Below are 71,442 nucleotides of genomic sequence, written 5' to 3'. Positions count from 1 at the left end.
GCACATGGACAGGTTGCCCCCTGGTGGCAGTAACTGGCAGGTACCCAGAAACATAGTCCAGATTTTGTTGCCAATAGGATGGATTTCCTCCTTACCCATCCAGGTTTGGCCTCAGGCTATGGAAAGACAAGGGAAGAGGTTGCAATCCTTCCCAGGTCTTGCAGTCCAATGGATGAGGCAGGATGGCCCCTGGAACAGGACAGAGAGCATGTGTGCCTGAGTCCCCAGGATCACAGCCAGTGGCCACCCTGTGCCCCCACACCATGTTCGGCACTGCGGATGCCCCATGTCTTTCAGGCCTACAGGATCCTGTGGGGTAGCTACTCATACTTTCCCCATGGACTGTTAGGAAGCTGAGGCTCAGAAATGGGACACAATTTTGCTCAAAGTCCCACAGTTAGGAAACAGTTGCTGGGGATTGAACCCCAGCCCAGCAGATCCCAGGTCTAGGGCTTGTTCAAGTGTCCCATGTGATCACCACCACAGCTTTGAGTGAGCGTGGTCAGCTTGGACTGGGATGGTCTTGGAAGGCTCCTGGGGGAAAGCGGGGCTGCACTATCTCAAAGGCCAAGCCAACTCCTTATGGTGACATCACCCATTGACGATGATGACAGCCACCACCACAGCAAATACCATCAATAAGTCTTTAGTGCCACATGCAGTGGTTTAAATACTTTCTGTGGGTCATTTATTCATTCATCATATTGATAAATATTGACAAATATGTATCAAGCATCTCCTCTGCTCCTATGTTTTAGGTGTGGAGGTCTGTGAACACAACAGCCAAAAGTTCCTGCCCTCATGAAACTTGTATGCTGGACAAATGGATATGATGGATAATGAACAAAATTAATAATCCACGCTCATAGTGTGTAGAGTGGTAATAACTTTTGGGGGAAAAGTAGGGGAAAAGGATGGAGAGAGGGGCTTGGGGGAGTATTTTAAACTATGTGGTCAGAGAAGTTTCCCCTGAGATAACATGTGAACAGAAAACTGAAGGAGAAGGAAGTGAGCCATGTGGGGATCTGAAGGAAGAGTATTCTGGACAGAGGGAACAGAGAGTGCAAAGGCTCTGAGACAACTGTTTTTTTTTTTTAAATTTTTTTTTTTTTTTTTTTTTTTTTTATTTATTTATGATAGTCACACAGAGAGAGAGAGAGAGAGAGAGGCAGAGACATAGGCAGAGGGAGAAGCAGGCTCCATGCACCGGGAGCCCGACGTGGGATTCGATCCCGGGTCTCCAGGACCGCGCCCCGGGCCAAAGGCAGGCGCTAAACCGCTGCGCCACCCAGGGATCCCTGAGACAACTGTTTCATTGATTCTTCTTGGTCAACCTTGAGTTATTACCACCATTGTTCCCATTTCATAGACCCTCCAGGTTAGGGTGCACTTTCTGTGTTTGGTAGGAAGAGGCAGGGCGGATGGAGAGCTGAGGCCCAGAAAGATCATGCCCAAATTCATGACCCTTAGAGAGAAGGGGCTCTCCTACTTAGAGGGGCTTGTACCTCAACCCACTGCCAGGGAGGGTGACTGAGGAACATCAGTGACTAATCTTAGCCTGACCAGCCACTGCCCACGAACCATAGGTCAATCTGTGGTTGGGGTCAGAGGTCATCCTGGGGTCTGAGGTTTGTGGCTGGATCAGGGGTCAGTCTGTGGCTAGGATCAAGAGTCAATCTGTGGCCAGGTCAAGAGTCAGTATATGGTTTGGTTCAGGGGTCAGTCTGTGACAAGGAACACAGCCAGTCTGTCTTCGAATTAGGACTCTGTCCATCACTAGGGTCAAAGACCAGAGGGGCCAAGGCCAAAGCTCAGCAGAGTTGGGGTGTATGTCTGTGGAATAAAGGCTGCCAACTAAGCTGCATCAGGCCAAAGTCTGATCTCAGAGCCAGGCCGGGGCAGATCATCAGGTGCCCTAACCTCTGAGCCTCGGTCCTGTCAAGCACAAATGCTGGGCAGAGAGGACACACCAGTTCCCTCCATTCCCCCATGTCAGCTTTAAAAAGTCTGGGCAAACCAGCCCAAAGCCTCCCCATTCTTCCAACAGCCTGGCAAACTCAGTTGATCTAAAACCCACCTACTCCCATGTAACAGATGGAGAAACTGAGCCCAGAGAGGGCCAGGACCTGCCCAATGTCATACTGAAGGTGAGGGCCTAGCCTGAACCAGAGCACAACACTCCTGACACCCATAATTTTCCTAGTCTGAGTCTAGAGCCAGGCCCACCACCTGCTCAGTCACTGCTTGGGGGAGGGAGGTTCGAGGAAGCCAAGGCCCCTACGAGGAGGAGGGCACAAAAGGGAAAACAAAAGCCTCAAGTAGGAATCGGGGGCTCTGGGATTCTGGTCCTTATTGGCTGACATCATTCAAGACTCCCAAGAGGCTTGCTCATCTGTTTGTTCACTGAGTCTTTTTTTTTCTTTTTTTTTTTAATTTTTATTTTATTTATGATAGTCACAGAGAGAGAGAGAGAGAGAGAGAGAGAGAGGGAGAGGCAGAGACATAGGCAGAGGGAGAAGCAGGCTCCATGCACCGGGAGCCTGACGTGGGATTCGATCCCGGGTCTCCAGGATCGCACCCTGGGCCAAAGGCAGGCGCTAAACCACTGCGCCACCCAGGGATCCCTTCACTGAGTCACTGATTCAACACATCTTCGTGGGTAACTTCTCTAGCCCTCAGTCTCCTTATCTGTAAAGTGGGCAGATTCCCTTTCCAGGATTGTTGTGGGAGTCACATGAGAAAACAGGTGGGCAGCTCACGGTCCCTGAGCACATAGCGGGTGTGGCAGTGGCAAATGACGCCTGTGCCCCACCCACCTCCTCGCACTTGCCCTTCCGGGCACAGGCCACCGGGGCAGTTTCCACCCACAGTGCCTGCAGCCACTACCTGACAGCTCTCCCTGGCCACAGGTGTGGCCCAGCCACAGTGTCTGGGAATTAGCACTTCCCTGGACGGGGCACTCGACCCAGGATTGACAGGAACTGGGAAATAGATATCCAGCTTGCTCGCCTTGCCTCGCTGGATGGATCTGAGTGCTCCGCCCATCCCCTTCCTGCAGCAATAACTTGCCCCATGTCACACTCTTCGCAGGCTCCTTCCCTCCCTCTCACTTCCCCAGTCCCCTGCAGGAGCTCCCTGGGGTCATGGCTCAAATGAACCTACAACTCAAGTCCTAGCTTTAGGGTCTACGTTTGGATCAGGCCAGCCTCAGGCATGCGCATCTCACATGGGGCATCTCATTGAGTCATCTACCTGAGAAGTAGGTCTCACTGGCCCATTCCACAGAATCCAAGGTTCAGAAGGCTGAAGACCCTTGTGCAGGGTCACACGGTAAGTAAAGTGGCAGATCTCGAGCTCCTCCCCAGGACCTTCCATCTCCAGAGCCGACCCCCTCAACGATGATGTTATTCAGCCCTCCTCAGGGATCTCCCTCATAGGGGAAGGACAAGCCAGGACCGAGGGGAGAAGGAGGTAGGTGCTGGTGGCAGTGTTGCCATACAGGCAATGATCCCTCAGCAAGCCAAGAACACTTCATGGGGACATGAGACTTGACCTGAGTGTTGAAGGATGCAGAGTTGTCCAGGTGGTGAAAAACAGGAATGCACGCCAGGTAGAAGGAAGGGCGTGTGTAAAGGCTCAGAGGCACGAAAGCGGCTGTCAGGTTTACAGAATGCCAAAGAGCAATGGGACTGTGCGCAATGTGATGCATTCAGGGGAGTGGTGGGAACCTTTGCTGCAGTGTCAGGCCCTTCGTGACAGGTGGTGGCCTGGGTGCCAGAGAGTGCAAGGAGGCACCAGAAGGCCAGCAGAGGCTTGAGCCAGCAGCGTGATGTGGTCAGATGGGGTGGCCCTGGTAGCTATATGGAGGGAGGATAGTGCTTGATGCATTGTATACGCTCAACACGTACGTAAGTCTTACCATTAATCCTTGGTTTTATGATTTGAGCTCTTGCATATTGCTATGAAAACCTCTACCCCAATGTAAGGAATAAGCATTCTCTTCTAGAAATGTCAAATTTTGTTCTTTCTCACGGTAGGGCTTTAAATCATCTGAAATTGATGTTTGGTGTGAGGTAGGGATCTCATTTTACCTTTTCTATCTGGGTAGCCAGTTAACCTAGCACCATTTCTTTAATAACTAGGTCACTTTGCAAATGCTGATTTCTGCCCTACGCTATGTCCCATGTGTAAGAGGATATATTTATAAGCTCTCTCTCTCACTATTGAACCACTCTCCCTTAGTTACTATACCTTTCTAATAAGTCACAGTATCTGAAAAGACAAGTTCTTTATTTGTGCAAAGTTGTGTTAGTGTATTAGTCTCCTATCACCGATATAACAAATCACCATAAATACACAAGCTTCTACTCCTACAGTTCTGGAGGTCAGAAGTCTGAAATCAGTTTCCCTGGGCTGAAGTCAAGATGTCAGCAAGACTGCGTTCCTTTCTGGAGGTTCCAACAGAGAATCCATTTCCCAGCCTTTTCCAGAATCTAGCGGCCACCTGTGTCCCTTGACTTGGTGTGCCTTCCTGCGATTTCAACATGTGTCACCTCTCTCCACCTGGGGATCTGTGAAACTAGAAACAAGCTCTCTGTTTCCCAGAGACAAAGGTGGGACGGGCACAATGTCAGGTTACAGACATTCCCATTTGAAAAGGGAAACAGTGAAAGGGGGGAAAAGAACCCAGTCATCAGTCCAACCCAATTTCAAAACCCAACAGGGCAAACTCCATTGCGTCTCAAGGCCTGGGAAAAGCCCTCCGTGGCTTGCAGCTCTGCACTCCATGTGCAAAACAGCAACACAGCTGCAAACACTGCCAACCCTACCTCATGCCGTAGGTAAAAGTAAACTCAAAATGAACTATAGACCGAAGCAAGCATTACATTAAGTGAAAAGGTCAGACCAAAAGAGTGCATAGTGTCTAAGTCAACGTATATGAAATTCTAGAAAAAACTGAGCTACAGTGACAGAAAGTAGACCAATGATTGCCAGGGGCCAAGGGGTGGGGGGAAGGATCTGACTGACCACAAGGGTGTGAGGCAATTTTTGGGGGGGATAGGAATGGTCTATATCTTGGTTGTGGTGGTTCACAACTGTGGAAAGAAGTAAAGAGAAAAAGAAAGTAGGGGGGAGCGAGGCAGGAGGAGTGGCGGGGGGAAGAGGTGGGGGCAGGGGGTGGGGAGGACAGGAGGCCTGGGGTAATGAGGAGGGAAGAGCCAAGCGGAGCAGGCCCAGGGTGGGGGGTGGCCTCTGTCAATCAGGAGGGTCTGGCCCATGAAGGCTTCAGGCTGCCAGGCCCCCCGACAGGTCTACCGGAGTTCTGGCCCCAGGACCTCTGGGAAAGACATCTTCTGCTCCCACTTTTCCTGAACAGAAAAACAATGAGAACACCTGGATTTTTCTTAGCATGCTGTCGTGCCTCAGTTTCCTCTTGAGGGGAGGGATTTTAGGCTGTTCCACTTATTGCTGTGCCCAACTCAAAAGGTGTCTGGCGCGTAGTTGCATAGTACACACTCAGTAAGTGTAGGCTGTTTGTGTTATTCTCATTGTGTCCCTGAGCAAACTAAGGGTAGGGAGCCTATGCCACCTCCCATGGCAGAGGGGAGACCCCCTGCCCCCTCCCCACCAGCCCCATGCCATCTGGCCCCGAAGCCCAGCTGTAATCAGCATACTAACTGCTCCGTGCAGGGCCCCTGGGGCTGAGCTCAGGCCTCCCCCTACGGAGACAGGCCTTCCGGTGGACATGAAGCCACGTCAGCCTCGGGGGTCTGCTGATTCTCTGGTCCAGGAGCAGCCTCTGCCTGCCCGAGGAGAGGCCTCTAGTGGGTCCTGCCAGCCTGAGTTCAAGTGCTGGCTCTGCAATCGCCTGTGTGACCTTGGGTAGATTGCCCAGCCCATGCCTCAGTCTCCTCACCTGTAAAGTAGGGAGAATGGTATTACCTACTCCAAGGACTGAGGACGAAAGAAGTGAACCTGAGTGGAGTGCTTAGAGCAGAGCGGGGGCCTCATGAATATCGGTCACTGTCAAGGGACATCTGGCTCATGCTTCCCCGTCCTCCTAGAGGCCCTGCCTCCTGCCCAGGTGGCCGGTGGGGCTGAGCAGAGACCACCTGCTTTCTGAGAGGGCTGGCCCAGCCCCTCCTGCCCCATCTCAGAGCCCTGTCCATGCAGGGGGCCACGGTAAGGCCCTCAATCAATAGGCCCCGCTGATGGTGGCTTTAGGATCTCAACCACCAGCCACTGGAGTCCAGCTGGCCCAGACCACCAGTCCAGCAGGGGCTGGGAGCCAGTGGGAGCCATAGCAATGGGGAGAGAGGGAGCCAGGTTCCCAGGCAGCCTAGGGCCACTGCTGAGGATTTGGAGGGGAACTTACTTTGCTGACACCAGCCCCCCGGTAGGTATGGGTGGGGACGGGGCAAGGCTGCCAACACCTTGCTGGGTGATCTTTCCAAACCACTTCTCTCTGAGCATCCTTTCCTTCTGTCAAATGGGGGGGGGGATGAGGGTGGGGGGTCCCTGCGTGCTCTGCCTCAAGCGCTGTTACAGAGGCTCCATCCAGTACCTAGGGCCGGGGCCTGTGCTATGGGCTTTACAAGCATTGTCTCAGCACAGTTTGCAAATGAGGAAACTGAGGCTTATATGGTCCTAAGAGCTTTCTCTTTGGGGAGCTCATTTCACAAATGGGGACACTGAGGCTCAAGGAGGTGACCAGTCTGTCCTAGAGGCTTCTTGAAGGAGGCCAAGTCTCAGGTTCAAGAAGAAATTCTCTTCTTCTCAGCCCAAATGTGAGCAAACACCTTGCCCTGCCCCTCCCAGGCCCCTTTGTTCACCTGGAAGTCAACGTGAGGACTATTTTTTTTTTACTTCCTGTTTTTCAAGCCTGACAGCAAAGGGCCAACCCAGGACCTTTCTTAGAGACTGCGGCTCCCACCACGAGCCCACCTCTGCTGCAGCAGCTTGGACCCTACTGTCCTCTGCCCAGCCCCTCTGCCCCCCGCCACGGCACCAGGGAGGCATTTATAGAAACCTTTGCTCAGATCTCGCATCCCTCAGACCAGCAGCCTCTCAGCAAAGTCACCACCCCGGCAGATCCTCCAGGGATGCGGCTGTTGAGCCCCTCACCCCGGGCTGGAGCAGGAGCTGCAAAGCTCACTGCCTCAGTCCAGAGCAAGGATGGCCCTCACCCCATCATCCAGCTGCTTCCTGCAGACCTGCTCCTGTGCACACCCCCAAACCACATCCAGGGTGAGGCTGGCGGTGCCCAGGCCCAAACCCACACCACCGCAGGCTTCCTGGGGGAGGCAGCATGTTCTGGGCACTGGCTCTCTGGGGGACACTTTTCAAGTCCCCATCCAGTCCCCTCCCAGCATGAAACACTGTGGCTCCAGCCTAGCCCTCGTGTGGCCACATCTCTGAGACCCTGAACCCATAATATCAATATGAATAAGGAGTGGGGGGACAGTCACTGCTATTTATTCAACCCTTCATAAATGTCAGGAGCTGCATTCAGCACTTTAAATTTATCTCATTTTCATCCCAAACAAGCCTATGAGAAAGGTATTGTGATGGTCCCCCATTTTATAGATGATGGAAATTGAGACTCAGAAAGGTTAAGTAATGAACCCAATGTCACCCACCTAGAAAGTGGGGGCTGGGGCCAGGATTAGAACCCACTTTCTATAATTCACTGGCCTCCCATACCCTCCGCACTCCCTACTGGTCCCTCCCTGATGTTTCCCTGGACACAGACCATCCTAGCCCAGGGAGATGCTGTCCTGAGCAGCAAAGTGGCTGCCTTAGGCCAGGCAGGTGGCACAAATTGTGCTGCCCTCCCTTACCCTGCGAGCCCCTCCCTACTCCCCTTGCCCTGCTCAGACCAGGACTCCCCAGTCCTGGAGTAGGGCTACTTGGATCCCCTCTTGACCCTCATATACCCAGCATCCAGCCTGCCATTCAGAGCTAGGCAGTCAGCCCAAAGTTCCCCTCGGGATTCTGTTTGCTTCCCATTCCCCAGGCCACCAGCAGATCTATTACTCATCTCATTTCTATTATTCATTTATTCAGTGGGTTTAGGGGCAATCAGGAGGCCCTAGGGACTCAGGACCAGATCGGCTGAGGGCCAGGCCCAGCCTCTGTGTGGACACTAATGCCTTATCAAGGCTCTGGAAAGGTCATCATCGTGGAGGCCTTGGGCTGCTGTACGTGGCTGCTGTGGTCAGTGCTGGGGCAGGAGCCAGTGTCCAAGGCCACGCTTGTCTGCCCTGGCATCAGCCCCTGCTTGCCAGAAAAGGCTGGAAGGAGAGAAGGAATGGGGGGGGGCAGGCAGGCCTGTTGGGGGTCCCCTGGTTATGCAGCAACCACAGAGGCAGGCAGGGCCAACCCTCTGCAGAAGCCTTCACATCATCCCCAACCTCACCACATCCACACAGTTTCCTTTCATCCCCCCCTCCCCCGCTTTACTGGCCTCTAAGTCAGAAGACAGCAGGAGGACCTCAGATATGAGGTTCAAATATGAATAGTCAGACCCAAGCATCCCTCCCCCCGACCCTGACGACCATGACTGTCACTGAAGTGCATGGGCACCCACACTCCTCCTTGTTGCCCATTTGTCTCCATTTGCCACTCATCACCCCTTAGGGGTGATATCCTGAAAGCACCCTGAGCCTTGGGAGTTAAAAGCAACCCTCTTCCCTCTTCCCTGCAACTCCTTGCTCCTTTTCGGAGGTGGGCCCTTAATAGCCTGATATCTACTCTACAGATCCTTCTCTGTGCATTTAAAAAACCTACATAGATATTATTTAGATCTTCACATGCAGGATTTACTTTATCTAAATAGGACCATGCTATACCTGCTTTTCTCTAAATTGAATTTTCTATTTTATTTTTTTAATATTTTATTTATTTATTCATGAGAGACACAGAGAGAGGCAGAGACACAGGCAGAGGGAGAAGCAGGCTCCATGCAGGGAGCCCGCTGCGGCACCCGATCCCAGGATTCCGGGATCACGACCTGAGCCGAAGGCAGATGCTCAACTGCTGAGCCACCCAGGTGCCCCTAAATTGCCTTTTTAAAAAGTAGTGTGAATATTTTTCCATATTTGCATCTACAGATCTATCATCCTGACTGTTAGCTGTTGCAGATTTTATACTGAAAGCAAACAAAGCAGAAAGCCTAAATCATCCAGATGCTATAGCTTTTTTTTTCCTTAGCTATGTAAATCAAGAAGTAAAAAGCCCCAGATATGGTATCTTTTGTATCCTTTTCCCAAGACTATGGAGACAAAACTGTATAGAAGCTATAAACTCATTCAGCCATACACACACACACACAGACACACAGACACACACACACATTTTCTTACAAAGCGGAATTGTGCTATTTACCCTGCTCTATAATTAGCTTTTTAATTTAGCAGCCAGTCTCGCAGATTTCTCCAGATGAGTGCATTTTGATGTTACTTGATTCTCCCTCCGCTGCATGGATATGCCCTAACATAGCCACCATTCCCCCTTTGAGGGACCTCGGAGTTAGTTCCAGGCCTTGGCTATGCTGAAATGAAGGGCCTTCCACACCGTCCCTGCGCCTTCCTTCTGCGGCCGCGAGCCTGCGGGGCTGGGGGGACATTCGGTGAGCGTGTGCGTTGCGGGGACGGTGGTCAGAGCGTGTGGCTAGATCCCCCACCCCAGCCGTACCCCTAGCCCTGCCTCCTCTGGGCAGCCGAACCGTTAGCCTGCCAGGGACTCAGCAAGCCTCGGGGACTAAAAATAAACCAGCGAGCTCCGATGGCCGCGTCGAGCAGGCCCGTTCAGACTTGCGCTGCCCGCGGTGACCGCAGGCCCGTCCTGTTCCTCCCACCTGCCCTCGTCCCAGCCGCCCTCGCCGTTCTTCCCCCTGCAGTGCGGGCATGTGGGGCTCCCAGGCCAGTCGCACAAGCTGGGGGGTTCCTGGGCCTTCTCTCTGGGGCCCTGGGCGGCCACTCAGCTGCTCCTCTGTCCAGTTGTGCCAAACTGATGCGAAGCTAAAAAGCTCTAAAACTGAGGCAGGAAAATTGGATCCGCTATTGATGCTCGTCACTTGGGTGACTTTTGTGACACATTAGCCACAGCCCAGCCAACAGCGACTGCCCTCAAAACAGTGTGTGTGGCCGGGGCTGGTGCAGGGGGTGGGGGAGGGTAGAGGGGTGAAGATAAAGACAGAGGCGTGGGGGCCAAGCTAGGGGCACAAGTGACCTTTGCTCTGCGCCCAGAAAACTTTGCAGGAAAAAATGGTCAGAGAAAGGCAGCTCTGGGAACCCCGAGGACCTCCGTTCCCCCGGGAGGTGGGGAAACAGCCTCAGGCCCTTTTTGTGCTGAGTCTGCCGTCCTGGCAACCGGCCTACTATGTGCGGCCAGGGTGCTCTTTAAAGTACCTGGTATCCTAACCACGTTAAAGCTCACATTCTAGAAACAGAATCCTGGACAGTCAAGGCCGGGGCCTCGGAGAGTAAACAGACCAACGACACCCACGCTGGCTCTGAGAAGTGGACTCCTGAGTCACCCCAGGGAGTCTGACTGGGCCAGCCTGGGGTAGGGCCTGAGCACGTGGATTGGGAACACATTTCCATGCTCAAGACCCTTAATTTCTAACCCAGCTGTGTTCTCTGGAGTCTTGGGAATTGCAGAGACTCCTGCGGGGGTGAGGGGGCTAAGCGTGTGGGATCCCAGGCCCCTCCCCTCTTCAGCTGGGCTGCTGCCATTCTGGTCTATTCTATATACTGTATTTCCCCTGGTGGAAGACGTCTTCAATTGATTTTAAGACACACCATGGTTTTATGCACCACGGAGAAAAGTATCACCAGCTAAACTAAGACAAACTCTAGATGACAACGTTCATCTCAACTTCAGAGATGTTAAAGGTGAAACGTGCATTCCAGAAGCCACAGAATAGTGGTGTTGCACTCACGTCTTCCCTGACATCCTACAACTCTTAGGGATGTCTTTTTACCTCTTCCACAGGACCCCAAGGCCCCAGGTCCTCTGACCCTAGATCTCCAGCCACCTCCCCAAACCACTAACCTCTTCTCTGTGCTCCTGCTCTTTGGCTTTCTGTCTTCAGGCACTTGTATCCTTCTTGTCCCTTCCCACCACAGGGCCCTTGCACAGGCTGTGCCTGCTTCCCTTTCCTTCTTAACATATTCATGCTGAAGAACACAACTCATTTGCCACTTCCTCACGCAGGCCTTTCCTGACCAACTTTCCCAGGTCACAGACACCCCCACCCCCGGCCACCACCATTCTATGCTGTCTGGTGTCACGTTCATGATGCTGGTGTCAGCTGCAATCTCACCTTGTTGTGTGTCATTAGGTGATGAATGTAGGACTTCCCTGACTGACTGTAAACCCCATGGAAGTAGGGACTGCCCTGTTTTGACTCGCTATTGAATCCTTTGCACCTAACACTGTGCCTGGCACATAGCAGGTGCACTGCGATCTACACATGCAGGTGCCTGTCCCCTCCAATATGGAGCTCCAGGTTTTAGTGCTTTGAGAGGGGCCACACTGTCCCATGCCGGCCTCATTGGCTTGGTCACGGGGACGCAGAGATGGCAGCTGATAGAGATGACCACATGCGATGGTCCCCATCTCCTCCACCCTGGCTTCTACACTCGTCCAGCCTCTTTGCTCAGCTGCCCCGTGGAGCTCCGTTCTGCTTTCCTGTTCCCCTGTTCCCACCTCCACCTGCCATTCACTCAGGAAACCAAGCCAGAGACAGACAGTGAAGAGGGGCAAAGACCACCTGCCAAGTGTGTCCAGCAAGCTAGCAGGGCAAGGAGGCACTGAGAACCGGACCAAGGAGAGAGTTCTAGAAAAAAAGCATTATCCAGAATCTGGGAATCAGGCTTCGGAGCTTGAATCATTGCCCCACACAGGCAAGCTCAATTTCTCTGCGCCTCAGTTTCTTCATCTGTAAAATGGGAACAATAAAAGCAGCTTCAGAGGCAGCGGGGGATTGAGGAACACATAGGGCAGCAGGCTTGATGGTGCCTCAGGAAGCACGGCGCAGGGAAGCGCTTAGCACATGGCCCCTCACTGCAGCACGCCCGTGGCCAAGGTCTTGTCCCTAGGGCCTGCTGAGCTCTCATCGGCCTGGCTGCCCCCATTGATCTGACCAGGGCCCCCCTGGGAGCCCCTTCCGCACGGACAAGCCACCCTCTGCCCCCTGGGTGGCTGCCCTTTGCCAAGTTCACGGTCTGGAGCAGCCGGCCAGCTGGGTCTCCTGCTAATGAGCCTCTCGCCCCGGCCGGATCAACGTCCCCCGTCTCCATCAGTCCCTGACCTTCCCAGGGAAGCTCCTTCTCCCCCTGCGGCCTCTCCGTAGCTGCTGCCGCCTGCTCTGGGCCCTCCCCGGCTCCGGCTGGGCTGCATCTGCAATCCCCGAGCCCCACAGCTGCTCCCCCTTTGACATATGTGTTTCGGGGCCCGGGCTGCCGACTGGACACATGACCTGGGTTCAGATCTCAACTTGGTTCCTTCCTAGCTGTTTGGACTGAGTATTTGTGCACTCCCTCCCCCACCCCCTGCCCCCCTACCTTCTGCCTTTGAGTTCATTTGTTAAAGCCCTAATCTTCAGTGTGGTTGTATTTAGAGAGTGGGTCTCTAAGGAAGGTAATTCAGGCTAAATGAGGCCATAAGATTGGGCCCGAATCCAGTAGGATTAGTGCCCTTATGAGAGGCGACACCAGAAAGCTCATGCTCTCTCCATGCACGCACACAGAAGAGGTCATGTGAGCACACGTGAGCTGGAGACTGCCTGCAAGCCACGAGAAGAGGCCTCAGAACAGACTCACCTTGCCACCGCCTTGATCTCGGACTTCCAGCCTCCAGAACTGTGAGAAATACATTCCTATTGCTTCGGCCACCCAGCATGTGGTATTTTGTTAGAGCAGCCCAAGCGGACTAAGGCACTAGCTTTGTGCTAGTGGGCAAGTTCCTTAGCGTCCTTGTGCCTCAGTTTCCTCTATGTGAAGTGGACACTAGAACGCCGAGTAGTAGGGCTGCTGTGGGGACTCAACAGGTTGAGACTACAGGGGTGCAGGGGTGCGTGACAGTGCTCTGCCCAGACGGGGCCCCTTGCCAGCAGTGATTGTTCCCATGCCATCCCATACCCGGAATGCCTTCTTCCCCTCCATCTGGGATCCAAATTCTTCCCTTCTGACCATTCCATGGCTGGAGCCCCTCTCCTGGCCTCCCTCTCTGTCCTTCACCCCCCAGAACAACTTGAGCCCCTCCATGTGTATCAGAGCCTGGACATTTGGCCTGAAGGACCTAGGATTTTTCTCTTCCTAGATGGGTGTGTCCCATCTCCCCCTGCCTGGACCCCCTAGCATAGACATTCTTGGGAGGTAGGGTTGGGCTGTGCTTCTGTGCCTCAGTTTACTCCCTTCCCAGGACACCAAGTGCAGAGCACATGGTGTGCTCTACAGGGGTGCTGAGGAGCAAGGATGCCTCAGATTCCACCAAGAGAGATGTAGGCCCAGCCTCTCATTCCCCAGGCAAATACGCCTTTCCCTAAGTCTCTGACTCTTTGGTGAGAACCTTCTGGCTTTGGCTCTAGGCACCTCTAAACATGACACTAACAAGTGCTGACGGCTACTGGACACTGCCTTTTTAATCCTACCAGCATCCTTCTGAAGGAGGCGCTAAGACAATCCCTATTTTACAAAAGAAGAAACATAGGCCCACCCTCCACCACCCCCTCTACCCCCTCTCTCCCAGGCCAGAGCACTGGCAAGGTGTCTGCTTCGAGCACAGCCTAGACTCTTCTGAGAGCCAAGCTTCACCAAGAGCCAGGCCAGGAAACAGTCCCGGGGTTGGGATGACAACACGGATGCCACGGAGTAAACACTGTGCAGTGTCCGTGCACGAGGGTGGGGACGCCCTGCCACCTGCTCCTCTGGGCGGGTCTTGGCCGGTTGCATAGCTCTCTGCAGAAACACCACCCCCACCTGCTTTGCGGTGTCTCCTTCTCTGCGTTCATCCACAACTGGCATGAGAGGCAGCCTTGGGAAATCTGTTAGGGCATCCACGGAAGGACGCTGAGGACACCAGCCGCCACATCAGTCAGCACCCCTCCAGAGAGCTGGATTTCCCCTGCGGAACTGGTGGGCTTCCTCCTTTCTCACACCAGCACTGATGTAGCTGACCATATCTTCCTTCTCGCCTTGGCTGCTGGGAAGCTCAAAGTCAACTTTGGAGCTCAAACTTCCTTCCGTCCTTCCTTCCTTCCTCCTTCCTTCCTTCCTTCCTCCTTCCTTCCTTCCTTCCTTCTTCCTTCCTTCCTCCTTCCTTCCTTCCTTCCTTCCTTCTTCCTTCCTTCCTCCTTCCTTCCTTCCTTCTTCCTTCCTTCTTCCTTCCTTCCTCCTTCCTTCCTTCTTTCCTTCTTCCTTCTTCCTTCCTTCCTTCCTCCTTCCTTCCTTCCTTCTTCCTTCCTTCCTCCTTCCTTCCTTCCTTCCTTCCTTCCTTCCTTCCTTCCTTCCTTCCTTCCTTCCTTCCTCCCTTCCCAACTTCCTTCCTTCTTTCCTTCCTCATCATGTGCTACATCCCTGCCCTAGGAGCCCGCTCTAGAGCAGGGAAAACAGGCACATGAAACAAAGAATCCCAAATATATTTACATCATTATAAGAGGGTAAACAGAAGCACATATGGCAGGGGTTTCACCCCATCAGGTTTGGGGAAGGCTTTCCCAAGGTCATGGCCCTGGAGCTGAGACCTGAGGAGTGAGCGGAAAGGTAAGGCATGAGGAACAGGGGGTGGCAGCTGAGGGACCAGCTAATGCCCTGCAGTGGGAAGGTGGCCCTGGAGGCCCTGAGCACAGATTCCGGGTCAGAGTGGCTGCACGGAGGGAGGTCACAGAAGTGGGCCGGGCCAGCCTCACAGGGCCTCACAGGCCACCCTGACGGGCTTCTGGTTTATCTGGAGCATGGAGGCTAAAATGATATATGATGTATAATATGGTTTTTGTGATAAATACAAACCCCCTATTGAAATGAGGAAGCTAGACAGGCAAAACCTGGGTTTTGAGTCCCCTGGATTTTCCTCTTTCTGAGAGAGGCAGCAACCTTGCCTCCTTCAGGGGACAATGAGGATGGTGTGTCTGGGTGTGACAGGGGCGTAGGAGAAAACCAGATGCTGTGAGGGATGGAGGTGGGCCTGGAGGAGGCAGCACTAGAAGGGGAAGGGCAGGCAGGAAGATCCTGTGCTGGTTCAGCTGTGGACGTAAGTCCTGTGACCCCCACCCACCCCTGGGCCTTGGTTTCCCTCTCTAGGTGACACACAGGCTCTACAAGGGCCTGCCCAGTCCAACCTTTATGCCTCGACAGTGAAAGGTGGAGCTGGTCAGACGGAGCCTCTTCACAGAGAGCGGCCAAGTCCAAGATCAGGGTCCCCAGAGTGTCTCCAGCCGCAGTCATCCCCCAGCCCCTGACCCGCCCTCCCCGGAAGTGGGGAATGGCGACAGGGAGTCGTGGAGAAGCCATTAGGGCCTGGGCTCTGTCACAGACTTAATGATGTTGTGTTGCCTTAAAAGCCAGGCTGCAGGCCCGCTCTCGTGCTCCCTGGAGAGAACCCCGTGCAGATCCCAGCAGGACCGCCGACGGGCAGCAGGGCCTGGGCCCCCCACCAGCCCCAGGCCACACCTCTCCTGGTCAGATACCTCCAGAGTCAGCCTTGCCTTCCTTGAAAGAGAGGCTGGCCTGGCTTCACTCCAATATTGGATCCAGGGGGTGAAGCAGGGGAGGAAGTGATGGAAGAAGGAGTCTGGGACTGGCTCTGGCCAACAATCCGCAGTGTGACTTTGGGTAGGTCACGTCCCATTCCTAACTAAGCCTCAGTTTTCCCATCTGTAAAATGAGTGTGTTATCTGGCCCTCTGATAAGAAGACGTCAGGGCAGGATTGGACACACAAGAGATTTACTGGGGGAGATGCCTGGAAGGACAACAGGGCAGGAAGGGGCCCCAGGCCAGAAGCAGGTCGACACCTCCACCAGGTAGAAGGGGCCTGGAGGATGCGACCTGGGTAGTGGTGGGTTCAGAGAGGTGGCACTCAGCCCCTGTGCCCCCACAGCGGGATCTCCCGAGGGCCAGCTGAACAGCACATCTCTGCGGTCACATGGGGTCGCAGTCCCCCCGGGCAGCACCTGGGACTGGGGCTGAGCTTCTCTGTAAGCTGAGAAGTGCTATGTCCCCGGAGGCCGTGTGCCCATCATGTCACAGGAGCCAGCTCAGACCCAGCCTGGGGGAGAGTCCTCCGGGGAGGATTCGGGACAAGGCTGGAGAAGCTAGGGCAGCCCCCTGGGCAGCCGGGGAGAACTCCAGGCCCAGGCTGAGACCTCAGGGCCCCCCAGGCCACACCATGAAGGCTGAGGCCAGCGAAAGTCAGAACGACACAGGCTTAGAAGGCCAGGGTAGGGAGCTGGATGAGGCTTTACTCCGGGGCATGCGGGAGCCATGGCAAGGCCAGACCAGCAAACTGGCGTCGGTTGACCCGGTGGATCGGAGCTGGGAAAGCCTGGGACCTGGGGCTCTAGAGAGCAGGTGGCCAGGCCTGGGGCGGGCGCTTCCCATCCTCCAGGCCGCTCTGACCAGAGGGTTTTTCCACCCTCGGTTGGGCCTGTCTGGCCCTCCCCTGGAGTCGGCTCTTACTTCTCCATTCCCCGGCGGGTGGCCAGCATGTGGCGGGAGAGCAGCCCCCAGGCTGGGCTGTGGGACTCACCATAGTGGCCACACTCCCCCTGCCAAACCCCAGCCCCGGTTCCCCTTCTTGAAGTCACGGCAGAAAGAAGGCCCAGTTTCCTGAGTGGTCGCCCTTCTGGGCCTTCGCTCGCTGGCATACTCTGTAACCCTTGCTCAGGCCTCACCGAGCCCCAGCACCCCTGGGCAGCCCCTGGCACCTTCTTCCTCATCACGACCACCATTTAGGGAGCCCTTGCCATGTGCCAGGAGCCACGTTCAACGCTTTCCTAGATCCCCAAGCTGAGTTTCTGTGGCAACCCTGTGAACGGAATGGTTTTATTTCCATTTTGCAGGTGAAGAAACAGAGGTCAGGGGTTCACCCCCTTGTCCATAGCTGGTCAGTGGTGGAACTAGAATTCCAGTCCAGATCCCTTAGATCCAAAAGGTCACTAGTGAAAAACGATAATTGTCCCTCAAATCTTGCCTTTCTTGACAGTTCCCAAGTACATTTCATTTCCTCCTCAGACCAAGCTTGGGCAGGACATTATTCCCATTTTGGAGGTGAGATAACTGAGACTATAGAAAAGCAACAAAAGCAACAGGACTGAGACTCGCACAAGTGGCCAGAGTTGAAGAGGAGAGGGCCTGGGAGGGCGGGGAGGCCTCCCAGGTAGAGCCTGGCTCCTGGCCCACTGCCCCTGACCCCGAGAGGCCAGCAGCCGAAGAGGGGGCCCCGCCACCCCAACCTCTCACCTGTCGTGGCCTGGAGGGGACACAGAGCAAGACAGAAATCAGGGAGCTCTCCTTGGGACACCTTCACCTCTCTCTCTGGCTAGGGACGGACCTGAGTCGGCCGGTCCGTCCAGGTGGAGGCCTCCCCACAAGGGCCTGGGAGCCAGACTTTGGGGAGAGGCCCTCAGAACACCTTTCGAAGGCTCTTTCCTATCTTTTCTGTCAAAAGACATGTTTCCTGTGTAATTACAAAAATAACATAGGCTCGTTGTAACAGTTTCCTACTCTGGCCTGAGCTGGTTCTCTACCCCGCCCCCACCCTTCCTCTGAGACACAGCCTAGTCGCAGGCAGTGGCTTGGTCTGGACCCTTCTAGGTCTTCCAAGACTTAGTGAGCCTTGTGCAGTTCTGTTGTTTCTCTTCTAAATGTGGGCTCAGGCCCACGGTGGCGAATTACTTTCCTCCGTCAGTAGCTAGTCTCAATATAAAGCCCACAGGAACAGCACACGGTTTGGCCTCATTCTGTGTAAGCGTCGGAGAGATTGCTGGATGGTTCAGGAGCGTGCGTGGCTCTTGTCCGTGGGCAACAACACGGCTCCCTCTTGGTTGGGTTGCTCTTACAAGCAAAGCTTCCATGAACTCTCCGACGTGTCTCATCACCCCCAGGCTAATATTTCTGAAGGTGGAGGCCACCAAGAACACTGCTGCAGGAGCCGGCTCAGCCACTTGGCTGCTGAATGACCTTGGACAGGCCAGTCTCTCTGGGGACTCAGTTTCCTCATCTGGAAAATGGGGATAATAACAGTGCACTTACCTACGGGGGTTCCTATCGTTCAGTGAGTTAATATATATTAAGCACTTAAAGCTGCCTGGCAGGTAGGAAGTGCCAGCAGATATTTCTAGAAGTAGGATGGCCAGGTCTTGGGGTTTGTGGTCTTTTTTGGTTTCACCAGATTCAGCCAAAGAGGCCTGCCCCTTGGAGGCTCTCTGGCTCCAAGGACACCGGTACCTTCCCATGCAGGGCAGTCCCTTCCTTCCAGAAAGTTAGCCACTAGAATGGCAACCCCTCTACCCCGCCCCCCACCTCCACCCCTCTACCCCCCACAGTGGGCCTCAGGCTGCAGTTGAGATAACAGGCTTACCCCACTGTTCCCTGGGCAGAGCTGCAGACTCCTATGCTTCAGGGCCTCACATCTAAGCAGACCCCAGCCCCACGCAGACCCACAGATCCCACCTTCCTTCTTCCAGGGTCATTTTGTTCATGAATAAGCCCCCCGTCCTTGCTGCGGAGGAGGGGGAAAGTCATAGCACAGGGTCGGCGGGGGGGACCCGCCTCAGTGGCCAGGTCTGTCCCTCCAGCCTCAGTTTCAGGGCCAGGACCAGAGTGGGCTAAGCCAGGGACACTCACCCTCAGGCTCCCACAAGCACCAGGTTAGCTCTGGGCACCTTGCCTGCCCCACCCGGGTCCTGGCCCGGCTCTGTTTTCTTAGCTTCAGAATGGGAATCCTAATGGCAGCCTAGAACCCCGGGAGCTGACTCCGAGAAGCCAGTGAGGGAGCTTCGCAGACTCTCCGAGTGCTAGATGCAGGATCCTCATGCAAGGATGGGTATGAAGCAGGAGAGGTGATTCTGGCTGTGGGAACCTGGAGACCTAAATCCAGGGCAGCCATCCCAGGAGGAAGGTGTGCGACAGGTTTCTACAGTGACTGAGGGCAAAGGACTCCCTTAGAACCTCACTCCATCCTATTTGGGGAGGAGGGTCCCCTCCACCTTTTATCCCTGGGGGTGCAGCAGCCCTCTGGACACAGAGACTTCGCAGCAGCCACAGCCCCTGGGACTTCCACGAGGTTTGAGACAAAAGGCAGAGAAGTCAGAGATGTTGGTCTCCACCTCCAACCTCCAGACTATGGCAGGGCCAGAGACACAGAGCCGAGCAGAAGAGGCCATGCTCTTCCCCGGGGAGGGGAACTTGCTCACCCTTCTCCGGCTCAATTTTATTTTACTGACTCTTCAAAAAATTCCAGGAAAGTCAGTATTATCACTAGTTCCATTTTAGAGATGAGGAAACAGGTGCAGAGTAGAGAAGCATCTTGCCCAAGGTCCTGGCTCAAGAACTCACCAGAATCTGGGCAGGCGGAAGATTTGCATCTGATCTTCTGGGGAGACAGCTTGGGGCACCCCAGCCTCCCCCCTACCCCGACCAGAAGCCTCGTGGGCTGAGTTAAGCAGAGCCTGCCTCTGGGGTCCCAGGCAACCCTGGGCGGGCCAGGCTGCAGGGCCCTCTTCACCCACCCTGCACCTGCCTCTCCGTCAGGCCTCTTCCCCCTCCGCGGTAACAGCTGGGCCCAGCCCCATTAGCACCATTTTCACTAACAGCTCTGAGCTCTGGAGGCGGGGTGGTGCCGATGGGCTCCCCTGGGGCCCAAACCTCTTTGCTACACAGACTCCACCATCCTCACCACAGAGGCCACAGTCTTCCCTGCTCTTCCACCCCGAGCCCTCAGTCAGCCCCCAAGGCCCCCCTGGGGTAGCCAGGCTCCCACCTCAAAGCTGCCCTAATGGGCCTGGCCTTGGGATTCCTGGGGGTCAACTCCAATATCACAACAGTATCAGAAATAATAAAAGTTACCTAATGAGGGAAAGTTTTCAGCGCACCCTGCAGCTCGGCAGCTCCTGGGCATTACGTACGCAGGAACTTCTTTAACCTCACAGCGTTTCTGAGGAGATATTAACTGTACCCATTTGACAGCTGAATAAACTGAGGTTCCTAGGTTGGGTTCCCCCAGAAGCAGGCCTTGAGATGCAGGGTTAGTGTGGGTAGTTTACTCAGAAGAGACCAGGAAACATTGGTGAGGAAGAGGGGAAACTAGATGAGGAGGGAAGAGAGACATGAAAGCTTTAGTCACCAAGCAAATTATCCCTGGGCAACTGGAGCTTGATCCCCTTGGGGAATTTGGGAGACAGGATAGTCTGTGCCTCAGAATCACCCCAACCAGAGGGGCAACCCAGAGGTGTCTCAGTCGGCTGAGCGTCAAGCTCTTTTTTTTTTTTTTTAAGATTTTATTTATTTATTCATGAGAGACAGAGATAGAGAGAGAGAGAGAGGCAGAGACACAGGCAGAGAAGCAGGCTCCATGCAGGGAGCCCGACACAGGACTCGATCCCAGGACCCCAGGATCACTCCCTGGGCTGAAGGCAGGTGCCAAATCGCCAAGCCACTTAGGGATCCATTTAGGGATCCCTGAGCCTCAAGCTCTTGGTTTTTAGTCTCAGGTCATGATCTCAGGGTCATGAGGTTGAGCCCCGCCTTGGGCTCCCCGCTCAGCAGGGAGTCTGCTTGAGATTCTGCTCCTACCCCAAATAAATAAATAAATCCTTTAAAAGAAAAAAGAGAATTATCCCAACCAGAGGATGCAGGATGTGTCAACGCCCTATGCGCCACTGTCAGGGTGGCTGCTTGGGGCATCCGTGCTCAGCGCTGGCCACCCGGCCCACGAGCACCTGTCCGTCTCACACAGCTGGGACACGTCCTCAGGCAGAGGCAGGGTTTCAGTAAGCACCCCTGAGTGTGAAGGAGCGAGTGTCACGGGGACACGACCAGGTATCCACAGGGACTTCTTTACCAAGGCTCAGAGAGGCATGGCCACTTGCTCAAGGTCACACAGCTTGTGATGGCAGAGTCAGGATTCAAGCCTAGGCCTGTCTGATCCCAAATTTTAGTCCCAAGGGAGGGAACGGACCGGGGATCGGGTCCGTCTGCTGCTGGCTCCGCAGCTCAGCGCCACTCTCCGCCACGCCAAGGGAGCCCGGCTCCTCGTCGGGGAAGACTCCCAGGGAGGCACCAGCAGGCCCCTCTGATCTCTGAAGTTCTTCCGTGCCCCCAGCCTGGCTGCTGGGGTGTTGGGAGGCTCAGAGAGCTTCAGCTGCCACAGGGAAGCCGGAGCCCCCCGGGGGCCAAAGCAGACAGACAGCAAGGCCCCGACGGAAGGGTGAAGAGGGGAGAGAACCCATGAAGGCAGTAGGCCAACGCGGTCTCAAACCTCCCGGCCTTGCTGCTTCTCCCACAGTTCTGCCCACCAAGCCCCAGAGAAAGCCAACGGGCCCTAGAGTCACCACCTGTACCCCACATGTGGCCAATGTGTCCAGTTGCCTTAAGGACTGTAAAACGTCCCGCCAGAGCCCACGTTCTCAGCTTTGCTCGCGAAAGCAGAAGCCCTGGCAACATGGGCCCGCGTGCCCGCCCGGTGCCGGCTGACGGGGGGCTGCCCCGCGGGATCAGGCCTGGGCCCTCCAGCTTGTCACACCCTCGCGCTGCAGCCTCGGGTGCCACTTCGCAGCTTGAGCTGTGGTTTTAATGCCGCCCGTGGCCCCTGGAAGCACGGGAGTGTGAGAGGAGAGTGCTGGAACCGGAGACCTGGGTTGGAAACTGGCCTTGGGTTTTGACTTGCTGGGTGACCTCAAGCGAGGACCCCCCATCTTCCCTGTGCCTCAGTTACTTTGTGAACGGAGGGGCCCACGACGTTCCAGGATCGATGAAGGGGCCCACGGAGCTGAGCGGGTGCGGCAGAGATTACATGCCCTGGACACTCCAGAGGGGCGTGCAGGCGCCGGGGACACGCGGGCCCCACCGAACATTTCCCAGCAGTGGGGATGCCCCCCTCGGACGGACGGCTCACTGTTCCCGGGTTCCACGAGCGTGTCTGGCAGGTGGACACCGTCTCTGCTTCCACGGGTCACCAGTGTCAGAGCAACAGCTGCAGCAGGAAACCAGCCACCTGCCGCAGAAAAACTCTGATGCCCACAGTTGGCCTGGACACACAGGAACTTCTGGAAGGGTGGGTCCCTGCAGGTCAGCGGCCACCACCCCACCCCCACCCGAGGCCACCAGCAGGGAGGGCAGACTCTTCCGGGAGCCCCCCCTGTGCCCGGCACTGCGCTCTGGGTCCAGCCGGTCCCTTCCCGGCCGTGAGCGACCTTTGTCATTATCTCTGCGGTTGTCACTGCCACTGCGGCTGACCGAGTGGCCCGGGAAGAGCCTGCCTCCGAGCCTCGGCCACCACCTTCGTGGAATCACCTCCCTGCTGGCGCTGTCCCTCGCGGGGTAACGGGGCCACACGGCGAGCTTTGGATGTGCCGAGCCCGGCGTGGGCTCCCTCCTCGTGTGGCGCCGCGCGTGACGGGCTCGCTCAGCACAGCCCTCACACCCACAGGGGCACCCACGCGCTCGCGCCGCCCTCCTCGTCACCCTGTCACCCTGCAGGAGCTCGGCCGGGCCTCCCCTCCGTCCTCCCCCTCCTCCCTCCCTCTCCCCCTCCCCTCTTCCCTCCTTCCTCCCCTCCCCCTCTCCCCTCCTCCTCCCTCCCCCTCCCCCCACGCTCCCAGCATGCCCCGCGGCCGCCCATGGCTCTGGCTCGGGCTGCCTGAAGCCACAGCCTGCCCTGACTCCCACAGCCAAATCGAGTCAAAGACCAATTAATATTCTGATACCTGTGGCCGGCTGGAGTGATGTAGAGCTGACGATTTCTTTTTCCATTTTACTCCAACTGTGGTTTCATTTTTTTCCCAGCCCTCCTTTGGTCAGTGGTTTTAGGGGCACTAAAGTTCACTTTTGTGGGTAACCTGCACTGTTAGCTGTTGATTTAATTAACTCAGCCTTTCTCTCCCTTGACCAGAGCACGGCCAGCCGGGCTGCTTCGCAGACACCCACTTGGACAGCCCAGGGCCGGAGGCGTCTGGCGGGAGAAGCGCGTGGTCCCTGGCAGACGCCGGGGCCCCTCGCAGCCGCCGAGCTTCCTGGGCCTCTGCGGAGCCGCCCCCGGGCCGCTCCAGAGCCTGCTGCTCCCGCCCGGCCCAGGAGGGACGAGGGCCCAGTTACCCACCGGGGCCCCCGGAGCCGGCTTGCAAGCCAGCCAGGTCTCCGCCCACAACCCCCTATTCTGGAGAGACCGCTTACCCCCCCCAGGGGTCCCCCTGAAGGAGAAGTGGGGAGAGGCCCGAAGACCCACGGGGCGCCGGAGGAGACAGCGCGAGGGAGGGAGGGACTGTGGGAGCGCCGGCTCCTGCCTCACGCCCGGGATTCTTCTTTATGATGGAACACGCCAGAGTCTCTCCCCCTCCTAGAAGTGTCCAGAATCCCAGCACAAATCCCTCAGTGGCCAAGCGGACACGCAGGCCTCGACGCCCGGCCCTCAGAGACTCGCCGCACTGGGCACCGCGGCCTCCTCGGGCCCTGGGGCCTGGAGGAGCCTGAGGCTGAGGGAGCCGGGGACCAGCGCAGACATCCGAGGAGGCTTCAGCAAGAGGCCCTGTGACCTGGGAACGTGCAGGCGGCCGGGGGAGGTGGCAGGTGGCGAGACTCACGGGGACCACCCGGCGACTCGGGCCGGGTCCCTCCCCAGCTTGGGCCCTCACAGCGCATTCGCGGATGCGCCGGGAGCCATGGCGGCCTTTCCAGCGTGTGCAGCTGGTGTTCCGGGGAACCCTGGCTGCCCAACGAGCCAAGGGAGGGCTCCGGGCTTGCACGCTGAGCCTCCTTTCTTCTCCCCTTCCCATCCCACCTCCTCCAGGAAGCTCCCCACCCCTCACCCATGCCCATACTCTGGCTCTGCATCTAAGACTCTGTGGACTTTTGTTGTTGTTGTTGTTGTTGTTGTTGTTGGGTTTGGTTTGTTTTTTTTTTGTTTTTTTGGTTTGGGTTTTTTTTTTTTTTTTTTTTTTTTTTTTTTTTTTTTTGCCACCAGGGTGAATCGTCAATTGATTTGTTATTTATCCCACTGACAACAAAGAGAGTGAAAAGGTAATAATTCTGGGCCCTGGGGTAATTCAATTCCTGTAGCACCGTCAGCTACATTAACTTACTTCCTGGATCTCAATTCAATTAGAGCAACATTCCCCAGCATTAATAAATCAATACTCATGCCATTTGGATATATTTTGAATGTCTTTCATTATACATTGCAGGTCGGGGATGGCTGTTGAATTGGAAGTTAATGGGACAGGACAGGGCAGGTGGGGCTGCCTGGGGAGAAGCTTCCAGCCGTTTGCTCTAATTGCCTCTGCTGCAGAAGAGGGCGTTAGTAAAACAGAGGCCTGGTTAACTGAGCGAGCTCGCGGAGTTCAGGCGAGTTGCAGCTCGGGTGTGGGTGGGCAGAGCCACAGTGGTTGAAGGGATTGTGTTCACCCACCCATGTACCCATCTATTCATTCATCCTTCATCCCTCCTCCCACTGTTCCCTCACTCTTCTCCAATTCCTCCTCATCCCTCCTCCAAGCCTTTCTCTCTTCTTCCTCCTGTTCTTTCTCCTGTCCCTCCTGCTCCCTCTCGTCCCTTTTATCTCTCCTCCTATTCCTTCTCCCATCCTTCCTCTCATCCTCTCTCCAAATCATTCTCCCATCCTTCCCATCCCTCTTTCCCACCCCTCCTCCCATCCCCCATCTTCTCTCCACCTCCCTCCACGCCTCCTCCCATCCCCATCTTCTTTCCATCCCTCCTCCTACCCTTCTTCCCATCTCCCCATCTGCTCCCCACCCCTCCTCCCAGCCCTCTCTCCTTCTCCTTCTCATCCTTCCTCCCACCCCTATTCTCATCCCTCTCTCCATCTTCTTCCTGTCCTTCCTTCTATCCTTTCTCCTCCAAGTCCTCTCATCCCTCCTCCCTTCCCTCCCCCATCTGCTTCCCATCCTTCCTTCTATCCTTTCTCCTCCTTCCTATTTTCTTTCCATCCTTTCATCTTCTATCCATCCAGAACAATTTGCGGAGGGGCCTACTAAGCATTAGGCCCTAGACTGACTTCTGAGCTCATATAAGTGTATGTCTGTCTCAGAGATCCAGACATCTAAACAAATAATTATAACACATTGTTCAAGAGCCACAGCATGAGCAATCAATAACACTTCTGCCAGAGAAACCAGAACAGGACTCAGAAATGAGCCAGTGGCAGGAAGGTCTGACTCTAGGGATTGGGGAAAGGTGAGGGAAAGCTCCCCAGAGGGGGTGTAGTCTGGGATAGGTTGTGAAACATAAGAAAGTTTTGGCCAGGTGGTCTGAGAGAGATTAGGGACTACAGAGAGCCCAAGGAAACTGAGGACTGCCAGGAAGGGTCTCTCAATTGTGTGTATGGATCCTCAGGAAGCAAATAAAAATATGATTTCCCAGGATCCTCCTCTGGGGAGTCTGACCCAGGGGGTCTGGTAGGGAGGCAGGAATCAGGGTCAGTGGCTACAGCACAAAAGGTGCCTGCTTAGTGGAGAAAGCCTGCATCTCAGGCTGGCCAGAGCCGGCTGTGTGGTTCAGCCACTCCCTGCTCTCTCAGAGCCTTTTGAGGTCTATAATCAAATTTCTCATCTGACAATGTCTGTTTACTTTGACAAATGAAAAAATTGAGGACCAGACAGACAAGGGCTGAGCCACAGGTACAATCTCTGTCTTCCCTGCATGGAGCCACAGGACCTTTGTACCTGCTGTCCCCTCAGTTTGGGTCACTCTCCCCTCCACATATCCATGTTTGCTCCTCCCCTTCTGTACTTGTTATCTACTGCTGTATAACAAATTATCTCCAAATTTAGTGACTTAGAACAACCAACATTTATCATTATGCAGTTTTATGGGTCAAGAATCCAAGAGTCATTGCTTCCTGCTCAGGCTCTCTGAGAAGGCTGAAATCAGAATGACAGCAGGTGCAGAGTCATCTGAAGGCTTAACTGGGTCCACTTCCCAGATGGCGCACTCAAACGGCCATTGGCAGGAGGCATCAGTTCCTCGCTGGCCGTTGGCAGAAGGGGTGGGTTCCTCACTAGATGGGCCTCTCCACACAGCTGCTTGAGCATCCTCATGACATGGCAACAGGTGATCTGAGAACGAGCAAGTATTTATACCTTACCAGGAGTCATATGCCATCATTTCTGGCACATTCTACTTGCTGGAAGTAAGTCTCCAAGTCTGGTTCACACTCAAAGGGAGGAAATTAAGCTCCATCTCTTGAAAGGAAGAATATCAAAGAAGTTGTGGACATATTTTAAGACCCCATATCTTCCTTCATGTCTCACTGGAATGTTGCCTATCAGAGATGCTCCCCCTGACACATCTGTCTGGAAGAGCCCCCGCCTCTCATCACTGTCTTGTTCCTACTCTGCCTTTGTTTCCTCCATATCACCTGACATCCTTTTCTCTCTCTCTAAGATTTATTAAAAAATAAATAAAATAAAAATAAAAAATAGAAAAAGGTGTATTTATTTATTTGAGAGAGTGAGAGCACACAAGCAGGGGGAGGGGCAGAAGGAGAGGGAGAGAGAATTTCAAGCGGACTCCATGCTGAGCACACTGCCATCTGGGGCTCCATCTCAAGGCCCTGAGATCATGACCTGAGCTAAAATCAAGAGTAAAGGCAGCCTGTCAGCAAGATGGAACCAGACCTTTCTACTGTGCCAGGCACCTGGGCCGCTTCTGGCTGACTCTCTATCTGGCAGGCATATAGCTCTGCTGCCCCTAGGGCCTGCGTGAGCCACTTGGGCAGTGTCATTCAGGGAGAAGGGACTTGTTCCCAACACCACAGCTCAGGTTTTAGGCCTGGGACCAGCTGCAGGGATCTGAGGCCTGACTGTCCCCTTTTCCCATGTCAGGCCTGAGCCAAACCAAGGCTTCTTGGGTCCTCAGTAGGATCTGGGAAAGAGGCCTGCCCAGGGAAGAAGCAGAGATCCATAACTAGGCCCTGGCCCTCTCCTTCTGCTCATCTTGGCTGTCCCTCCCTGGCCACACCCTTACCACCCCTAGATCCTTGGACAGAGCATGTTCATGAGCAATGTTCTCAGGAAAGAACAAAGGACGGGGCCAATCTATCACTTTATGACTTGACACAGGCTTTACCACTTGTGGTGGTGGTCAGATTTCTTGGGCTGAGCCAGCCCGAGGCCCTCACAGAGACCATAGACAGGGCAGTTGTCTCATGTCTGTTTGATTTCCTCTGAGGCCCTGAGGGGACAGCGCAGCACAATGGGAAGCACATGAGCTTTGAAGTTTTTTAAAAATCTGGTTTTAAATTTTTTTAAAAATTTTTTTCAAATTCTGGGTGCCTTTTGTGTGACCTTGGGCAAGTCACCTGAACTCTAAGTCCTCAGTTTCCTCATCTGCAAAATGCAGGCACACTGCGTGCCACCAAGGCTCGTTAGTGATGAAAGGAGAAGAGGCTGAGGAAGAGCCCATTGCCCTGGTGCCCATCCAGACATTAGCTTCCCCCACTCATGTCACTGGCCAGCTGTGTGTTACCCAACAGAAGACTTGTTCCTCCCTCGGGGCTTCATAGAGTTTGGGAGCTGAAGGGACTTCAAGTTTTGTATAACAAGCACATGTTTTCATGTAATGATAAACTAAGGCCCAAGGTCAATGCTAAGCTGAATTGTGGTCTCCAAGAGGCCACAGCTGCATAGTCAGAATCCCAGCCAGGGGCTCATCCCTTGGCACTGGCCCTTCCCATTACCTGGCTGTGAGACTTGGCACAAGTCCCTTCCCTCTCTGGGCCTCAGCTGCCCATCAGCATCATGAGGGGTCAGACTACATGCTTTCTGAGGATCCTTCTTATTCTGTTTTTGCCAGTTCTGGGATTCCATGAGTCAGTAAGATTGCAGTGTTGGCCACCTCTGAGCCACCAGGGTGACTCATCTAAGAAGTCAATGGCTCAATCTCCTCACTCCAGGCTGGGTCACATCTCCATGCCCTCACCTATGTTGCCTCTCTCTGCTAGGAACACCCTTCCCACTCGGGCACATTCCTACTCACACTGTAAAATGTCACCTCTGATATGAAGCTTTCCTTGCCTGCCAGTTCCTCATGTAATACTGATCTTCTCATCATGCTTCCCATGTTCTCGTCATGCTTCCCAGGCCCCGAGCACACTCCCAACATTAGACACATAACCACTCTACTGCCCTGATTTATGCGTGTGTCTGAGGAGCTCCTTGAGGGCAGGGCTGGCTCTGATCTATTTCTGTGTCCAGTACCAGCCCTGGTGCACAGTGTGCAGAGTAAGAATCTATTGAATGAATGAATGAAGAAAAGTCCCAGTCTAAGGCAAACGGCAGCCAACAGGCCTTGCCCCTGTCTTTTGCCGAGAGCCAGTCCCCAACCTGAGTGAGCAGCCCAGGCCCACCTGGCCGCTGGAGTCACTAATGAGCATTGATTCTGATCGGTCCCATCCATCATGCCTCTGGAGCTCCTTTCCTTAAAGAACATTAGGGAGCAAATGTATCATTGGTGACTGGAGGCCCAATAAAGCAGGCACCTCGCGAAATTTAGTATTCAACTCGTAAAGGCCTTAAAAGCATTTTTCAATTATGAATGGCCTGGGGGGAGTCGTTCTTTCTTCGCCGGGGGATGAATAAAGGTGGAAAATAATAGCATATCAATATTGTTGCAACTTAGCAGGATTAATCTGGGAGAGTTAAAGTCGTTGCTTCTCCCTGCTGCCTGTGCGCTCAGGTACACTGAGCCCGACTTGGCCAAGGTGATCCTCGCCAGGACCCCCAGGGCAGGGCCGGCTCCCAGGGGATCAGCACCTCAAGTGCCATGCCTTCCCCTTCTCTCCCTCATGCCCTGGCCCCGGAGCACTCCCTGGCCCTGAGCCATTCTTCTTACCCATGTGAGGCCTCCAGGGCTGGCCTTCTCATAATGATCTCTAAGCTTCGTACCATGCTGAAGGCTTAAAAGGGGTCCTTATCCTGATTATGGTGATGGCTACTCAAACCTACACATGTGATAGAATTTCATAGCACTATACGCACACGCATACACACACAAACATAAAGTGCACGTAGAAGCTGGGTGAAGAGTACAATTTTGTTCTATTTCTATAACTTTCTATGACTTTTAAACTATTTCAAAATAAGACATTATAATCAAAACATAAAAAAAGAAGTTAATATAAAAGGTGGTTCTTGCAGGAATAAAGGAAATGGACCTCCATTGGTGGAAGTATAAAAAGGCAAGGCAACAATGTGGCATTATCTGAGGTCTAAGTGACCTCCTCAAAAACGCATCCCCCTCAAAGACGTCTGCCTCCTAATGCCCAGAACCTGTGAAGAAGTTAGGTTACATGGCGTGGGAAATTAAAGGTTATAGATGGATTGAAGTTGCTAGTCAGCTGACCCCAAGTTGGGGAGAGTAGCCTGGATTATCCCAGGGTCCAATATACTCACAAGATCCTTTTAAGTGAGAGAGGCAGGCCTCAGAGTCAGAGAGAGATTTGAAGATGCTACTGCTGGCTTTGAAGGTGGAAGCAGCAGTCATGAGCTAATGAATGGGGGCAGCCTCCAGAAATTTGAAAAGGTGAAGAAATAGAATCTTTCCTAAAGCCTCCAAAAAGAACTCAGCCTTGGCAACACCTTGATGTTAGCTCATCTTCAGAACTATAAAATAAATATGCTTCAGCTACTAAGTTTGTGGTAATTCATGATAACAGCAAGAGGAAACTAATACATCTAGGAGATAACATTTTTTAATTCAATGTGCACACACCCTAAGATTCAGCAATTTTACTCCTAAAGAAAATCCTTGGTCTGTATTAGGTTGTAGATGTGGTGTGGAGTCATCTACAAGAATGTTCATAGTAGCATTATTCAAAGTCACCTGACTAGAAATGATCCAAATATCCATCAATAGGAAATGGATAGATCCAGTGTGGTATATTCCCCCAATGGAATATCATACAACAGTGAAAATGAATGAATTATAGTTGCACACAAATGCAAGGATGGACTCCACAAGATGATGACAAATGAAAGAAGTAAGTCACAGAGAGAGACAGACAGTAGCATTCATATATCTAAAACTCAAAACTAGACAAAGGTAAAATAATATATAGCTAAGGGGTGTCTTTTAAAAATTTTAATTCCAGTATAGCTAACATGCAGTGTTATATTAGTTTCAGGTGTACAATATAGTGATCCTACTATTCCGTATACTCCTGGTGCTCATCACAACAAGGGCACTCCTTAATCCCCATCACTTCCATCACCCATCCCCCCATTCACCTCCTCTGTGCTAACCACCAGTTTGTTCTCTAAGGGCTATCTGTTTAAAAAGTCAAAATACAAGGAGAAGCAAGAATGATCAATACAAAAATTAGTATGTTAATCGCCTCTTGGGAGAAAGATAAGAAGGGGCTGAGACTTGCAAGGAGTCTCAAACATACAGCAATTTCTTGAACTGGGTGGTATGGACACAGGCATCTGTTATATTATACATTATAATTACTTAAATTGTATGTACATATTTATATGCCCTTTTGAGTGGATGGTAGAGTTCATAATAAATAAATATTCTTTAAGCCCTTGCTCTTGAGCATTCATTTGATCCTTTGTCACTACACTATGAGCAAGGCAGGAGAGGGGTCATTACCTTTACTCTACAAGTGGAGAAATTGAGGCTCTGAGGGATTAAGTGATTTACTCAAGTTCACTTGTCTACTTCCCAAGCTTCCCCTCTATCCATTCACCCCATCTCCCGTACTCTGACCTGAGTTCAAGAAAGCAATGAGACAGCAGGAAAAGAAAACATGAGTCTCTTCCTCACTTTTGATTTTCAAAAAGGGATTCAAATCTCAGGTCACAGGAATAATTTTGGAGATTATGTAAGCAAGCTCCCCCATTCCTCAGATTATATAAAGATTGTAGGTGTAGGTATAACCATGTAGATGCGCATAGCGGCGTATAGGATTTGGGGGTCAGAAGTAGTGAACAGTGCTATAGAGATGATGGATCCCTGAGAAAGGTGGACCTTATGCTATATTTCCTCTGGACCAAGTATTGCCAGAGGGCAACAGTACACCAGCGAGCTTCATAGGTTCTGAAAAAAAATCTATAAATCTCACTTCCAAGGAGAATCCATGGAGGCAGCAAAACAGTAAAACTGTCTGGGTGGTGTACAGGCTGGAAGGATATCTCCTCAAGCTTTCTGAAGCTGGTTTTGTGTAGGAGAAGGCATAAATAACCAAAATATCAATCAATCAATCAATCCAAGATCTAAAAAAAAGAAGACAACACTATAGAACTTACAGATTTTAAAAATGAATGAGGAGATATTGTGTAGTTTTATAAGGATAAATTTGATAATTCAGTTGAACTGAACAAATTCCTCAAACAACTAACATAAACTGATAGAAGAACAAGTAGAAAATTTACGTAATCCTATGTATTTTAAAGAACATATATCCATTAAAAAAATCACAAAAAAAATGTTAAGCACAGATGGTTTCACTGATGAATTTTTCCAGGCACATAAGGAAGAAGTGATACCAATTTCACACAAAATGTTCCAAAGAATGTATTGTTAAATAACATTTTCTATCACACTTTTGAGGCCAGCATAATCCTGATAACAAAAATTGCAGAAAATGAAAATTATAGGCCAATCTTTCTCATGATTAATTAATCCCTCTAAGATTCAGTTGTTCATTTGTAAAGTAAAGATCACAATAGTACCTTCCTTGGAGAGTTCTTGTAAGGATTAAATGAGATAGATGTAAAAATCCTTACCAAAATACAGGGAGACCAAATCCATATGTATGGACTTTTTTTTTTTTTTTTTAAGATTTATTTATCTTAGTGTGTGTAAGAGCGAGAGCATGGGGAGAGGTACAGAAGGAGAGAATCCTCAAGCAGACTTTCTGCTCAGCAGGGAGCCTGACATGGGGCTCAATCCCAGGACTCTGAGATTTTGACCTGAGCCAAAACCAACAGCCAGATGCCCAACCAACTCAGCCACCCACATGCCCCTGTATGGAGGTTTTTATAGTCATAACTCAGTTAGGATTTTTCTTTCCAAGAATGAGTAGTTTTTTTTATCATTTAAAAATCCATTATTAGGGGCATCTAGCTGGCTCATTTGGTAGCACATACAACTCTCAGTCTCAGGTTGTAGGTTCAAGGCCCACACTGGGTGTAGAGATTACTTAAAAAAATAAAGTTTTTAAAAAAAATCCATTATAAAAAAAAATCCATTATCACACATAAGAAATAAGTGTTAGCAAGGATGTGGAGAAAAAGGAACCCTCATGCACTGTTGGTGCAGTCATTGTGGAAAACAGTATAGAGGTTACTCAAAAAGTGAAAAATTACAATTCAGCAATTGCACTCCTGGGTATTTATCCAAAGAATACAAAAATATCCTGTTTGAAAGGATATATGCACCCCTATGCTCACTGCAGTGAGCTCAAGGTGCAGCATTATTTACAATAGCCAAATTATGGAAGCAGCCCAAGTGTCCATCAATAAATGAATGGATAAAGAAAATGTGATATGTGTGTGTATAATGGAATATTATTCAATTATAAGAATAAATGAAATACTGTCATTTGCAAGAATATCGATAGAGTTAGAGAGTATAGTGCTAAGCAAAATAAGCCAAAGAAAGACAAATGGCATACGATTTCACTCATTTGTGGAATTTAAGAAACAAAACAAATGAATAAAGGTGGAAGAAAAGAGAGACAAACCAAGAAACAGATTCTTAACTACAGGGAACAAACCAATAGTTACCAGAAGGGAGGTGGATAGACAGATGAGTGAAACGGGTTTTGGGGATTAAAGAGTACATTTATCATGATGAGCACTAAGTAATGTAGAGGATTGCTGAATTTCTATATTATACATATGAAACTAATATAACGCTGTATGTTACCTATACCAGAATTAAAATGAAAAACTTAATAAATTTTTTTAAAAATCAATTATTATAGTTGACCATATTAATACAAAAAAGAAACAGAGGATAAAAATCATACAATCATCTCAATCGATGTAAAAATAATCATTTGATAGAATTCAAACATATTCATGATTTTTAAAACTCTTAGCAAAAATATATTTATTTATTTTTAATTTATTCATAGAGACACACAGAGAGAGAGAGAGAGAGAGAGGCAGAGATACAGGCAGAGGGAGAAGTAGGATCCATGCAGAAAGCCCGAAGTGGGATTCGATCCTGGGTCTCCAGGATCACACCCTGGGCTGCAGGCGGCACTAAACCGCTGCACCACCAGGGCTGCCCGCAAAAATATATTTAAAATTTTTCTTAACCTGATAAAAGGAATTCACATAAGAGCACAGCAAACAATACCTAATGGCAAAATATTGAGAACCTTCCTCAGAGATTGTTAATGGGGCAATTGTGTCTACTATTGCCATTTATTTTTTTAAGGGGGGGGCAGAAAGAAAGGGCAAGAGAGAATGCCAAGCAGGCTCAACGCCTAGTGGAGACTGATGTGGGGCTCAATCCCACAACCCAAAGATCATGACATGAGCCAAAATCAAGAATTGGACACCCAACAAATTGAGCTACCAAAGTGCCCCTGCTATTGCCATTTCTATTCAACATTGTACTGGAAATGCTAGCCAGAGCAACAAGGTAAGAAAAATAAATAAAAGGCATAAAGATTATAAAGAAAAAAGCAGGAGATAACATGGTTGTGTCCATAGAAATTTAAATTAATTTACAAACAATTGAAATATTCAGCAAATTTAGCAGTTATATTTCTATATACCCATAATAATAGTTAAAAATGAAATTTAAAAATATATAATTTGTAATACAGTAAAAAAATCACAATTAATTATAAATCTAAAATGAGATGTACAAAGGGGTGCTTGGGTGGCTCTGTCGATTAGGTATGATTTCAGCTCTTATTTCAGCTCAGGTCAGGATCTCAAGGTCATGGGATGGAACCCCACATCGGGTTCCATGCTCGGTGCTGAATCTGCTTGAGATTCCTTCTCTCCCTCTCCCTCTGTCCCTCCCCTTGCTCACACACACTGCCTCCCTCCCTCCCTCCTTCCCTCCCTCTCTCTCTCAAATAAATAAATAAAACAAAATCTTTTTAAAAAATAAAATGAGATGTATAAGATCTCTACACACAAAACTATAAAACATTATCCAAAAAATTAAATATCTGAAAATCAATGGATGAATATACCATGTTCATGGATTAGAAGATTCTATATTATAAAACTATCTCTTCTCTATAAATTGATCAGTAGATTCAATGCAATCCAAGTCCAAATTGAAATCCCCAGCAGGATTTTTTTGGTGGAAACTACCAAACTAATTATAAATTTTTTTAAATGAAAATGCAAAGGTTAAAAATACCCAGGATAATTTTGAAGAAGAGCAAACTTAACTTAAACCAATGGATATCAAAACTTATTATGAAGTTAAAGTTATTAAGATAGTGTGGTATTAATGCAAGGAAAGACAAATACACCCTAGAACATAAAAATAAAGAAGATTCTATTTCTTGCACAATTCAATTTATAGAATAAGGTTTATAGTCACTGCACAACCATAAGTACCATATGGGCATCTAATAGATGGGCCTTGAGAGTCAGGAACTCTTCCTTAATGAAATAATGATAGACATAAAATCTGAATTAAAAACAGAGAGAGCATGTGCAAAGGCCCTGTTGGTGTAGGAAACCTGGCCTATTAAGAAAGTTGAGAGAAGGCTCACGAAGCTGGGGTTGAGAGAGAGGAGGGGTGAAGATTGGAGCTGCAGCTAGAGAAGTCAAAGGTCTGCATGGCTTCCAGGGCCGCAGTAAGGACTATGACCACATCTCTACTTTCATAAGTTTCTTCACACCTGTTAAGGGACTTGCTTGCCATAAGACTGTGAGCCCTACAAGAATGGACATTTCTCTGTGTCTTGGTGGTAGTAGAAGGTGCTCAGAGGTGCTTGATGAATACACATGAGAGCAGGGCTGGGATAAGAGCCAGAGCCAGTGACTCCTTGTCCAGGGTTCTTCTGTTCACCTTGGTACCTCTAGGCTTCCAACACTTTACTCAAGTCCCCTCCCTGCATCGCCCCTTAATACAAACACAGAAAAACTCTTTGTATTACACACAAGACCTTATCAATATAACACGGTCCTCTTGTTCTCCTCAAGATAGTGGCTGCCAGAGACCAGAGTCAGCATCTGGTGTGCCTGTACCCTAGGACCTAGGCAATAATCAGCAGATCTTTGATGAAATGTTCTCTGACAGACCTGTGCTCAAACCCCAGCCCCACCTCTGACCTTCTTTGTGACTTCAGGGCATTTAATTGGGTCTCTGAGGCTCAGGTGTTCATCTGTAAAATGGAGGTGATAATAGCTACTTTCCTCCAAGAATTCTTGTGAGGATTATATGTGATAATGTGTGAAAAATACCTAACAGAATCTGACACACCCTCAATGCTCAAGGAATGCTAGCTGCTATGATTGTCATTATTCTCTGAGTCTGCATTTTTTCATCTATCAATTGGCTAAATGAACATATCTGGGAGTGATATCAGTGGAGACATTAGCAATCTACCTTGCATATTTTGATAATGGTTAAATTGTCCATCAGGCATATATTGCTTTTGTCATTTTTAATAGGTGTAATTTTTACCTTCTGGGTTGTCATAAAGGTTAACAAGACAGTGTATTTAAAGCACCTAACAGGGCACCTGGATGGCTCAGTTGGTTAAGCATCTGCCTTTGGCTCAGCTCACGATCCCAAGATCCTAGGATTGAGTCCCACATTGGGCTCCCTGCTTGGTGAGGAGCCTGCTTCTCCCTCTCTCTCTCTGCTGCTCCCCCTGCTTACATTTCCTCTCGCTCTCTTGCACTCTCTCTCTGTCAAATAAATAAATAAAATCTTTAAAAATAAATAAATAAGTAAAGCACCTAGCATAGTATCTGGTTTATGATGATGATTCAATAAATGGTGGATTTGGTTATTACCAATCACAAGCAGAATCCTTCGTCCTAGAATTTGCCTTCTCAGCATGCTAAGTCCTGCCCTATCCCTCCAGCAGTTGACTTTGGAGACATTCAGGGGTTCCCTGGCTGATCAAGAAAGCACAGGCGACCCTTCTCCCACTGTGGCCTATGCCACCTCCTCCTCTGATTTTTCCTGTGGAGCATTTTATTCCCTCCCGTCTTCAGCATACCTTCTACCAGAATAAAAGAGACGGCCAGAATTTGGTTGTTCCATCCAGGTTCCTGGCCATCAACCCCAAGGAAATAGCTTTGGTCCTAATGCCACACGCAAGCCATGCCTAATGTCAAAGAGAGATGCCTGTGTCTCTTTAAAAAGATTTTATTTATTTATTATATCACATATAATCTCAGTGGCTTGCAGGAACAGAGGTTTATTTTTCGGCCACACTACAAGTTCACTGCTGCTCAGATAAGCTCTGATCCATGTCATATTCTCTGTAACCTGGGCAGATGAAGCAGCTTCTTTCTGGAATATTACAAAGTTGTTTTGGAGAAAGGGAATGAAACATTGCACGTTACACAATGCCTTAAAGCTTCTGCCCAAAAGTGGCAGGTGGCACTTCTACTCACATTTCATTGGCCAAAGCAAGTCATATGATCAAACCTGATGTCAATGAGGTAGGAACCGTATGACCCTCCCACAGAAACAAGTGAATAATTGAGAACAATAATACAATGTACCCCCAACCCCCATCTTGCACCAATCTATCTTCAGTTAAGCAGATAGACTGAAATATAAAAACAGAAGTAAATCATCCTATTCTCCTGTTTTAAACCCTCTACCCTCATTCTTAGAATAAAATCCAAATTCCTGCCAGATCTGACCCAGCCTCCCTCCTACCTTCTCTTCAATTCCTTTTCTGCTTTCATTCTGGCTCCATTCACGCTGGCTTCTGAATTTGCAAGCTCTTTCTCACCACAGGGCCTTTGCACATGCTTCCCTAGGTCAGGTCAATGCTTTAACCCAGCTCTTCCCAGGCCTGGCTTTTCCCATAAATAGAGCTCAGCTTAACTATCACAGCAGAGAAACCTCCCTGACCTCCCCATTATTCTCTTCCACATTGCCCCATTTATGTCCTTCCTAACATTTTTAGCAAGCTGGAATTATTCTGTATAATAATTTTATAACTGGAACATAAGCTCTCTGGGAGTGCACGTGTCTGTCCTGCTCCCCACAGTGCCTCTATATCAGTAGGAATTCAGCCAATAATAGCAGCATGAATGAAAGGACCAGATGGGGACCAGAGGGGCAGGCCTGGCCTGACAGCTCAGTGCAAAGAAGCATCATGAACTCTCCCTGCCCATGCTCCCCAGGATGGTGCCGCAAGCCTCATCTGCTCCTTGTCCTTGTCTATCCACTGCAGTCCACTCAGAACCAGAACGTGTGTTATGTATCATCTCAAAATTAAGCCAGATGTGATCATTTATTGAGTAGCTACTCTGGGCTGGGTGCTGGGGTCTGCATCCCACCCACTGTGTCTTGATCGCTGAGAGGTAGGTATGATGATCCTTGATTTACAGATGAGGAAACTGAGGCTCCTGGCGGTTGGCAGGTTTGCCTACTATGACTGTGCAGCTCACAGATGGAAGAACTGGGATTTGAACCCAAGACTGGCTCCAAGAAAAGCCTGAGCAGGACTTCTGTGCTATTTGATAGTTATACAAGCAGGGCCTGTAGTTGGCAGGATAATGGCCCCCAAAGATGCCATGTCCAAATCTTTGATGTGGAAAGGGACTTTGCAGGGATATTTAGATTAAGGATGTGACATGCAAGAGTGTGCTGGATTATCCCTTGTGATCACTTTGGGGCCACCTGGATGAGAGAGGCAGCAGCGTTAGTGCCAAGCCAGAGACAGAGATGAGAAGATGCTAGCCTGATAGCTTTATATGTGGAGGAAGGAGGCCACGAGCCAAGGAATACGAGTGGCCTCCAGAAGCTGGGGGAAAAAAAAAAAAAAAAAAACAAGGAAAAAGATTCTCCCTACAACGCCTGGGTGGTTCAGCAGTTGAGCATATGCCTTTGGCTTAGGGTGTGATCTCAGGGTCTGGGATCAAGTCCCGCTTTGGGGTGCCTGTGAAGAGCCTGCTTCTCCCTCTGCCTATGTCTCTGCTTCTCTCTGTGTGTCTCTCATGAAAAAATAAATTAATAAAATAAAATAATAAAATAATTCTCCCTTACAGTTTCTAGAAGGAATACAGCCAGGCCTACACCTTGATCTTATCCCATGAAACCTCTGACCTATGGAACTGTAAGATAATAGACTTTGGTTGTATAAAGCCAGTAAGAGTGGTAATTGTCACAGCAGTAGGAAGGTTTCACAATCCCTCACTATTGGGCATGTGTCCACCTGAACTGTTGGTCCTCTGATGGCAAGAGCCCAGCAAGTGGCAGTGGGACATATAGTAGGCACTCAATAATGACTCAGAGGGTGTAGTTCAGGGTTGGCACTCGCGGGAGTAAGAAAGATCCACAGTGAATCCAAGAGGAGGGGACTGGAGAGGACATGGGGTGACACCAGTCCGGTATGGGGAACAGATAGGACATCGGCCCCTGAGGTGGTGCAGAGAACACAAATCCCTCCTGGAAGGATCCACGGAGTCAGGTCAATCACTCTCACTTTACACATGCAAACACCAAGACTCAGAGAGAGGACCGAGGCCACTAGGCAGGCTGGTGGCCAAGATGGGATTAGAAATTCGATCGCCTGATCGCTGTCAATCTTGTTCCCAACCCCTGGCCAGCGCTGCCCCATCTTGGGTGACCAAGATGTCGCTCATCCGGGGACCTGGAATGAGAGATCCCCTGAGAGGCTGGAGGCTGGGGGCCAAGTGCAGGCACGTTAGGAAGGGGCATGGAGGTGAGCAAGGCATGCGCCTACCCAAGAGCTCCACGTCCAGCAGAGAACGGATGTGACAGGGCATCTCAGGGACTAGAGACCAGGCTTCTAGTCCCAGCTCTGCTACCAGGTCATCTTTGGCAAGTTCCTCTTCCTCCCTGAGACTCAGTTTCCCCATTGGGGAATTGGATTTTACTTCTAAAGGCTTTCCTGGCCCTTGTGTGGTGGGGTCTGCCATCCAGCCTGCCTCGCTCTCAGCCCCATGCCCCCCACTCAGCTGGGGTCCCCTGGCTTCTCAGCGAGCTCATTGACTTCTCACACGCTGGCCTGGGGCCAGGGGACGGCCACGGCCTGGTCCCCCACCCAGACTCAGCAACAGGTGTTTCCCACCCTGTCCTGACCTTTGCCCTGCCCTCTCCTTCACCTGCCCCACAGTGGAGCTTCTAGCCTACCCTACCCTGGGGTCCTAACCCCAGAAAGAGGGGAGCTCAGATAATGTGATAGGCATCTGGCCCCAATGCCGGGGTCTCTCCTGCCCCCAACTCCCCATCACAGCCACTCTGACCCTCCTCTTTGACATACTATGACCCCTGCCTGCCCTGACTCCCAGCCTTTGGTTCCTGTGCCCTGCAGGCTGGCCTGGACATTTTCCTCACATCTCAGGAGCCTAGAAGCTTCCCCACCCACCCCTCCAGCATCCTGGTAGCTTTCAACTACAGAGACTATGCAGCTCCCAAACCTCCCGACTCCCATCCCATAGGAAAGCTACAAAGGAAGGAGTCCACGGATGAGAACCAATGCACAGAGAGGGTCAGCAATTGCCCAGAAGACACACAGCAAGGGCACGGAGCCCCCACATTCAGTGTCTTCACCTGGGACCACTCCCCAGCGTCCTAACCCTGCCCAGCGACTCCCTCTGACAGCCTGAAGGACAGGGCGAGCAGCCAGCGCGATGACCGATGTCCAAGACCACAGCGATGCTATTCTTTCCTCCAGTGAGCTCCGCCCACCCTGTGCCAGATTTAGCCATTTAATGCAGCCGGGCCTGCTCCATCCCTGCCTCTGAGATTAGCTCTGGAACTGGGCTTTGAATGCCTGCCCAGAGACACTCAGCTTAAAACACCGGGAACCAGAAAAAAAAAAAATCGACCACATTTAATGGAGCCGTCAGCGGGCGGGTCTGGGCCGTCCATTACGCGGCCCTGCCCTCCCAGGGAGCCCAGCCACGTGGCCGCCTGACCACAGCATTAAGGCGACGCTGGCCCGCAGGCCAGGCTCGGGGAAGAGCCACCAGAGCCCAGGCCCGGGGCCTGCCTCCCCTGCTCCCCAAGGCGCAGGGCCCCAGGGGCCCCAGGGACCCCTCAACAGGAAGCAGGGAGGAGGCCTTACTGCGTAAACCTGCCCCTCCTGCTCCCGGCCCTGCTCCTGAACAAGCCCCGGGAGGTCTCTCTGAGGCCCGACGCAGCAGAAGGACCGCCTGAGCTCTACCGCAGGGGCAGCGAGCATCAGTGAGACACCCCTGGGGACCCCGGCTCCCCCAACGTGTCCTGGATAATGTCTGCCCTACCACAGTTTTCACTGCTTTCCTTTTGCTATTTAAAAATTACCCTCAGGGGGCCTGGGTGGCTCAGTCGGTTAAGCGTCTGCCTTCGGCTCAGGCCCTGATCCCGGGGTCCTGGGATGGAGCCCCACATTGGGCTCCCTCCTCAGCAGGGAGTAGGCTTCTCCCTCCGCCTCTGCCCCTCCTCCCCCCAACTTGTGCTCTCTCTCTCTCTCTCTCTCAAATAAATAAAATCTTTAAAAAAATTATCCTCATTAACATCCAAGTCGCTCTAGAACACGGCTTCCCAAAATGTGTTCCAGGAACTATCAGTCTCTCAAGATCCTTCATAGGAAACAAAAGTGACACTTACAAGGCTTAGTAAATGCTCTGAGAAGTCCTGTAATAGAGTTTGATTTTATTTAATTCATTTCCCAGACTTATTTGATCACAGAACCCTTCCTTTACCTCAACAGAACATCAGCATCCTGAGAGTCTCGTCTTCCAGGGAACGCTCTTTGGGAAACGACACTTTAGGAGCCTGGGTCCCTCTCCTTCCTAAGCCCCGACTGTGGTCACAGGCTCCAATTATGCGGTTGGTCAAAGCCTACGAAGGGATTAAGGGGCACTCTGGCCTTCAATTACAGGTGAATCTAAGGGCCCGAGTCACAGGCCCAGCCAGAATCAAGGGAGGGAACACAGGTGCCTCTTAGTGGGAGGAGGGCCATCGTCACATGTAAGAAGAACGTGTGGAGTGCCCTCCCTCCCCACCCTACCCCTACTCTGGTGGAGCAGGGATTTAGCCATGGAACAAGAGCTACTTCTCAGATGCTTAGCCTCTTAGACCTGAGCTCCCTGGAAACAGCCTCTGCGGATTCATGGACCACCCGGCTTCCTAGCAGAAGCCCCGAGCCAGATAACAGGAGACCTGGATTCTACTCCTGCTTCTCCAGATGGCATGCTGTGGGGCCCAGGGAAGGCCTCTGACCTCTCCAGGCTGGTGGCTGCAGGTCTGGGACCCCTCTGCATGGACACACCTTCTCCCACACTCCCAGGAGTGCTGGGCTATTTGTATAAGATGCTCCGAGATCCCATCAGCCAAAGCTTATCAAACATCTTATCTGGGCCAATCCTGTGCAAGGCCCTGGAGCTCAGTTTACCCCTATTCCTCAAAGCCATGATTCTCTTACCGCAGGCGGGTCTGGACCACCAGTCGCTAACGTCTTTAATTAACGGAGAAAAGCAATTTGGTAAACACGGATGTCCCAGATGTGAGAGAAAAAGCAAACGGAACATCAAAGCTCCTTTTATGTGAACTTTCCAGGGCCACAGAACTCATGCAGTGTGACAGACTGAATTTTCCAAACGTGGCCACCAGGACAATTTTCACCCCACATGTTCTTCCAACACGGTGACAACAACCCTGTACGTTCCCTCCCTGGATCAGGCTGGGCCTGAGGTGACAGTGGAAGTAACACTATGTGACTTTGGAGGCTAGGTCATGAAGGATAACACAGCTGTCCCCGGGCCCCTTGAGATGCTCCCTCTTGGATCCCAGGCACCACACTCTGAAGAAGCCCAGGCCACATCGACAGAGCACATGGAGCTCGTCCAGCCACCAGGCCCACCGGCGGAGAACCCAGAGGACCCCCAGCCTCAGCTATCAGGCCTGACACTGAGGAAGCTTTCAGCTGACTTCTGTCCCAGCCACACTCTGACCACAACCGCTTGTGAAAGCTGAGCAAGAACCACCTAGCTGAGCCCAGTTAATGCTCAGAACAGAGACATCATTTTAAATGTCATTGTCTTAAGTCACTGAGTTTGGGATGCTATTTTATGCAGAAATGGACAACCAGAACGTGTGGCAAGGAGCTTCCTTCCGACCATCCTTGCAGAGGTGAGGAGGGCCTGCTTCAGGTGTCCCCGTCTCTCTTCTGTCCTCTGCCGAACAAGGCCTCTGTCACATGATGGCGATGCACACTAACCAGCTCAGACATCATAAAGCCCACGCCCTAGAGCATCTACCACATGCCGTTTGATTGCACTCCCGTGATCTCAGAACATTCCTTCCTGCCTGTTAGAGATCTTGAGCCTTATTTGACAGATGAGGAAACAGGAGTTCGGAGAGGTTGAGTGACTTGTCCGAGGCTCCGGAGCCAGTGTGGGGAGGACCAGATTTGGGGCAGATCTGAGTGGCATCCCCTTCTTAGGCTGCCTCCTGTCTCTCTCTTTCTCTCTCTCTTGGGGTGGGCTGAGGAAGGGAGCAGAGTGGCCCATGGAGAGCACGCAGGTGTAGGTCCCATGCTGACTCTGCCTCTCATCAGCTGTGCTTCTTGGGGCAGCTTTCTTTCCCTCTCTGAGTCACAGATTCCTCACGTGTGGAATGGGATGCGGATGCGGACTGATATGAGGCGAGGAGGGCATGCAGGCATGCACAGCACAGAGGATCTGATGGTGTCTGCTTTAAAGGAGGAAGCCCAGTGACCAATGCCAGCCTGACGGCTTGTTCACGGCCTGGCCAGTGGTTTGGGCTTCAGACAAGATCAGGGACCTCGGGGTGGTGAACTCAGCCTCTGTGTCCCCTGGCCAGACTGTCCCCACCCTCTCAGGACTGAGCCCTCTCCCCAGGCACACAAACCTCCACCAGACAGAAGTGCGCGGCCAGGCTGAGCAGCCTCCGCTGAAGGCACCTGTTGAAGGATCCCGAGGCAGAAACTCCCCTCCCCATCTCCTGATTGATTCGCTTCAACAAACATTTACCACCAGGCTGTGCTCTTCAAGCTGCCCTTACAAATTCAGTTCCTGTCCACCCTGTTCTGGGTCCACAAGGCTGACCAGCTTGGGCGACATCGACACATCCCTGAGCTTGTCACTGGGTCCCACCAGCAGGAGCGCCTGCAGGAGCCAGAGGGAGGGAAGGAGGATCGCAGCATCACAGGCGGATGAAACTGGAAGGGTGCTTGGAGCTTATATCCACCGCCTCAGACGAGGCCTCTGGGGCCCAGAGAGGGCATGGCCCGCCCAAGCCCGCACAGGGGGTAGGTGGCTAATTCTCAGCCTGGTCTATGTTTGTGGACTAGGGTGGCAGGTGGCAAGAAAGATGCCCCCCTGGCATTTGCTCCCCTTATTCCAGGCTCCCTCAGCATTTAAAGGGCCCCTCCCCGGCCCCTCCATTTGAGATACTCCTTAACAATGACACAGACCAACCCCCAACTCCCCCACCCCTTCCCTACCCCAGGTGACATTCAGGTACAAACCTCAGCCATCAGGTAGGGCAAGAGTGTTTGGATTCTAGACTCCAGAGTCAGTCAACTTAGTCCCATTCCTGACTCTACCACAGGCTAGCTGTGTGTGAGGCTGGGGCAAAGCCACTAGTCCCCCCGGGCCTCCGTTTCCTCATCTGTAAAATAGGGAGAATAACAGTGTCTGCCTTATAGGGTTGTGTGGAGATTAAATGAGAGGATACTTGAAAAAGTCTGAAGTAGCATCTGGCCCTCAACTGACATCAGTCATTGCCACCCCAGATGACCCGCCCCGACCACTGGGTCACAGCCAAGAGGGCATTTCCAAAGTGGGAAGGCTTTGGTGTTGGTCTCGGTCGGCTCAGCTGCTCTGACAAAACACCACAGACTGAGTGGCTAACAACAGAAATGTATTTCCCACAGTTCTGGAGGCCGGAAATCCAAGACCAAGGGCCCCGAGTGCTTGCCTTCTGGAGAGGGCCCTCTTCCTGGTTCACGGCTGGCGCCTTCCCGCTCTGTGCTCACACGGTGGCAGGGTCTCGGGTTCTCTGGAGCCTCTTCTATAAGGGCACTAATCCCATTTGTGAGAGCTCCCCCCTCACACTTGAGTACCTCCCAAAGACTCCCTTACTGATACTATCATCTTTGGGGAAACGGTTTCAACACATGAATCTGGGGGTAACAAACATTCAGTCCCCAGCACGGCCCATCCAGACCAATCTTCCAGAACACAGTCGAGGAAACAGCCCCTCTCCTGGGCCCCTCATGGCTCCCAGCCCAACCTGTGCACTTGAGGTACTGGGGTGGGGGGTGGTACAGGAGGGAGGGATCTGCTTCCTGGTCCCCACTCCCGCCTCTTGGCTGGAGCCACCTCCTGAGCCAGCCTCAGCAGCTTCTAGAAACCTCCAGAGCCTCGAGTTCAGGGTTTGAGCCGGATCCCTCCTCACTTCCATCTGCTTCCCATGCCAAGAGGCCCACCACTGCGCCACATGTCTGGGGCCCTGCACACCCATGTATCTGCCCAGCACTCACTTTGTGAGCTCCTGTGGCATGCGGGCCTGAGGGGGCCTCAGAGACCAGCATGGGGAGGGGGACAGACCAGAAAGCAATCAGATGTAACCCCCAGAGCAGTGCTAGAATGTGGCCCTGTGGGGTGCTGAGGAAGCACCGGACTCACTGCAGAGAGGTAGGGACTAGGGGACAATCGGGAGGGCGAGTCAGACTTCCCTAGCAGAGGTAGAGGTGACGGGTGTGCAGACAGAAAAGATGACTTGGAGGGGTGCCTGGGGGGCTCAGTCGGTTGAGCGTCTGCCTTTGGCTCAGGTCAGGATCCCGGGGTCCTGGGATCGAGTCCCACATCACGCTTCCTGCTCAGCAGGGAGTCTGCTGCTCCCCCTGCCTCTCCCCCCACTCATGCTCTTTCTCTCTCTCTCAAATGAATAAAATCTTTAAAAAAATAAAAATTAAAAACCATGACTTGGCATGAACCCGGGTCTTATTCTTTCCAGCAACCGACACTAACTGAGTACACACTATGAGCCAAGCGCCGCTCTAGGCCTTGTGGAACCGCAGTGAGCAGACCGAGGGGGACCCCGGGCTGACACTAACGCGGGGAGTAGGTAAAGCGCAGAGCTGATGGGCAGAAGGGAGGAAAGTGAAGCAGGGCGAGGACGGGCAGGGGCTGCCTCGGGAAGAGACTTGGGCGGAGAGCAGGGACGGGGAGCCATGGAGTGCACCCCGGCAAGGGAGAGGGAAGGGCCTGGGGAAGGGCTGGAGGGAGTGAGGCGGGAGGCAGGGGAAGATGGCCAAGGGCTTTGTGCGGCACGAAGAGCACCCTGGGCAGCGGGAAGCGCTGAGGGGGGCTGACGGAGCACCCATGCTTGGCCTGCTAATGCCAGTGACCCCGATCTTCAGCCCGCCTCGCGGTGGGGGGCACCCTTGCCTGTCCACCCCCCAAGCCTTCACCACGATTCCTGCCTGGGCCCCAGCCTCTACCTCGGAGACCAGGCCTCCCCGCCTCGCCCCCTGGCCAAGGCCAAGCAGCTCTGAGGACCACCCGGGCCAGGGTCAGTGTCTCCGGCAGAGAAGCAGACACGGCCCCGCGGGTCCGAGGCCGGGGGTCCCACAGTCAGAGCAGTTCCCACCAACGCTGGGAGTCGGGCGCCCAGGGTCCTGTAGCGGCCCAGCCACCGCGTCATCGCGTGGCTCTGGGGAAACCCTTTCGCCTCTCCGGGCCTCAGTTTCCCCCAGGACCCCGCCAGCTCTTCGGTGCTACCACCTTCCTTGCCCCTCTGTCGCAGGGGCGGACCTGCCTCCGCATCGGACCTCTCCACCACCAGCTCCGGTGCCCCCTCCCGGGGCCCCCAGAAGCATCCACCACCCCGGGGAGGCCAGCGGCTCCTAAGCCTCCCAGACCCCGACTCCTCCCACACTCCCCGCGGCCCAGCGCGCCTCTCCTGCTCTTTGTCATCGGCTCCAGATACCAGGAGGGGAAAAGCGCTAATTCCACTGGAGGCTCGACCCCACGCTCATTTATTTCAGACGTGACCTTTGATTTCTCGGGGAGAGTGTAAATTACATGTCGCCAGCATAAAATATTAAATCCAATTTATACTTAATTATTGATGCTATTATGTATTCTATAGTAATGGCATCAGAATCTCAGCCCCCGTCCGTGCCCAGTAAATAGCTTTTTTGCATTAGAGGCTCCTTGAGGTAAGAAATCTTGCTCCATTCCTCCTTAACCGTATGATTGATGATTATGGGGAAGTTCGTAAATAGTCTTCCAGAAATATTTCTCTGGTCGCCCGTAGCTCCGAAGGAAGGTGGGGGCCGTGCTAATTAGCAGGGCGGCCGGGCGGATGCAGCCCTCCCCGCCACCATTTAGAGCTGGTGGGTTGAGGGTTGGCGAGATGGGGATGGTTTAAGCGAAGCTCTGCTGAGTGGTTTAAGAGAGCGCGGAGGAGGACCACAGTGGTTTTCTGAAGGCTTCAAGTCACATGTAATCTTCACATGGACACTGGGGTTTTGTTTTTTATTGAAACATTAATAATTCCGGTTTCTTGTAAAATATTCATGGTTCCTGTTGCTGCATTCAAACCCACTCTTGGCCACTGCTTTTAATTTCGAACTCGGCCCGTGCAGGCCTCTGCCGTCGACCACCCATTGCTGCCGTGCAATTTATTAAGTGGAGGTAACGGTGGCCATCGGGTGGTCAGAAAAATCGAGCTCAGGGTTTCTCTGTAGCAACTGGTTGCAAGCCAGAAAGGCCCCGCGGCGAGCAGGGCGGCCGCTGGGCAGGCGGAGTGAGCACTGTGGGACAGAGCATCCTCCCAGCTAAGTGGACACTGGAGACGCTGGCAGGGCTGGGCCCGGAGAATGGGGCTGCCCTGGAGGGGAAGACCGAGGCAGGCTGGAGGCGGCGAAGGGGATGAGGGGGGAGCGAATGGGCGCCCACATCGGGGAGGGTGTTGGGACAGCACGGGACACGGGACAGCAAAGCAGGGAAGAGCGCAGGCTCCGGGGACAGGAAGCCAGGGTTCGAGCCCCAGGCCTGCCTCCAACTAGCGGTGCAACCTTAGCGGGTGACTTCGCTCCTCTGAGCCTCAGTCTCTGTCTCTGGCTACTGGGCCTTGAGGCCAGGCAGGTGCAGGATGCCTGCTACATCGCCTCTTCTTGGAAGACGGCAGCCTCGAAGGCTACTGCAGTGGCTGGATCAGTGTCAGGTGTAAGGCCCGTGGGCAGCAGAGCCTGGGGGGGCCTCAGGAGAAGACCTTAGAAGTCCAGCCCTTCTCTGAACAGATGAGGGGCAAGGCCCAGGGAGTGAAGGTACCCTGCTCATGGTCGCACGGCCACTCCTTGTGAGTACCATTCAGTGCTGTCCAAACTTGAGCTCTGAAATTCAGATTCTTTAAAATCAGAGAACCAACGTTCCGAGGATCACAACTGCCTGAGTTCATCACAGAGCCCTGCCCCATCCCCGCCCTACACCACCCCAAAGAGCCATGATTAAAAGGTTTGACTGTCGGCACAGCTGGGGTCCTGCTGTCCCTCCCCCATCTCCCATCAGGGTCTGTCCATCGGGATAGATGTAATTCTGTTCAGGAACACTCCCACATTTCCCTGGGGCTCCAGCTATTAGCACTGCCCGCCAGAGACCAAACAGAATCTAGAATGTCAGCCATGCAAGCGACTCAGCAATCAGACTTTGATGGTGAGGAGACTGAGGCCCAGAGAGGTTAAGTGACGGGCCCAGCACTGCACAGACACCAACAGAACCACAACCTCCCAACCCCTTAGCTTGACTCTGACTGTGGGGTGGGATGGGGAGAATTAGCCTCAAGTCTTTAAGCATGAATGACCATAAGGCCAAACACACCTGGGCGGTAGGTAGAGCCCTCATCTGCTCCAGCCAGAGGCGGCCCACTGCTTGCAGGTGTTTCCCGAGCTAGATCCAGCTCCCCCGTGTATCTGCCCGTAATCAGAAATGTGTCCCTCACCGCTGGCATGCTCAGATTCAAAAGGCCAGATGGTCTGTGCCCAAATCCAATAAACGAAACCCTTGCAACTCCAATCTCGAGTGTCAGCACAGAGGCGCCAGGAAGCACTGGTGTCCCCAGGGAGCAGGGCCCCGTTGGTATTCCAGGAGACAGGCAGGGACCTGACTGGCCCACCTGCCCCAGAAGGATGGCCACCAATGCGGCCACAAAGCAGGAGATGGGACACGAAATGTCTGAGGCAAGACTCCCCCAGTGTTGCTGTTGGTCCTGGAAATGATCCTCTCCCCTTAACCCTAAATACAAATATCATTTGTTGTTAGTAACATAGGCACACCTCGGAGATGGTGCAGGTTCGGTTCCAGACCACAGCAATCAAATAAATATCACAATAAAGCGAGTCAAATGAATTTTTTGGACTCCCAGTGCATACAAAAGTTATGTTTACACTGTGCTGCAGTCTACTGAGTGTGCAATGGCAATATGTCTTTAAAGATGTACATACCTTAATTAAAAATACTTTTTTGCTAAAAAACGCAAACCATCATCTGAGCTTTTGGCAAGTTGTAACCTTTTTGCTGGTGGAACGTCTTGCCTCGATGTTGATGGCTGCTGACTGATCGGGGTGGTGGGTGCTGCAGGTTGGGGTGGCTGGGGCAATTTCTTTTTTTTTTTTTTTAAAGATTTTATTTATTTATTTGAGAGAGAGAGAGAGAGAGCACAAGCAAGGGAGGGGTTGGCAGAAGGAGAAGCAGACTCCCCACTAAGCAGGGCGCTCAACGTGGGGCTCGATTCCAGGACCCTGGGATCATCACCTGAGCTAAAGGCACATGCTTAACAGGCCGAGCCACCCGAGCACCTCTGGGGCAATTTCTTAAAATAAGACAGAAATCAAATATGCCACATTGATGGCAAACTGGCTCTTCTGTCCTGAACGATTTCTCTGGAACATGCAATACTGTTTGACAGCATGCTACCCCCAACAGAACTTCTTTCAAGACTGGAGCCAATCCTCTCAAACCTGCCCCTTTCTGTGCTATTCAAAATCCTTTGTTGTCACTTCAACAATCTTCACAGCTTCTTCACCAGGAGTAGATTCCATCTCAAGAAACCACCGACCACTGATCATCATAACAAATGAAATAATAATGAAAAAGTTAGAAATATTGCAAGAATTAACAAAATGTGACCCAGAGGCATGAGCAAATGCTTTTGGAAAAAATGGTGCCGGTAACCTTGCTCCATGCAGGGTCACCACAAATCTTCAGTTTGTAAAAATAAAAAATAAAATAAATAAAATAAAAAAACACAGAATCTGCAAGCACAAAAAATCCAGCACAATGAAATGAGCTTGGAAAATAGAGGAAAACAAAACCCACTACAACTCCACTGTCAGAGAGAAGCTGTAACACATGGAAATACCCTTCTATTATTTTTCTGTACAGTAGGCTTCAAATCTCCTTTAGGTTTTGTTCCTTCCTGTGAACAGAGACTGTAACAGAACACATCCTCTGTCCTGTGTCACTTCTTGGCCTTGCACCACTGACCTTTCAAAATGAAGCACATTGCAAATGATGATCAAAGCTGGTCTCTTTCTTTGTGCCTCAGTGTCCCCTCTGGGCCAAGGTAACCTCCATGTGCCCTCCATCACCACGGGGCTGGTGGCTTCCATGCCCTCAGGGGATCCAGATGAGCTCCTGAGTTTCTTTCTGATGCTCTTAGGCTAAACTCCGAAGAGCTGTAGGCCTGCTGTGGAGTCAGCCAGCAGGCTGAGGAAGCAGATGTGGATCTGCTGGGATCCCACAGGATGACTTGAACCCCAGAGTCCAAGCTGCAGCCCAGGGTAGTTTAAGAGTCCTGGAAGAGGCTCCAGCAGATCTGAGATCTACTTCAGGTTTAGCTGGTCACCAGCTGTGCGACCTTCAGTTACTTATTTCTCCTCTCTGGGCCTCAGTTACCTGCACTCTCTACCCACCCTGCCCAGGGAACTTATTAAAAATAGGGATTCCTAGGGGCGCCCGTGTGGCTCAGTTGGTTAAACGTCTGTCTTTAGCTCAGGTCATGATCCCAGAGTCCTGGGATAGAGCCCTGCATCCAGCTCCCTGCTTGGTGGAGAGCCTGCTTCTCCCTCTCCCTCTCCCTGCTGCTCCCCCTGCTTGTGCTCTCTCTCTATATATACATCAAATAAATAAGTAAAGTCTTTTTTAAAAAATTAAGGATTCCTGGACCCCACGTGGGACGTGCTGATTCTGCACATCTACAAAGAAACAGCCCCAACTTGCCAGCCTCAGGGTTTGCTTTGATCAGAGGGAATGGGCCTTATCTAAAAATTTGATCCAAGATTAAAGAAAAGGTATAATTTCATGTAATACCACATGTGGATGAAGACCAGGAGCCAGTGGCTACAGAGGAGGCCCAGGCCCAACCTGCTCTGCATGGGAGGGGAACTGAATTTGGGGACCACTGGCTAGCAGCTGGAGGTGGGGAGAGAGAAGCAGGAGAAACACAGCTTCTTTGGGAATCAAAGGAAGAATATGCAAGCAAGAAACCTCGGCTGGGGGAGGGTGTGGCCAAGACATTTCTAGAAACGTGATATCTGGCATTGATTTTGAAACTGGTCCCTGCTCTGTGCTGCAATTACCCCCTGCTGCCCCCCGACCTTCGGGAAATGCCTGCTGTACACAGCAACCTTGTGCCGGAGCAGCTTCATGAGGATGAAGGCAGAAGAGTGGTGTCCAGTGTGGGACAGACAGGGTCACAAGCAGGTAGCAGCAGGGATGTCTAAGGTCACGGAACAGAAAGATGCAGGATGGGTGAAACCAAATGGCCTTTCCTTCATGTACCAAAAGATGGAGACCCTCCTAGGGGGTGGAGGGGAACATCCAGTGTATCGGTTAAGACTGGATTTGACTGCACATTGAAAAACCCAGTGATAATGCCTTAACTAAAGGCGGAGTGGGTGTGGTAGTTCTGCAATGTCCTTAATACCTCCAGATCCTTCTTTCCCCTCCACTACCCTTGGCACATGGCTTCCATTCTCGTGGTTTCTTCCTGTTCCAAAGTAGCTGCTGGTGCTCCAGCCATCAGGTCTACAGCTCTAGATGCGAAGAAGGAAGGAAGGGAAGGGTAAAAATGGCACGGGCCTACTGTCTGAACCCTCTTTAAGAGCCTTCCCCACAGTCCCACCCAACAACTTCCACTGGCCGGAAGACTTAGGTCACACCTAGCTACAAGATAGAGTGGAAAATGTGACTTTTCGAAGACACGGGGATACCCTAAGCAAGACTGGGGTTCTGTTACAGAAGAAGGAAAGGCAGCCAGCAGTCTCTGGCACAAACGGGTTCCACTTAGGGCAGAAACCTGCTTCACTCTGACTACCCGCAGGTCCTGGTTCTGCTCTTTTTAACAATGTCTGTAATTCTAAGGCCCATCTTCCAAAGGACAACCTTCCTCTGAACCTTCTCTTTTCCAGGTAAACTATCCCTGGGTCTTTCAAATACATCTTAGGACACTGGCCAAGCTAAGCTTTAAAGACTTCGTTTTACTCCTACACAGATTTGTCATGTTTCCGCTCTGTGCCCTCCACACGCAGCCACACACGAAACAGACACTTGGGCTTACAGGTGGGGTAGACACGGAACCAACCTTCCCCGGGCTGCTGAATAGTAACACACAGGCCTGTGGGCCGACGGAGCCGAGGCCTCCCTGGAGGAGTAATATTTGAACCAAGTCCGGAGGAAGGGGGACGAGTTGGCTAGGAAACACTTGGGGGTACCAGTACGCCAGGTGCCAGGAACAACAGGATGAAGGCCCGGAGTCACCAGAAGGGACAGGGAGAGAGGATCATAAGAAAGTGAAGGCTGGAAGAAGGGACACAAACTGGGGTACAGGGAGAGCTTTGGGACCCAGGAAGAAAGGGCTCCCAGTAAGGCGTCCCCACTGGGCATAACCTTTGGGGAGGCTGTTCAATCAGGCTCCACCTGCCCATGCCAACACCTCTTCTGCTCATCAGAGCAAAAGGAAAGTCATGTTAGTTTGGCAAGGCTTTGTTCCCAGCAGCCATCACTTTTAGCTGCTCTTCCGTCGTCTGTTCTAGAACATTACAGCAGCACCAGGCAGGCCTCATGGTTAGTCAGTGATTTCCCAAAATCCATCTATTCCCCTTTTTTGAAAATGATACAAAGGCCTCTAGTTCCCCGCCCACACACACCCCCGCCAGCTTTCTAATGCCTCCCTGTTTATCATTCCTCAGGAGGTGACAATGGCTGTTGAGGGGTCACTTGAGGTTCTTGTGTGGATGGATTCATGTAATGCACCTAGTATTGTCCTGGGGCTGCTATTTCTTTTTAACCATATTTGGTCTCTAAGTTGCCAAGAAGCTGTGTAGAGAAAACCAGTGTGGTTTGAGTTAAGCCCTGGCCAGGTATAGACAGCAGCCAAACTACTTCCTTCTTCCTCCAAATTTCTTGCCGACATCTCAGCCCAGAGCAGACCTGAAGAAAGTTTTCTCTGCAGCCCTCTCACCGCACCAGCCCCCCATACACACTCTCACGAGCACCCTCGCCCAACACTGGGCCCTAGGCTCTTCCTGTGGCAAAGGGAGAGAAATAGAAAGGGGAAAGGGAGAAATAGAGACAGCTCCTTGGAAAGACACCAAAAAACCATCAGCAGCACATGCTGGAACACAGACCAAGGAGACCAGGGAGAGAATATACACTGACCCTCGCAGACAAGAGACGCCCAGTCATTACCATCTCGGGAGGCTAATCATATTTAAAAGCAGAGAAAAATGCCAACACAAAGTTGCAAATATGGAGGTCTATTTAAAATATTTACTTATAGCAAATTTAACACCATAAGAATTGTACTGTAATTTGCGATATTCCCAAGATTGTTCCCAGATTTATTTTAATGGGTCAGAATTTGTAGCATAGTTCAGCAATGAGGTGCACAAGTGGGACACGCTCTTCTCTCAGCCCAGTCAAGGGCCCTGTGTGATGGGTGTGTACCCTCATTTGAGAAGAATGTCAAAATGTATTTGAGGCACTTTGTTAAAAGGAGGTTCTTTCTAAATATCTTAAAGTAAGACTATACACTAGGGCAATGGTTCTTAACCAGGAGTGATTTTGCTCCCTGACCCTCAGCCCTGGAGACATTTGGCAACATCTGGAGACATATTTTTTTTTAAGGGTGGGAGGGGCAGAGGGAGAGGAAGAGACAGAGCATCTTAAGCGGCTCCACGCCCAGTCCAAAACCCAACATGGGGCTCAGTCTCACAACAATGAGATCGTGACCTGAGCTGAAATCAAGAGTCAGACGCTTAACCAGCTGAGCCACCCAGGCGCCCATAGAGGCATTTTTGATGGTCATGACTATGGGGTTGCTACTGGCATCTAGTGGGTAGAGACCAGAGATGCTGCTAAGCATCCCCTACAATGCACAGGATGGCCCCCAAAACAGAGAATTGCTAGCCCAATATGTCAATAATGCCAAGGATTAGAAACCCTGCCCTTGAGTGATGCCTCTCTAGACCCTCTCTGTCAAAACTTAAAAGAAGCCTAGAGAAGAGCCACAGGGAAGAAAGACTCTGGAGGTTGAGTCCCGGCACATTAGAGAGATTTGGAAAAACCCTTTGGCTTCCCCAGGTCCACTGTAACCAAGTATGAAACCTAGTCCACACAAGTCCAAGGTGATAGGCCAGTTGCTGAACCACCTAATCAAACACAAACCAACAACGTTCACAGGAAGTTAGAAGAACATGGAGTCTCTACAAAGAATCATCCATAGTATGCAGTCAAAAATTATCAGATGAGCAAAGAAACAGGAAAACGTAACCCAAACTCAGCAGAGAGAGTAAAACTCATTTTTAAAAGACTGAACAGAAGTTCTAGAACCGAAAAGTGCAATAACTGAAATGAAAAATTCACTAGATGGGCTCACAAGCAGATTGGAATGGAGGAAGAAAGGATCTGACCTCAAAGTCAGAACAGTAGAAATTACTCAATATGAAGAACAGGGAAACTGAAAAAAGATTGGAGAAAAGTGAACGGAGCCCCAAGGACCTTTGAGACGACATCAGATTGTCTAAGGTATGTGTAATTGAAGTCCAAGGAGGAAAAATTGGTGACTGCGGGGCGGAAAATAAATGTTAAGATACAATGACTGAGATTTCCCCAAGTTTGAAGATACATATCCAGGGTTCCACAGAGAGAGGAGCTGGGGTTAGAATCCGGGTCTCCTGCCCCAAAGGGTAACCTGTATCTCCTGGTACATGCCCCACAGGGGACAGCCAAGGTCCCATCCAAGCCCCAAATTCAATGATCCTATGAGCCTCTTGGTGGACCAGGAGACTGGTCAGATCAACCTAGGGGGTGACAATCAGTGGCTGCCACCAGGGAAGCCACTAAGGTGGTATGGCCAGGCCAGGAGCAGAGGCCACCACTGCCTTCTTTCACAAGAGGCTAAAGGATCCACTAAGATCAGACATCAGAGCTTCCTAAGAATGTTCTTCTGTCTCAAAGCGGTTTCTTCTATCTTCTTGACAGATAGAAGGGCTCCTTATTGCTGCAGCCCTTCAAGAAAAGGGTTTGCTTTTTCCTGGACAGAGTTCTCTGAACACCAACCCTCTTCTGAGGCTGGGACTCGGCAGCCTCTGCCAGGAAGCCCACAGCCCCCAGAGGCAGGAGGAGCTGGCTTCAGCCTCAGCTGAGGAGGAAACCTCCTCCATAGGGCAGCTGGACTTACCACCTGAAATGCCACCATCGCCACCCTTTTGAGTTAAGGTTGCTACATGGAAGTTACTTGGAGAAGAGACATTCTGAGCCACTGTTAGGGAGCCACACCTGGAGACAGGAGAGAGCCTGTCACCATCCCTGCTAGTGTGCTGGATCCATTAGAGACTCCAGAAATACCCGGAGATGGATGGGTCCTTAGCATTTCCCCTTTCTTTCTTCCTTCTCATTTAGAGAACTGCAGGATAGGGTGGTGGTTAAGAACCCAGCTTTGAAACAGAGGTGTGTGGCCTTAGAAAATTACTTCCCCTCTTCTTCCCATCTGTGGCGTGGACACATGGTGGCAGTTGTGGGGCAGGGCTCTCATCAGGATCCAATGAGTTGGTGCATGGCACATGGCATTTGTCATTGTGACTTGGGGCAAGTCCCTTCCTCTCTCTCTCTGGGTCTCAGTGAGATGGCCCAGAAGCTCAGGGCAAACTTGGCTGTACCAGCCAGCTTTTCTGGTACAATCATTTCCTCAGTTCCATTCATTGCCTCCGTTCTTTTGGCCTTGAATTAATGCTTCTAGTGTTTTTGTGTCTTTTCTGATCATCCTATCTGGAATGAGAGTGAGTAAAATTCGGTGATAAATAATCACAACCCAAAAAAACACATTCATTCTTTCCCCAGTTTACATGGGGAGGGCCCCGTCACTTATGGACCAAGTCGGCCCGTCAGGGGTGGGCTGCAGCTGCGGGTCACCCCCCTGCTCCCTGCCTGACCCTGGTCTGAGCCAGGCATGGCCCTGCTCTGCTGGGGATACAAAGAAACCGCCCCACCCCACAGCACCCACACAGAGCTTCAGATACAGGTGGAAATGAGGCCGCACGGGCCCCGAGAGGCAGTCACATGCGCAGACCACAAGCAGGTGGAGATGACTCCATGAGGCATCTGAACATAATTCTGTCTTTTTATTCATCCCACATTCACACTTTCCTGGTCAAGCCTTTATGGAGCATCCATGTAGACCAGGCACTGAGGCATTGGCAGAGTTTGGGTAAGCGGAGAGGAAGAGGACAGAAAAACATACTGTGCATTTCACGTACAGTGTAAGGAGTGAGCTGCCTGGCTAGAGCGTGAGTATTCATCATTCATTCATTCATTCATTTGCTCATTTGTTCTTCCAATATTTATTGGGCACTATCCTAGGAGGATACAGCTAGAGAGATCTTGGGCCACAGGAATGGGGGTCCCTGACCCCAGGCTAGGACTTTGGGACTTGCATTCGCTAGGGAGCCACAGCAAATTTACCAAGCAGTAGAATGGCAGGATCAGGGGCTCAGCCAATGCTTCTCAATCACAGGCAGGGGCTGTCTCAGCCTTGACCTTCTCAGCAGCTCCCACCCAAAGCCCGGCCCCCCTGCGGATTTCTGGGGCTCAAGGTGAGACTAGCTTCCCCCTGGCTGTCAGGGTCATGGGCAACCCCCTCATCCACTGCTAGCTTGTTGGGCATTGTGGTGTTGGCATCAGCTCCCAGATCACTCCTCGTCCATTCACTCATCATCTCGATTCAGCTGGGTTGGTGGGAGCCGCCCCTTCATTTCCAGCCTCTTCTATCTGTATCTGCCTAACCCAAGAGCTGAGCCAAAGAGAAAAAGTGGATGGTGAAGCCTTGAGAAGCTGGGGCCGGGGCATTCTGGGGGAAAGCTGTTAAAGGTGGGGGTCCAGGGAGGACCTACGGAGACCCAGGAAAGAGGACAGAGGCCGGGTTAACAGTGGCTGTTCGAGCATGCAAAGTTGGACGTTCTAAGACAGACAGGAGCTCCAACTTTTCTCCACACGCAGAGGGAAAACCAAGACAAAAAAACAAAAGCAAACCAATGCTGAGGCCGGCAGGATTGTGCACCAAAACTGTTTTATTAGCTACTTCTTTCTCCTTGGGCTGCGCCTGACAGTGTGGCTTCTTTCTGTTCTGTGGCACAGACCACTGGCCCCAGGAAATCTGGACTCCTTTTGCCAAAGTCTCATCCAATTGATGTTGACAGGTTCACCACTTTGCTTCCTGCCCTGCCATGGCCACTCCACGGAGGGTGTGACGGGGGAGGGAGAGCCCAAGCCGCTCCCGGATGTGCACTGTCGCAGACCAGAGACAGCACCCAGTCTTGCCAGCATGGACCCCCTCCGGTCACTGCCTAACTCAAAGGGCACCACCTCCACCAGCCCTGGTGTGCACATGGCCACAGGCACACACAGGATGTCACCACGGCATGGCTTTAGAGAATTAATCAAGTCAATACAAAGGGAGCACTCCAGCATTAAACAACAAATTGTGAAAGAATATTTGACAATGGAACGTCATACATAATCCACGAAGTCAGTGGTTCTCAGACTTGAGTCAACATCACCTGGAAGGCCTATTCAAATGGCCTCACCAGAGACTCTGATGAGGGGGCAGGAATCTGCATTTCTAACAAGTTCCCAAATGATGCTGCCAGTCAAGGATCACGCTTGGAGAACCACTGCTGGTGATAAAGAAAATTTGAACATATATACTCCATGTGTAAATATGCAGTTAAAGTGTTGACAGTAATTATTTTTGTATAATGAGGTTGCCTACAGGCTTCTTGTAATTTTATTTTGCATATTTTATCTTTCAAATTGTCTGCAATAAACATGGCTTCTTAAAAAATATAACTTACTTTAACATTTAACATTTAAGCGCCTCCTTCATGAGCCGCCCCCCACCGAGGCCTCCCCTGATGAGAACAGACTGCCTCTCCCAGGTCTCACTGCTACTGGTGCCTCTGCTTAGCCCTCAGTCCTTCTACCTTGTGTTTGTGTCCCCACCAATACACAAAAATTCTGACTCAGGTACCTCCATACCCCCCCATTCAGGGCCCAGCACAGGGCCCTTCACCCATCTGAAGTCAATGGAAACTCAGGAGGCACAGGGTGCTATTGGATGAATGTGGGGTCCCAGTCCAGTGGCCTGGGTCACGCCTGAGCTCTGCTTGGCTGCTTCTTGGTCCCTATTGTGGGTTCTGGGATGGCCCATCCTGCCCTACCAGCCATCAGATTGGCCCTCTAAGCAGCCAATATCAGAACTACCAGCGGGCAATACATCAGGTGTCCTTCCCCACCATCGAGCATTCTGGTTACCACAATGATCCCTGGTGGTGGCACCAATGTCCAGAGCATCCCTGCCGGCCTGGCAATGCAATTTCTTCAGACGCAGAAACATGGCTACCCAATTACACAACGGACATTCAGCTGCACGACCTCGTACAAACTAACCTGGCCTCTCTGAGTCTTGATTTACTCAATCATCCAATAATGAGGTTGCACTAGAGAAGAGAGCACATACCTGACCCTCATCCTGCCCCCTCTCTAACCTCACTTTTACAGACATTGCTAATCAATCACAGCATTCTATACCCCATAATCAAGATATAGCCCCAGAATTTTTCTTAACGCTATGTGCCAGCTGTCACACTCCCATCAAAGTAAAGTTGAAGATCAAAGCCAATTCCTGTTCCTGACTACGTCATACTCTATTTCCCTGAAACCTAGAACAGTGCTCAGCATAGAGCGGCATATGGTGGGTCTTTGTGAAATGAATCCACGTGGATACCTACCAGCCGTCACTGATGATTGTGAAAGTGACATCTTTGGTAGCCACCAACCATTATGTACCAACCCCAGACCAACTACTTCCCCCTTCCCAGGATCCCTGGCCATTCAGTTGGTGCCCTCTGCTGTCCGCCAGCCTGTACTGCAAGGCCTTCCATGCCCAGCCCTAAGAACTGTGGACACTGAGGACAACGGTGCTATCACAAACAGGCCCAAACTTCCCCAACACAAAAATTTCCTGCACAGTTTTGGATGCAACTGGGGCAAGCCCAGCCCCTGTTTAATCACTGTTTAATCACTTTGAGCTTTGTTTGGTCTCCGTCCCTCCTCCCCCTTCTCCTCTATGTGGCACCTCCCAACACGAGAGCCCAATTCTCTCACTTCTGATAAGATTGAGGGCAAGAGAGGAGGGGGGACTGCCTCAATGTCACGTAACCAGCCAGACCACAACTCCAATCCCCACGCTCACAGACCCAGGCTGCCTTCCTCTCCTCCAAAGAACAAGACAGGAAAGAAGCTGCCTTGGGCTGTAGAAGTATGGAGTCCCTCCAAAAGCCTTATCCATTTGCGGGGTGGTGTGGACCCGAGAAGCTGGGGAGGCCTAGTGAGATCATCCTGCCACCTCCTTACCAAAACGCACCTGGTCTGGCCTCCATCTATCTCTCTGAACTCATCCCCACCCCTGCCTCCCATTCACTCTGCTCCAGCCACAGTGACTTCATCCCAACCTCAGGGTCTTGGCACCAGCTGTGACCGTTTGTGGAACCCTTTGGCCCCAAATTTTCCCATGACTGATTCCATCCTATTGTTCTCAAATGTCACTTCTGCTAAGAATACTTCCTCTACCACCTGAATGTAGTCATCTGCATGAGTCTGGGCTGCTGTAACAAGTTGCCATAGACTAAGTGGCTTATAAACAACAAAGATCTATTTCTCACAGCTCTGGAGGCTGGACGTTTGAGATCACGGTGCCAGCGTGGTCAGGTTCTTGGCGAAGGGCCTCTTCCAGGTTGCAGACCACCCGCTCCTCACTGTGCCCTCACATGGCAGGAGGGGCGAGAGAGCTCTCTGGGGTCCCTTTTTTAATGCCACTTGTCCCACTCATGACGGTTCCACCCTCAAAATCAAATCACCTACCAGGGGCACCTGGGTGGCTCAGTGGTTGAGCATCTGACTTTGGCTCGGGTCGGGATCCCAGGGTCCCTGTTCATTGTTTGTTGTCTGTCTCCCCAGTTGTATACCCCTTGGGAACAAGGGCCTTCTCCGAGGAATAGCACCCAGTGGTAGAATGAGCACCCGGGGGCATGCAGTATATACCTGTTGACAAATATTAGGGACTTTAAAATGAGATAGGGAGAGTCCTGGATGGGGAATCAGGGTTTAGATGATCTGAGCTTGAGACCATCTCAGCTGCTGGGTGACCTTGGGCCAGTCACAACTCCTCTGGACCTAGTGTTTCCTGATTCTGGGAGATCCCTCCCTGCCTGAAAAGTCCAAGGTCCTCTGACCAGTAAGACCTCAGGGCCCATCCAGGATGTAGCTTCTGTCCCTTGGAGTTAGTGAGGAGGGAAAGGTGGGCCCCTCCTTCCTCCCTTCCCTCTGGCTCTCTCCACTAGTTCAGGCCCAAGCTCCTCTGAGAGGAGAGGGGTGAAGCCAAGGTGAGCCAGCAGCCCCACTCCCAAAGGACAGCAGGCCACACTCAGCATCCAGAATAATTGTGGCCAGCTGGGTTGCCTCTCCCCCACCAGCTCCCTGCCCCTGGAAAGCTGGAGAAGCTCAGCCGTTGCCCACATGTGGTTGTTTGATCAGGGAGTGGGGAGAGGAAGCTGGCAGCTCAACCACTGGGCCCTGGTGCCAGCTGGGGCCAGCCCTGCCTGATGGCCTCATTTGAGGGCCCAGATATAGGAGTCGGGCCAGGCACAGTGAAGTGTCAGGGTGCTGCTGTCTTCCTCCTAGCCTGGGGGTAGCGAAAGAAGTCACAGCTGCAGCTCAGAGCTACATGTGGCTTTGGCTATGGTAGGCAGATCCCTTCACAGCCAGAACAGTTTGGGGAAAGGTACTTTCTGGTCAACCGAATGAGCTAGGAGTGAGCCGCTGATAGATGTGGAGCCCATGCACCCTTCGGCTGAGAAGCTGGAATGGGGCCGAGGGCCAGAGGCCTGGAAGGGATCTAGGGAGCTTAGGTGGGGTTTGACCATCAGGCCTGGGAGCCAGAGCCACAGCCAGGCTTTCTGCCCATGGAGGAGGGGATGGCAAGATGGACCAGGCTGGTCCTCGGCCACTCATGACAGCCTCCCCAGTGACACAGGGCATGCAGGGCACCAAGTTCCTAAATTACCCCAGACAGGAATCAAATGGGAAGGGCACTGAGCCCCTGATTCATACTAAGGTATCAATGACTAAGGGTAGAATAACAACACAAGGCTTCAGATGGAGACAAAGCAACTTGGGTTTAGAGCTTTCCAACACATTATTCTAAGAAAACCAGTCCTAAGTGGAATGAATTTTAGTTTCATGTGTGTGTGGAGAGAGACAGAACTGCCTATCTGACATCTTTTAAATGTCCCAAGAGATCCTCACCTCAACATGTGCGAATCCAACTCAGAATCTCCCCTCCACCCAAGTCAGGTCCTCTCCACGAGGTCCCTCAGTGACCCTAGGTGTGCAGGCAAAAGCCCACCCCTCGGCCCCATCTCCCTGTCTGGCACCAACCCCCAGACTTTTCATGTCCTGAACACCTCCTGAGTCCATCCACTCCTCTCCTGAATGGTGGTCATGGTGGGTTGCCCATACAGGCCTGGCCCTGCCAAGAATACAAATGGAAGCCATGGGTCCCTGTACTCCTCTTCCTGGTGCAGCCCGGCTACATCCCACTGTAAGGGCAGGGTGCAGATGCTGCAGCCAACCTAAGGCCCGGAGGTGCATATACAAGCAGTGGGGTCTTCCGTTAAGGAGACCGGCCTGAGGAAGAGGCCCCCATGGCCTTGGGATCAGGCTCTTGGTAGGGAGAACTGGGGGAGAGGCCCTGGGAGACAAGTGCCCTTGGGCTACACACAGACTCTTACCCCATCCAGAGAGGCACAGACCAAGGAGGGCAAGTGCGGAGCTCAGGCAACCAAGGATGATCCTGGGCCGGCCTCTCCTCTGATCTTTCCTGCCAATCTCTTCTCCATCAGGCAGCCAAAGGGATCTTTTAAAAATCAATGGGATCTTGTTACAGGCCCCTGCTTTAAATCTCTCAATGGCTCCCCACTGCTCTCAGAATAAATGCGAAACTCCTCAAGTGCCAGTCTCTGAGGCCTCAGGGTCCAGGCCCTGCCAACCTCTCCACTCTGGCTTCTTAGGATGCTCACCTCATGCTCCACCCCAGACGTGCTGGCCTTCCTCCAGACCCGCGCTGGCCATGTTGCTCCATCCACGGGCCTTGGCTCTTTCCTCCGCGGGCAATGCTCTGCCCTGCCGACCAGGCCTAACCCAATCCTCCACATCCTACAGATCTCGGACCAAGTGTCACCTCTGCATGCGGCCTTCAGGATTGCCCTGCCTAGATCAGTCTTCTGGATGCAGGCTCTGGTAGCCTTGGGTCCCTCTCACCACTGTAGCAACTTCACATTTGCCGGTGTGATCATCCGATGAACGTGTTCTCACCCCCTGCTAGACCAGGGGTTCATGCAGTCAGAGATCTATTTTTGTGCCCAAGCCTGGCACCCAGGGTAACAGCTGACATGTGCTGAGTGCTTACGACATTCCAGACATGGTGCTAAGTGTTTTCTGCACATTATCCCACTGAATCCTCTCGACAACTGTATGAGGCAGATACCTCTGGTACATCCATTTTGCAGATGAACAAACTAAGGCACGCGAGGTTAAGCAACTTGCCAAGGTCACAGGTAGTAAGTGGGAGGGCTGGGGACCAACCTGGGCAGTGTCGTCCCAGGGTGACGGGTGGCACCGCGCATCGACTGCCTCTTTCACAGCATTGGCACGTCCACCGCACACGCTCTGTGAATAGTTTTCAAATGAACAGAAAGACACACACACATGCACAAGACCCGAAAGAGCACACGCCAGGATGAGAACACATGTGGTTTCTGGTTGGTGGGATTATGGATGTTTATTTTCATCTTTCACTTACTCGTATGTTCCAATTTTTCTATACGAAACAAGTATTTGTTGATGCCGTTAAATTAAGAAAGAAAACCTTAAAATCTCTTTAATCTTTTAAAAAAGAAAGAAGAATAGACTAAAATCAAGATGTCCAAAGAAACAGTATGCCATTCCCTTCCATTCCACCCCAAGCTGTATGTTGGAAGAAGACACAAAGCATTTTCAAGATGGAAAGGCCTCGTGACAGGCCCGTGAAAATGTGGGTGCTGGCCTCAGACAGGCCAGGGTCGGAATCTCTGCTCTTATCGTGTGGCTTCAAGCCAGTCTCTTAACCTCTTTGACCCCAGGTGGCCTCCTGACCTCTGCCCTCCTTGTGAAACAGGGCACTTACACCACCTTACACTCTTCACAGGACCGCTGTGAAGACTGGGGAGAAAGGACATGAGTGACTCAGCACAGGGCCTGGCACATAATAGATGCTCAGTGAATGGAGCCCGACTCTCGTGGACAGACGGCGGGCAGCACGGACACCCCACGAAGCCCAAGCGCCCACACCCAGAAGCAGCCACATCCAGTCGCTCAGCTGCACCTCTTGGGAGCTACGTGCCCCCTGCTGGCCCTGGCTGCACCCTTCTCTGGGTGTCCCTGCCTAGCTGGCCCCCGAGGACACTGAGCCAACTCAGATGACCTCAGGACAAGCCACAGGTGGAAACCCAAGGACGCAGGCCACCCAGAAGGCCGTTCTGATGCCTGCAGGCCCCCCGGTGGGATGGAGGGCGCGACGCCCCCACCACCCCATCCTTGCCACCCCTCAGAAGAACAGAAGGAACATTTTTTTTCACCTCGGTGGAAACCCCAGTTCAGCTTCCGGGACTGTGGTCTGGAGACCATCTAGGGGGGTTCTCCTGTGAGGCCTCGGGAAGAAACGCAGAAATGCAGAGAGACAGAGACAGAGCCAGAGACAGTGAGAGGGAGGGAGACATGGAGAACGGGCTGCCCGGAGGCCCCTGTGGCTCTGCTGGTATTTACTTTCTGCCACAGCCTCGAATACCATCGGGCTCTGAAGGAATTTCCAAGAAGATCGAAATTTGAGGAAATCAAAGTTTAATTAGTCACAGCTGCTGTAATGTATTCCAGGTGAGGGCTGGTATGGCCGTGTCCCCCACCAGGCCCCCCGACGCCTCTCACCCTCACGGGGGCAAGTAAACAGTGGGGTGTTTGCGGTGGGAGCCCTTCCCCCGGGTCAGCTGAGCAGGGCGGCCGGGGAGGGCGCGTGCTGCCTCCTGCCACCTAGACTGGCGTCCGCAGGCCAGGGCCCCAGTGCGCTTTGCACACCCCGGAGCCAGGCTTCCTCCTCTCTGCTCCCTGCTCAGTCCCCACCGGCTCCTTGCAAGTGACAGCAGAAGCCACAGGACGGCTCCAGAGCACAGACCAAGAGTGAGAGGAGCCCGGCCTCCGCTCCTCCTCCCCTCCCCTCCCACTCCTGGGTCACAGTGTGGCCTTGGACAAGTCATTTTACCCGGAGACCGCAGACTATCCAGGAGTCGGAGGGCCTGGGCCGGAAATCCCAGCTCTGCCAGCAGCCTGGTGGCCTGAGCAAGGTTGCTGCACGTCCCTGAGGCTCCACTCCCGCGTCCATAAAATGGAACTGGGACAGCACTGGCTCATAGGAGTGTTGTAAGAGTCCAGCAAAGTCATGTATGTCCAAGCGACATACATAAAGGATGTTAGCACAGAGCTGACACACCGCAAGAACTCAGCTAGTGGGCCCAGTGGGCCTCAGTTTCCCTATCACCAAACCTAAATGGGCTCCAGCACTATAAGAGAGGAAGAAGAGCTTGAGCCCCTCAAAATAAAACCAAGCCTAGAGACAGGTGAGGCTTAGTCCATCAGAACAGTGTTCTTCAAACGGGGGTATGTGGGGGCTCCCAGAGGGGCTGACAGCTAGCACCAGGGATCCTGTCACGGGGTCCCACTCCAGGGCAGGACAGGGGAGGACACTGGAAAGGGTGGGGGGCAGACTCACCCTTCTCCGGGTCGAAGCTAAGCTAAACCACCCCACTGTGACCACTTAGGGGGGGCCTTACTTGCTATGGCCACCAGCACGCCCTCCTCTCCATCATCGTAGCAGGAGGAGCACCCGCATTCCCAGCTCGGGGGCTGATCACATCCTGGTTCTGACAGAGCCAGCCTAGTCTGGGGACAAGGACAGGGCCTGGGGCCTGCCTTTTACCCCACTTTGTCCCCACCAAGCCCCATGTTTGGGGTTTTAACTGTCCAAAAGGGGCACAGAGGGACACCCTGCTGCTGTCTTCATGGGACAGCACTCCAGCCACAGTGGGCTCATGGACACTGGGCCATCTGCAGGTGTGAGCTTCCCTCCGCCTGGCTCCACTCCACTCCCTGCGGGGTCTGCAGCAGACACTTCCCTCTGGGGTGGAGGCTGGACCCCAATCCTCTCACACCCACATGGTCTCTCCCGGGCCTGCCCTTTGCCTCACTCGCCACCAACCTCTAATTTTTTTCCCAGCCTCAGGAGTCATTTCTAGTCTAGGTTTTTGAAATTCAAAGCCAAGAGTCCAACCTTTTTCTCTCTGCATTTCTGCTGTGTCACCCCTTCCCTGAGGCAATGAGCAGAAAAGTCCAGCCAACTGCGGGGAAGGGTCAAGGGGTAGAAGGAAACACCAGAAACCAAAACCTCTCAGTTAACAGGTCAAAACAGGATCCTACCTCAAGCAGAGGAACTCCTGTGTAGGTCCAAAAACACAGCCACCAGGCATGCTGAGGCAGCCATGTTGTGTGGAACATTTCCCTTGAATGAATGTATTACTCACAAAGACTTACTTGTCCACTGTATATCTTCACCTTACTTTGCAGGGGTAGTTAAGAGGAAAGAGGCTAGTCTACCTGCAGCCACCCCTTCCTTACCTCCAGCAGATGGCTTCTCCCTCAGATGCTGAAAATGCCTTCTGGCCCCTTTTCTCTCCTCTCTTGCAGCTATACATGGTCATGTGACCCAATTCTAGCCAATGGGATCTGAGAGGACATTGATCGAGGTGACTTCTGGGAAAGCAAAATGACAGGTGCGGAGAAAGCCTCCTTCCTGCCTCCGGCGGATGTGGAAGCGTAATGCGTAAGGACTGCGGCTGTGGCGGCCATCTTGTGCAGGAGAGCCCGCCTCGGGACAGAAAGCCACCCTTGAGGTTGGCAGGGCGGAAATGGAAAGCACCGGGTCCTTGAGGATGTCATTTTGCCTTATGTCATCAACAGTCATAACAGACTTCCTGTTACGTGAGCTAAGGAGTGTCCTCATAGCGTGAAACCTCATTAAGTTTCCATTCAGTCACTCGCTGCCAAGAGTAGCCCAACTTATCCTGAGAGAATGTTTAAGAATCCTTCCAGGTCTCTGTGAGTCCGGGCTGTTTTGGTTGCAGGTGGCCATGGGAATCCAACTTCAACTTGCTTGGCCAAACAGGGCAGTTTTTACAATTAATATATATGGGTGTTTTGTGAAACTCAGCAGAAATATGACCGGCTCTCAGAACGGTTGGAACCGTCAGGATTTTTTTCTCTGACTCCCTTATTGTGTCTCACCATTTTAAGGTAATAAATCCTTGGGCGTTTGTCACAAAAAGTCTGGTTGTCCAGAATTGATTATTTTTTAATTTAATTTTGATTTGCCTTGAGGAAAAAAAAAAGATACATTTCTTTAGCTTTAAAACTTTATATTGCGGAAGGACCTTGTTTTATAACTGATTCATGTTGTCAGTAATTCACCTCTGGAGTTGTAAATGTGTGCCCAGAAGGCCTCAAGGATCTGGAAAAATATTTTCCTTTTTTCGAATGTTCACGACTCTCTGAGTGCATTGCCTATGGCCTAAAGTGAGAAACCTTATTCTGATGACAACATGGCCGAAGGAGCTCCCTCACCAAAGTCTGTGTGAGGAAGACAGCGCCTCAGACACCAGCAGGGCTCGCTTCCCTCGGGGGGACGTCATCTTCTGGTAAATGGAAACCTTCTCTCCACGGAGAAACTGCTGGTTCACTTTCTTAAAAGGAGCTCAATATTTTGTTCTAAATCCTCTGTCGGACGCCAACGCAGGAAGAACTTTCAGTGTGTGGGAACTTCATGAATCTATAAGCACACTTTGAGTGTGATGTCAGCAAAAAGGTAAAGGTCATGGAATTTTTATGAAGTCTGCCTTTCAGATATTTAGAAGCAAAAGATCAGTTTTTGAAAAATAGAAATCTGAGGGGTGACTGGGTGGCTCAGTTGGTTAAGCATCCAATTCATGATTTCAGCTCAGGTCTTGGTTTCAGGGTTGTGAGTTCAAGTCCCATGTTGGGCTCCACGCTGGGCATGAAGCCTACTTAAAAAAAAAAAAAAAATATATATATATATATATATATATATATATAGAGAGAGAGAGAGAGAGAGAGAAATTTGATAAGAATAGCACAACCTTAAAAAAAATAATAAATAAATAAATAAATAAATAAATAAATAAATAAATAAATAAATAAAGAATAGCACAACCTGGTGGGAAATGTGAGATAGAAGTTAGGCGGCCATGAGCAGATGTCCTCCTTCACAGATCGTTAGGGGGATGTGTGTGTTTAGAAAGCTTGTCTGGTCATTCTGTGGCAGAGGGAACCGCTGCACAGTGTGTCAGACCTTTGAAGACCCAGCCCGCATCTTACGTGTCATCAAGTCCCCGCCTCCAGCATACACGTGACTGACACATAGTAGGTGCTTAATAAATGTCCCCTGAATCAATGAGTGAGGAAGAGGAAAAATGAGGGTGGAGAAATTGAGAAAGGTTTTTCTGTAGGATCTTTCCCAGTCATAAAATACTGAGAAGCTGCTTCTACCCCTGTATCCTTAGGCACAGGTCCCTCGAGGTGGCTTGGGGACAAGGAACTGTGGGTAGGGTGGACAGGAGCTCAGTGGGAGCCAAGGCCCTGCACAGGGTGCTGACCTGAAGCCACGGTTCGGCCCAGACAGAGCAGCTTCTCGGAACCTCCTTGCCCTGGGGGAGACTCAGCCGCCCCTGCACCAGGCCCCAAGGAGAAAACGCATTTGTTTACTTGACCTGAATGACATATTCATTGATTTTTCTGGAGCGGTTCATTCATAAAGGCAAATTGAGGCCTACTCCTGGGGATGCCAACGGCCTTTTAACAAGCTCCCCGAGGGATGACTTCTGAAAATGAGTCGCTGATGAGCCAGAAATGGAGTTTGCCTGCCTAGCCTGGCCCTGCTGGCCCACGGCTGCCGAGCTGCTGGGCAGGAGGTGCCATCTTGTGATCCGGGGCCTCTGGCCTGGTGTGGCAGGCAGGGCCCAGCCGACGAGGCCCAGCCGACTCGGGCAGAGGTGGAGGGTGCCCGGCTGCTTCCCACTCGAGAGCATCTGGACAACTAGGACAAAAGTGGTTTGTTGCTCACATGTCCTGGCTCAATCTTCTGCCGCAGTTCGCTTGAGTAGATGAATTTAATGTGGGAAATGGACTGAGGACGTTGTTTGAACAGAAGCGCCATGTTTGCTTTCTCTCCCAACAAGTACAGTTCCTGCCAACACCAGCTACTCTCAAAGAGTGTTGCTACCCCTTCAGTTGGCCCTTCTCGTTTTACAATCGTGTAAACAGAGGCCCAGTGAGGAGAAGTGACCAGCCTGAGGTTTGGATTTTTTCTAAGGTTTACAGCTCACAGGCATATTTACATCTTCAAGCTCACTCAGTCCTTCCGTGTAAAAGAACATGCGGGATAGGTAGTGGTACTTATTATTTTATCTGATTTTATTATAATATAACTTCTACAAAAAAACAAAAAAAAAAAAAAAATAATAATATAACTTCTGATGAGGTATATTTTCAACCTCGTCCTTTTTCTCCCTCACATTCTTTTTTAGGAGATACTTTATTTTCATTTATCTTACGGGATGACACAGTTGTAGCTAGTCTTCAGATGGCATCTGGTATCTACTTCTCTAGAGAATTCTTGCTACCTTGACTTTCGTGGTGCATTTCTCCCCTTGCCTCTTCCTTTCTCTCCCTAAGCACCTCCTTTCTCCCCCATGTCCACCTTTTTCTTCCCCCTCCCCTTCTGTACTTTTTTTTTTCTTTAAGGAGTAGTCCAGAGACTGGCCCAAGAAACAGGAGTTCTAATTCCTGTCCTGCTCCCACTTGCTGGCTAATCTGGGACAAGTCACTTCTCTCTGGGCTTGTTTCCCCAACCGGAAAATAAGGGGTTGGTCTGAAATTCCATTCAGAGAGCCTGATATGGCTACAACTTTCTGCTACCCTGTTGTCTCACCACTGAAGCAAAAGCATCTTTCACTTTCTGATCTGCTGGCTGAGGTCTTAGGCAGAAATTGGGGTGCATTAGTAAGAAGTCACGCCGATGGGGACAGCCTGCCACTCATCCCCACCGGAGAGGCCAACTCCATATCTCATTCATGATTTTCCCTGTGATGAATTACCAGTGCATTCCCACTGGTGAGAGGGATACTTCCATGCACTCTCATTCGGGATGATGGGCCATCTCACTTTGTTCTCTGTTTATTGTGTGTGACATGGCTGTCACTATTGATTCAGCATTATTGAGAGAGAAGCTTCTTATTTCCTCTCAGGGACTTTGCCAGCAATTAAGATGTGTAGCCAGCAGGTGAGCCATGGAAACTTGGTAATGGTCTAAGCCTTTTATACTCCATTATTCCTTTGAAAAAAAAAATTGTTATTAAAATTATTAAATAGTAAAATCGTCCTAAAAGATCAAGATCTTTAAGGAAAGTAGCTCATAAACATAATATGGTACCTTTCTCAAAACACTCCACTCTGCTCATCCTAACTCTGGTTTTATCTGCAGATTTGTCAAAACGCTTCCCCTTGAATGGGTTTTAAGAAGAAAGCATTCCCGGGGTATGTTTCTGTTCTAGGATTTGAGGACTTTAAGAAGTGGGTGTTTAAAAAGACCTGTCTTTGTCCTAATGAAAAGGATGTGATTACCTGCCTTGGACTAATCACAAAACAGATATTGATCTTGCCATAAATATTAGATGGCTGTGAGGTGTTGTATCTGTTTCCTGTTGAGACTGGGGCTAATTACTGCGAACGTAGTGTACAAACAATACAGATGTATTATGTTATAGTTCTGAGGGTCAGAAGTCTCACTGGACTAAAAAAAATCAAGGTGTTGGCAGGGCTGTGTTCCTTCTGGAGGCTCTAGGAGAGAACCTGTTCTTTGCCTTCTCCGGCTTCTAAGAACTGCCCACCTCCCTTGCTTCGGGGCTCTTTTCCATTTTCAAGTCAGCAGTCACATCTGCTTCTGGATTCCCATCTCCTTCTGTAATCTGACTCTGTCCCCATCTTTCCCTTAGAACGCCTTTGTTGTTACATCAGGTGCACCTAGTAATCCAGGATAATCTTTCCATCTAAAGATATTTAAATTAATAATTTAAATAATTCATTTTAGTAAAATAATTTTAATAATCAATAATTGAATGGTTAATTATTTGCTACTTAAATTAGGGACTTAATTAATCTGCAGAGTCCCTTTTACCATGTAAAGTATAACACCATAGTCGTAGCTTACAGGATACAATGTGGACATCTTTGGAGGGGGGCCGTTATTCTGCTTACCTGCAGGTGTCTTTTACTAATATTTTTTTTTTTAATTTTTTTATTTATTTATGATAGTTACAGAGAGAGAGAGAGAGGCAGAGACACAGGCAGAGGGAGAAGCAGGCTCCATGCACCGGGAGCCCGACGTGGGATTCGATCCCGGGTCTCCAGGATCGCGCCCCGGGCCAAAGGCAGGCACCAAACCGCTGCGCCACCCAGGGATCCCTGCAGGTGTCTTTTAACTTCAGGAAAACCAGTATAAGAGACACAAAAGTAGCCACCGATTTCCCTCATAGATAGATAGATAGATGATAGATAGATATACTCTATATATCCCTCCCCTTCTCAAAATGACTTTACAACTGCTTCCATCAAGAAGTTGAGTCCATTTCTCTCCTTTCTGAGTTTGGGCTTGGTCATGTGACTTTCTTTGGTCAGTGGGACATCGGCAAATGTGATGCAAGCAAAGGCATTAGAGATTGCCTTTTCTTGCTACTCTTGGGATCCCCGTGACCAAACCTATGTTAATGAGCCCTATGTAGCCTGCTGGATGATGAGACAGTCATTTACCTCTGTCACCCCAGCCAACAGCCAAACCACATACACCAGACAAGTGAGTGAGACTATTGTCCATCAGCTGACTATGAACATGTGAGTGAGCTCAGCTGAGACCAGCAGAAAAACAGCCCAGCCATTCCCAGTTCAAATTGCTAAACCAATAGATTCCTGAGCAAACACATGTGTTTTAAGCCACTACCTTTTAGTGTGGCTTGTTATGCAACACACAGCAAATGCTGACTGAACCAACTAGTGACCCACTTTTGTCCAATCAGATAAAGATTTTTCAAGTGATGACATCTCACTTTAAACATCACTCCTGGTTCAGATGGATAATTCAGGAGGAATTCTTGTGGACTGAAATTTATATACTACCATTATTACAGAGAAGCAGATCCTTTTCCACTAACTGGCAAAATATAACAGAATTGCTTCCTAAACAAAGGTTCAACAAAATCGTACAAAGTATTTC

General features: G+C 51.4%; 1 long non-coding RNA gene across 1 annotated transcript; it reads right to left on the bottom strand.

Annotated features, from left to right (window-relative positions):
- Window positions 1–26,013: 26,013 nt before the first annotated feature.
- LOC112660258 (uncharacterized) lies at window positions 26,014–67,141 on the bottom strand. The gene is made up of 2 exons (XR_003136806.3): window positions 65,721–67,141; window positions 26,014–26,294 (listed from the first exon to the last, which is right to left on the bottom strand). It is a non-coding gene; the product is annotated as an uncharacterized LOC112660258 (long non-coding RNA).
- Between the last annotated feature and the right edge of the window lie 4,301 nt (window positions 67,142–71,442).

The sequence above is a fragment of the Canis lupus genome, chromosome 2 (assembly GCF_003254725.2).
Source record: "Canis lupus dingo isolate Sandy chromosome 2, ASM325472v2, whole genome shotgun sequence".
NCBI classification, from domain to species: domain Eukaryota; kingdom Metazoa; phylum Chordata; class Mammalia; order Carnivora; family Canidae; genus Canis; species Canis lupus.
This window is presented reverse-complemented; position numbering and strand designations above follow the sequence as displayed.